Raw genomic sequence first — 72089 nt, forward strand, 5'->3', positions numbered from 1 at the left:
CCTTCTTAACTAGCCTGAAAGCAGAATGGTGATAATTAGGTGGGCTGATGGGGATCAAAGCAAGCTGTCATCAGTGAGATATGCATTTCTCCTGCATTTCCCATCAGAATGAGATATTAGAAATGAGTCTGTACCTGACAGTCTGTATGAGATTTGAACCCCTCCCCCATCCCACTATGTCCCAAATCACTACCAAGTTGAGTTCAGGCTAAAAAGCACTCCCTTTGGGCTGGTTTAACTGCATGAAGTGATGATTAGGACCTAACTACTTCTTTCTGAAGTCCGAGGTGTACAGCTTTAATCTTGAGAACAGCGCTCAGTATGAATCTGGCTGTTCACATGGGTGAGTGAAAAAACATGTCAATAATGAGAACATATCATCTTGTCACTTTGTGTTTACTGACAAAATTAAAACATAACAATTTACCTGACATTTGCAATGCATTAATATAACTTGAACTTTGAAGTTTCAGATAAAAATGTATGATGCAAATTGCATCAATAATGATTTGCATATTATATGTATTAGTATATGCATGTCATATGTGCATATCATTTGAATAAAGTAGAATGCTTTTCCTCATTAAAAAAACTTATTAAGATCTGGTAAACTCAAGTATACCTATATTGATACTATCACTGTGCGGAGTTTGGTCTTGAAAGATCCAAATATTGGGGTTCTCCACCACATGTTTGTGTTTTTGTATTTACAGTATATGTCCATCTTTGATTTTAGGAGATGATATACCAGTGAGCTGCATGTCCCTTATGTCTGTGATCCATTCATGTTTTGACCTGAATGGATAATTTTGAGTCATGTTGCCTCTCTCAGGACATCACAGTAGAGTTCACGGTATATGTTGGATCCATGCCTGGAAATAACGATACCTAGAATTTGATCATTTTGGAAGTATCAGCGGCAGGGAATAGTGTTTGTTAAAAGAAAATGTCACTTGTCCTGTGCGGTCGCCTCAGTAGCCTAGCTTCCTCTATTATCTCAGTCTCCTTAGGCAGCAGTGCTATACTAAATAAACGAATAGGTACTGATGGGAAAAGGATGGAGAACTGTGCGTGCGTGTAAGTGATTATGTATCCAAAATGAAGTCACTTGTTTGGAATTAGAGCGTGGAATGTCGTCTTACGCAACCGTTACCCACAGTCCTTCTAGTGACTCAATTATGGATTGACCAAAGCTGAGTTGGCACTCCCATATCTATCACTTCTGTAGCCGTTTGTTACCCGAAGGTTTATGGCATGAACCAGGCAGGCATGAACAAAATTCTATGTAATGATAAAAGGCAATTTTGCAAGTAAGAAGTATTTCATTGCAGTTTTCATTGTCAGAATGGTCAATAGTCATGAGTTCACATAGCCGTGTGTGTTTATATGTGCAGGGAACGGGGTGTGTGAGGGAGGGGAGCCTGCTATTGTGTTTCCTTTGATTTAAATATCCCCGAGAATCTTGGCAAGATGTGATGGCTGGCTCCGTGACGAAGTGAAAAGGAATAAGAATACACACTGTACCGACAGAGGACGCCATTGACACTATTGGTAGTTAACCAGAGCGTCGTCTGGCTCCTGCTCATAGCTCAATGCAGTGAGCTGCCTGCAAAGGCTCCGTGCATGTCTTGAGACAACTATGTCTCGCCCGCTGTTTTTATTTTAAAGTTTTTTTCAAGGAATCGAGTAGTTATCGTTCATGCGCTTGTCCTACCTATCAACCACATTTGTGGATAGATATAAGGATCTGTGGATTACCTTGTTCTCGCGGTTTGCGCTATGGACATATTGTAACCTTGTTGTCTAAATGACCACTTCATCGATGAAGGATCGCTCAAGGAACTTATAATTAAGCAAGACAAAAGGGAAGCAAAATGGGAAAACTTCAGTCAAAACACGGTAAGATGTTGTTCTATGCAAACACATTTTACTGTATTTTAATTAATTTGCTGCTGTCCGCTTTGGATTGTGCTATATTGGAAATAGAGAGTTAATGTCTTTAAACCTCTCTTTTTGTGCGTGCCCGGGATCCAGCCTGTAAACGCAGAGAAAACCCCGAAGGTGAGAATCATCCTTTATCCATCAACTTAAACTTCTATAATACTTAGTTTCTTTGCTGTTATCGGAATATTAAACGTACCTTTGCTTTTTGGATTTCCATTTTCCAGGAGGCAGTTTCGTTGTGAACGCGTACATCTCTCGGAGAGGGGTGGAAGAGAGCGAGAGGTACGGCGCAGCTGATCACAAATTTAAAGAGAGACAGGTAAGATGACGGTTTCTTTAAGGATGTAACCTAACATGGGTTTTTGGATAAGTACATAAATGAAGCTGATTGGAAAAATGCTGTTGTTACACGGAACCATTGTGGATGCATTTTACTGATGTCATTCCTTTGCAGAATAATGTGTAGAGAGGAAGCAGTTATAACTTGGCGAATTGTTTCTAAACATGATTATTCATTCTATAAGTGTAATGGCTGTTGCACGTACAATCGTACAATCATTGGCTGTTTTTCAGTGTTTGGATTTTAAGACGTGTATCGTAGTGCCGACTGAATTACTGAAACGTACGTGCTGAATTAACACGCGTCTTAAATTCAAATATCAGCAAACACAGGAGCGGACTATGGTCTTTTGAAAGACTATAAAAGGTCATCAGTTTCAACTAACTCTTAGTCACAACCATTGCCCCTAGAGGACACTAAACTTGATAACTCTCTTGGTTCATATTCTTAACCCTTTCAGGCAATTTCTGCTGTCATTGTTCAAGAAACTTTCACAGCTCATCTAATTGAAGATGGGGCAAATGTGCTGCATTTGAGTTAATTGCAATCTTGGCTGTCTGGAATATTTTAGCTATGCGATTAGAGACCACAATTAACTTTTACCTTCATTGCTTTTTGGGTTTAAATGCATAGTTTTGTCCTGAGCTGTTTCCTGAGATAACACTGAATTGCCCTGTGTGTCTGTACGACTACCACCTTCGTTTTGCTGCAACAGGGCAAGGTTTGACCTTTCAAAACTGTCCCAAGAATCACTGTTTCAAAGTCTGCTGCGGTTTAGTATACCCAGAGTTCTCCGCTAAGACATATCAAAGGCTTTGTGAAACTGAAGATCGTTGTTGCCGCTGTCACAGTTGGCAGCGTGACAAGCTGCTGTTATTCCCTTGAATTCTGGACAGGTTACCGCAGTTGCAAACACACATCCCCGCCCTGCGGAGAGGTTTGGCCGTGATTGGCACAGAGCTGCACGTTACTGTGAGGATATCCTGAGGTGAAGGCAGTGGCTCTGGTGGAGCTGGGATAGGTGTAAGGGTTATTGTTGTTGCTGCTGCTGGCATTTCAAGGTGCTGTGTTCTTCCTCATTCGATGCCCTGCTCTTCCTATGAAAGCTGTGGTTCTGCCAGGCAGCTCCCAGTGACACTACATTACATCATCACGGTTACAGTGAAATGTTGAAAGGTGTGGGCTTGAGCCTTCACACAGAAATGTGTCTGTAGGTGAGGCTGTATGGGGGTGTGCCGGTGCGGTGGGTCAGGTTCCACTCAGTCAGATGACCTCATGGATGAAAGGGGTCATTCTCCTGCCACCCACTTTTAGCGAATTAAGAAGTTTTTATTAATGTCATTTATGAATCATCTGCTTCGCTCTTAGCAAGAATTTCCCATAATAACACGCTGTTTAGTCTGCTGTTAGTGGGTAGAGTCATAATTTTTCATCTCGTTTGCATAACTGGCAATACACTCGGGTGAAGTCGCTCTAATTTGTGATCAGGGTGATCTGATTCGTTTTCATAGAATTTGAATAATAGGGAGTGCCGCTACTGTAGATTGGATCGAAGCGAACAGTAAGTCGGGGAGAATTACAACTTTCTGCTTCACTGTTCTGAATCTGGTGATTTGTTTTTCTTGATAAAAATGTAATATCAGTTTGAGTAAGGATAAGCTCTGCAGCTGACTGCCTTTAACTGTATTGTATCTAATGTGGCAGCTTCACCTTTGTGTAAAAAAAAAAACATGACTACATTTTATAATTATTTTATATATAAGAAAGAAATTGACCTTAACAATGTGCCTTTTTGGTAGGTAAACTTAATTAAGATTGAAATGAATTAGTTGTTGATGGATAATCATTATGATTTTTTTTTAAAGGCAGACAGAGATTTTTCACCATCTACCTGCCTATGCCCAGCGTGCACGACGGCAGGTCAAACTCAAACTCTTCTGGGGGCGGGGTTTAGAGGGACAATCCATTTTTGTTTGTTACTGAACAGGTCCAGGCCCCTGTTGTCGTAGAGGCACCTGGAGCTTCAGTAAGTTTCATTTACTCAAATATTGACACATAGGTGCCGGTTAGTCAAAGCTTCAGTTGTAAAAGCCTAAGCACTGATCAGCTAACATACAGGAAATAGATCAAATATGCTGTGAGTGGATGTGAGTAAAACATCACTCATATGATCAAGAAACATATGCAAGTGTTGCATGGTGTTAAAAAGCTGTTCTTCAGATAGTTAGTTAGATAGTTAAACAGCAGTAAGGAACCAGCCCCTTCCCCAATGCAACCCACCATCCCCTTCCCCCATTCTCCCCATCCCCAAAGTGCAGGAATGTGTAATCTAGTGCAGCTGACAGACATCAGAGAGAGAGAGAGAGAGAGAGAGAGGGAGGGAGAGAGATTTTGTTGGTGTGTGAGAAGAGAAAGAGGATAGTGATAGATGTAGAGAGGGAGAGTGATTATGTGTCTAAAAGAGAAAGAGAGTGGCAGATATTTTCATTTTGTTACATATTGGTTTACTTTATCTGCCCCTCAGCGTTGTCTGGTGTATATCTGTCCAAATATGAAGCACAGTCTGTACACGTATAAACTTTAGTGAACTAGAGGTAGAGACAGATGTTGTAATTTGAAACTTGGTGCTAGTACATGTTTGTTGCACTCATGATTATTTCCTTACCCAATAGCAGCTATGATGTAAAAGAACACACATTTGATGATTGGGGTAGATTTTCCTTTTACAGTCACCCGATGTTTCTTTTTATTTTGCTAGGTCAACACTGTGTTCAGCAAGCTCTCCTTTACTTCATTGGTTGGTATTTTGGTTGCTTTATTCTTTTTTGAGCTATGTGGATTTTCCAGAGTATTGTTTTTTTAAGAAAATTTGTTATTACTTTCTTTGTTGGCTTTATTTGGTCTAGGGAGGTTATTGCTTGGACTGTGGCTAGTCTTGTCAATCAGAAACATTACAAAAAAGCTCACAAACATGAGCTTTGACACAAATTTTGTTTATTATGATGCTGATAGGGATTATGAATAAAATCCCAGTTCTTTGTTTAAATCTTGACTCACTGCAAAGAGACCAGGCCAGATGGTTAAACATAATAATGTATTTTTATATGTCTGAATCTAAGGGTGTTCTTCTTGAATATTCATGGTATGTTCAGTACCCTATCCAATTAGTTGATTTTGGAGGCCATTCATATTGAAATACTCCATTATATGGTTTTATTCTCATCTCATCCAAACAGGAGTCATGGATTGGAGCTGAGAAGCACTTGCCAGGTTCTCGCTAGAGTTCTGAAGGTGGGCTTCATGATCCCCACAATGGGTGGAGCTTTATGTTGTAAATGACTTACATATATGGACCAATCAAGACGTTGCTTCTGTTGCGAAGCACTGTGATTTGTGCAATCATTAAAGACATGATAGCTCCCCCAGGTCTTGCTCACTCATCACTAGTCTCAGTTCTTCACCTCTTCTCACAGGTAGCTCAAGGTTATGTTACTCAGTGTTCGTGAAATTTGTACAAGGAAACTAGTGACGATGCAAAATCAGCCAATCATGAAGCACCTGATAAACAGGAACAGGGAAGCAGGCTGTATACCAGTGCTCTAAAATGTAATGGCAGGAGTGTTCCTCTTTACTGGGAACTCTGCATGTGCGCAACAGACCATTAAAGTAATGTTAAGCGCATGTTGAGGCATTGTTCTGTCTAAACTGTGCTTATGTTGAATTGCCATCACAATCTTAAGAACTTCAGAAAAGTCAACAATTAGTCTGAATAGGCTGTCCTGATCGACAGACTGTAAATATTTGACAGTTGGGCTCCAATCTTTTTACCGTGATAGGTGTGTTACTTAGGTAACAGACTACTCTAGAATTGTTGTTTTGTTCAATTAAAGTAGCAATTTTGAAAATGTGAACAATACCTGGGTAGACAATCTATTCCTCAAAACCTCTTATTGTTTAAAATGCCTGGTCTGTGAAAGCCCAAGTATGTCTGCCTTTCTTTCAAGGTCAGGCTCCTTCCTTCCGTAGTCCATTTTATAATCGTAGTTGATGTTTTACCACACAGACAGCCCTTTCAAATGAAAAACACCAGTATGAGAATGAGGGAAATCCCCATGGACACTTAGATGAGGAGAAAAATGGTAATTTTTTTAAAGCCCAGAGAGTTTATTAGATTTTTTATCAGAATGGATGAGCCTAGTTATAGCTGTATGGCATTTTTATTTCTGAGTTTCATGATGCATATTCTATTATCAGATTAAGCAAATAGCAGCCAAAGGCCTTTTGACACACACTGGCTTTGACCAGGAGGAAGAATTATGAGAACAGGACAAATCCGCAAATCTCCCGATTGGGAAAAGGAGGATCTTGTGTTTCGATGTCCCTCCTCCCCTGACCCTCCACCCCAGTTGTCTGGGAGGATAGGTAAATCTGGAATCTGTTATTCCTTTGCTGTTTGGCTCTTACATCAAACAAGTGAGGGGTGAATTATTGAAGGTGTGTGATACCATGGGAGCCATAGTGTTCCACTCCCATCACTTGGTGGTGGTGGTTGGGGTGAGGGGGACAACCTTGTAAAAATAAAGATGAATTGCAAAGGAAGGGCCAAGACTGCAAGCAAAATGGAGCTGTTATACTTGCTAAACCACACGTTAAACATGCTAACCACGTGTTAAAAGTTGTGCATTTATAAATAGCAAGCATGTACAATTTCATTTGGATAGCATCTAAATTGTAGATCCAAATGCATTTGTCCAATGTTAATCTGATTATCTGACAAATGTTTTACAGTATGACTAGATTTTCATTTGTTGCTTATGGTAAATTTAGCAGATAACTGAGTTTACTGTAAATGCAGATGTGTGTAATTCTGCAAGGATAGAGGATGTAGCCGTGATGGGGTAGGCATTCACTCAATTGTGACTCAACATCCAAATTAGCCAAGAGAGAAAAAAAAAAAGTGATAAAGAGGTTGTTTAGAATCACTCAAAACTACCCTAACTGTAGCTTTACTTGAATGTGGTTTTGTCTTGCTAATTAATATGACCTGCTTCTACAGGACCTACATTCCCCACATCCACTGATAAGTTTATAGAGACAGTCTCTTCACTGTGCCATCTGTGCCATTTAACTGCACACGCCTTGGAATGTCTTGGTCCCAGAGCAGTATGTAGGTTGGTGCTAAAAATGTTGGAACTGGCTCTGTGTGACTCAGGAAGGGAGACTGGCCAGGACTGGTGAAAGACTGATGATTCTGACTGCTCTTCTCAGGTGTTGCACCCACAACTTGTTTTAACACCTGGCACCTGGTATCTAGAGACATGCCAGGAAAAGCTAATGGGTAGGAAAGCCAAACAGAATGATTCAGGTAAATGGGGCTGTTCTCCAGTAAAAGGGTTGCTAACACATAAATAATTTCCACAAAAATATCGTCTCCACTAGATTATCAAGGAACCACAGCCAATAACTACTTATCAGTTTTTTATTTTGCTTTTTACAACTTGCTTACAATTTGGGAAGTTTCTTAATCTCCTTTCAAACTCACTTTTTATATTTTAATTTGCAGTTGTTTATCAAAAAGAAAATATATTAGGAAAGCAATCTGTGAAGGGTGATAGGGTGTAAACTAGGAACACTTTTTCTCTATATGACAAAAAAGGACATAATTTGATTTATCAAGAGTACCTTTGTTTTTCTGACAAACACTAGATGCACTCATAGTATGTTAGCGCTTTGAAGTGAAGCAAACACTTTGAAGTGAGACCACTTTTGCCTTGCTATGAAGGGCTGCTCAGAAAATCATTTTCCTTAAAGAACGTAGAGCTGGAGAGCAGGAGAGCAGGAGAGTAAAGTCCAAGGGCTCAAGTTCTCTTGTGAAATCATTTTTACGTGATTACAGCTGCACTCACATTTTTAATTCATCAGAAGACATTCAGAATGTGTTAGTGCAGGTTTCATAAAAAAAGATTTCACATGGACAGTGTTGTCCTTGGAAGTTGCTGTCCAGACATCCCATTAGGAATCACTTATTTCTGAGACCGGGCACTCAGACTAAAAGGAAAAGGTTGACTTGTATTGTCAGCACTTCATATGTTACAGTATTTGCAGATTATTTAGTTAAGCGTTTTCTTTTACTAGCAAAATCTGGCTCCATTTATTATGAAACAGAATTTCCCCTATTTCCATATTACCCTAATTTTCCATATTTTCCCCAAAACATTTTGTCTTTCTGTTTCAGTGAATTTATTTTTATATAGTGAAAGTTATTTTTACAAAGTCATCCATATAAAACCCCCTGAAAAGTCAGTCATATGAAATATGTGAAACAATACTAAAATGAGGAAATAGGAAATATTTGTTCACAGAAAATAATTTTAAATATTTTCATATTATAGAGCTAAATATCAGAAGTAAAAGTTTCATCTTTTTAAGGCAAGTGCAGCTGGGTTTTTGTGTACTGTCAGTAAGTAGTTACATTTTTAAGTTATCTTACTTTTTCCTCTCTGGACTCTTGAACCATATCTCTGTATTATACACATGGTTTGGTTCTCCAATGTATGTAAAAAAAATGGGATATGGCTTACTTTTCTGGTTAAGGGCAAGTTCGTGTTGCCTCTATTTTCTGCTAGAACGGGATGTTTTGTTTGGACCCTCCTCTCCACTGCCATATCCGTATGTCTTTAACTTAAAGTGTACCCAAATGCATATGTTTGTGATATTTGGTTTGGAATAGAAGCCAAAGGTACCTGGCTACTTTAAAGCTTTTCACAGTCAGTTATGAATTTCCTCTACAAACACACCAAGGAGTCAGTTCTGTGCCACGCTCTTGTTTCTCCACCATTGAATGGATGCGGTAGTTGACTCTGAAAGAGTGGCTTCTACGTGTGTATTATTCAAGGAGCAATTTTGTGCCTGTCTGACCAGTATGTGTACATTTCATTGCGATGCAGTATCACTTTCATCCTCCTTCGGTCATGGTGTTCTTCATTGGCCCTTCTCTAGCTTTCACTGTAAATTAGGGTAATGAGGAGCAGTGATGTGCTTTTATTCTTTTAGAGATTGCTGCTAGCATTAATCTCTGACTGGGGCCAGACGGGTAGTGTTTGTGTATGTGTCGGGGGGGGGGGGGGGGGGTGTTGTTGAGGAAAGCTGCGTTAATGTGTGTGAGACTTTCTTTCTAAAGAGACTTGGAGGCATTGGGGAAATTTTTATGTTCTTTTTTTTTGGTCTCTTTCTTTTTTCCTTCTTTTTTTTTTTTTTTTTTTGAAGCTGGCTTCACAAGAAGCAGTTCTGTGAGCCTGGGTCTCTGAATGAGATGCATGTGGCTGCAGTCCAGAACAGCAGGGTCTTTCAGCATGGCTGCGGCTAACATCTGGTCCTGGTTTGTACAGCAGAAACCCTGGAGCAGAGAGAGAGCCTGTAGTGGGGGGCAGGCTGTGGGGGTTACGAGGGAGGAGGGGGGCATTTTGGAGGGCTGTTCTGTATGTGGGGGGGGGGGGGTAGAAGTGGTAAGCAGGAGGTGTGTGGATACACTCTTTTTCTCTCTTGTGAACAGGTCACTGAAAGACTGGGATTACATTCCCTTCCCGTGAGATCAATTCATTTTTCTCCCTATGCTGTGAAAAATGCCCCCCAAAAAAAAAAACAGTTTGTAAATCGGTCACTTCCTTCCCCCCCACCCACATATTTGCTCCAACCCACAACCACTCATCCTCCCCCCAATATTGGCACCACCACCACAGAATCTTCTGCCAGTGCTAACGTCAACACCTTGCAGGCCAAGACACTTTGAAATGTGATCAAATTCCTGCCTTGGTTATGAGTCTATGTGGTTGTGTGTGTGTATGTTTGTGTATATGTGTGTTCGCATGGAAAAATACATTGCAGGCGGATTGCATGTTTTTATTTGAGGATATTTATACTGCGAGAGGACCTTTGAAGTTGTTTGCTCACTTCAAACAAGAACCGGCTTGGAGCACAGGCTGGCTGGGCGGGTGATGGGGTGTCGAGTCGGAGGGGGCAGGGCAACTGGGATGCTCTCAGCCAGAGTAGATAGACCACATTTAATGGAAAATTTTCTCTATACATTTTCTATACACTGCTGTCCTGGCCAAAGACGCAGTGGTCAACTTTCATGTAGTTGCTTTCTGTACCCTTAGGAAACGTCAAGCTTATCGTTGTTGTTCTGGTAACAGGGCGTTCTACTCCTGCACAACATTTTTAATTTTACCGGCATAAAATGATAAACAAACATGACATAGGTGTCAAACAAATCGTAATTTGTTTTATTTAGTTTTCTTAATTTAATACTATTGCATGACCATGCCTTCAATTGATATCGAAAAGCAATGCAGTTTAACTGAATATACATAACCCCTCTGAATACGACACTACAGTGCAGAAATATTTTGAAATCAGAAGAAGGTTTCCTTGGCTTGGCTGACAGTCAAAAACACAATGGTTGATGTTCACATGATGAACAGTAGGCGTGTTTATTTCCCCAGGAATCAGCTCAGCAGGCTTTAAAGTAAAGTCATTAGACACAATCAGGAGAGGATATGCGAGCGTTTTGAGCAGAATTAGACTGAGAACAGAAGTGGGAACAGCAGTGGAAAGAGAACAGAGGACTCCGGGAGATGACAGGAGTGTGGCTGCCCTTGATCGGAGCTCTTCCCTTTCATCTGTGAGCGCGAGCGCTGCTGCCTCCTCATTACTGTCAGCTCTGAAGGAGACAGATTGCTATGGGAGTTCAACCTCAAGGCACTATATACAAATTGAATTTTTTTTGTTTGCATCATGTGTTGGAACCTGGAAAATCAGGAGTTTTTTTTTTTTTTTTTTTACAAATTGTTCGAGGCCACTTATCTGAGTGTATCTGATGCAAATGAGTGCCATGAACCCTCCCACGATATCAGGTAATGTGCTTGGATTTGTGGTGCTCTGTGGTGCTTACACAGTATTGAAAAGCCAGTCTTTTTGTATTTCTGCATTTGTTGTACTGTAAGGAGTTTCTCTTGAGAATGTGTGTCCATTAAAAAGTTACCTCAGCGTGGTACGAAACATGGAATGATGAAGTTTTAAAAACAGCTGTAATGTTGTAACAAGAGAATCAGAGCGGTTCGACTTCCCGGTGCATATTATACCAGACCACTTTGTGGCCCTGGGAGGGTTAAAGCCATATTGGTCCTCTGTCGCTTATTGCAAAGAGGAAAGAAAATACCGAGGCCCGGAGCCTGCTGCTTAGCGCTGACATTTTTGGCAAAGTTTACTGGATCCAGCTCTGTGTTTGATCTCGCACTCTGCCCAGCCAAGTAAAACACCGGGAGGCTCAAAGGTTATTACATTTTAGTGTGTAAGGTATGTTTCCACACAAACCTCTGTTCCCTCGCAGAAAGCTGTAGCTCTTCTTGCATACTTCATTTCGCAGGCATTAGAGCAGTCATGGGGATATTAGATTTTTTTTCTTATTACGGCTGTTATTGCTATTATTATAAGTGGTGTCATTATAGCAGTGCTTTAATTGAATACCATGTATTAATCAAACACACCCGAGACAGTTTTCATATAGGAAAAAACCCTTCCTTGTGATATCATTTAAAAAACTAATTTTATGAATGTTTAGGGACTTTGAACCCTTTGAATTGCCTATTCTTGTGTTTCGTGGTTTTGGATTATACTTTCTAACTTTTGGAATAGTTTATTTAAAAGTCTTGTGTGTTGATAAATTACAAGTCTCTATATCTGTGTATTCCGTGTTCATGCTATGGCTGTTTACTTATTATGGCTATACTTCTATTGTGAACTGCAAATTTATCATAGGCAAGGTGGTGAATATTACAAAATTGTGAGCAGGTCATCAAAAGAGTTGCTGTTGTCCAGCAACATTTAATTCAGGGAAGGTCCATCCATACTAGAACAGGATTGAAAAGAATCAGACTCCTGTTTTTCTCTATTACTGAGTGTATCCTCTCCTTTGGTAGTGTACCACCTTTATAAAATCACTCATTTTTGGCTTTGTGCTTCCCATCCATTGCCTTTGAAACATATCCATATAAATATGGGAAATAACATAAACACCCAGGCTTCTTGATTTAGCCCCATAGTGTAAGTGCTGATAATGAATGGCAACTTCATGTTTTCTATCCAGAGTATGAAATACATGTAAGCTTCAATCATGAAGTAAAGGCCTGTTTGTTTCATCATGGACATTGCCTTGTAACATGGAATGTCTTTGAGAAGGTCTTGAGATCTTGTGGCTCAAAAAAGAGTAGATAAAATGGACCTGACCTGCTTTTGGTGGAAAAGGATGAATTTCTGTGAAAATTGTTATGTGTCCTGTACCAAAAATGTTTGAGTGATGGAAGTGAAGATATCCCTTTAGATGTTATTCTTGGAAGTGGCACACAAGAAATGGGTGTGGAGACTTGGGTATGTGTGTGTGAGGGTGTGTTTGTGTGCGAGTGTGGGTGTGCGTTTGTGTGTATTTGTGTGGGCATATGCATGTGTGTGTGTGTTTGGGTCTTCCAGTACCTTGCAGTGCATCCTGAATTAACCAGATTTCAAATAAAAAAGCTGGTAAATTGTGAATGAATTTCATAATTCCCTTTTGCTATCTTTGTGATTTAAATTTGCAGGTATTCGTAAATCTATCAGGATCTCTTCACCCTTACCCTTCACCCACCCTTCACCCTTCACCCTCCAAACTGCTTCTGTGAGCGCCTCAGAAATTTCATCTGCTCTCCACATTCCTACGCTCGGTGTCCCACTGGGTCTGAGCCGCCAAACACAGCCCTATGGACACCCTACACCCCGAGCTTCCTGTCTGCGCGCAAAACAAACAGTCAGAGAGAAAACAAAGTGGAGACAGAGGGAGGGAGGGAGAGAGAGAGCGAGAGCGAGAGAGAATGGATGAGAGAGAAAGAGAGGGAGGGAGAGACAGAGGTAGAGGGAGAGAGAGAGTGAGAGAGAAAGAGAGAGAGAATGGGTGAGAGAGAGAGAGAGAGCGAAAGAGAATGGGTGAGATGGAAAAGAATGGAGGGTTGGGTGATCCTCTTGTTTTGCTGCAATGCAACTAAGCCTCCCGTAAAGGCACCAACCGGACAAATGTGTTACGTCTGAAATATTAAACCAGTCCCAGAAAGTGTAAAAGCAAAATGTGATGCTTCCTGCTTTACCTCAGCCATGTACTGTAGCCCCTTCCGTAGTTCTTAGTTCTAGCTCTAATTTCTACGAGATTGAAATTCCATTTTTTAACTATACATTTTTGTTAAAAAAAGGGCATGATCCATCCACTCTTCAGTATGTAGTGACAGGCATACATTTCTTCCTTCAAATGGAATGTGCTTTGCTGAAAATGACAGCTCTTAGGAACATGTGTATTCTCTGACCTGGCACTTACTTAGTCATTTATGGAGAAGCCTTTCCAGTAAATGCTTGAGTGGTTTTAAACCGATATAGCAGGGGTGCTGGTCCTGGAGGACTGGTCTGCGTGCTGGTTTTTGCTCCATCCAATTACCTTAGTGTTTTCTGACAGCTCTATAAACTATGCTGGTTCACTCCTGTACTTGAGCATAGTAACACTTCAGGGTACACTTGCAGTTTGTGACTGTAGCTACAAATGTCAGATCAAGATATGATTGAGCTGATGAAATAATTAAGAGCATAATTTGGCACAGAATCCTGAAATGGATCATCCCTTGTTGCATACCCCTGCTCAATAGCTTGAGCTAGTTTAGCTTAATTCTACTGTTACTTAATGTTTCATCTTTCACTCTTTATGCATTCTCGTGTTCTTACTGCTCTTGTTATACCGTATGCACTTTATGCATAAGTCTTTTATGGCCCTGTGAGTCACATGGGACAGTATGATTTATATAAATAAATAATGACGCAAAATGAGTAAATTATAATATCAAGCCTTGGATCAAGCCTTATGAATTAAAACTGAAGAACAATATTTATGCATGGTTCTCGATGATAACAGGGTTTGGTGCATTGTGTGGATTTCCAAAGTTCTGCGCTTAACTAAAATGGAAATATGTAGAAGTTACATTAACTTATTGTTTCAATTTAAGTGTCATATGTGATCTGGAGTTCAGTGCTTCCCCTCTATGCAGAGAGAGCCCCCCCGACTCCACCCCCTTTCACGTACCCCAAGCTTGCACATGTGTAGGTGCTGCTATTATTCAGCTCATAAAACTACGCTGTCACATCTGAAACTGGTTAGCTGTTGAAACAGAGACTGGCGTCTTCAAAGTATGGAAACCGTTTTCCAGACAAGCCAGCCCTGGCACAATCCCCCACCCCCGCCTCCCGCCCCCAGCCCCAAAAGAAATGTGGTTCCACATGTGCTCTGACTATTATTTACCTCTTTCTCTGGGTTTTATGATGACTTTAGAAGTAAATTTGTTCTTTTTCCCTTCCCCTTGCAGTCCTCGGCCGTGTACTTTTAACCCATACTGAAGTGTTTATTAATGTTGGAGTGTGGCTCCTAAATGGGAAGGCCAACCAACTCCGTCTTCCTGTATCCTGCAATTAAAGCAGAGGTGAGGTCTGCCTGGCCCTTTTGTCATAAACAGTTGGACTGTAGCCTTGTTTCTGATTGGAATGCCCTCAGCCTGATTACACTCCTCAGAGCTCTGATGACTGGGTCTGCTTTGGGCAGATTTGGAGGGCTGGAGACAGGAGCGCCCATCAAATCAGCACTCCTGCGCATTGTGTACTTTTTGATGTCAGGGCAGAGGGTTTTGTTACCTCTGTTTAAGTAATGATGCAAAATCCTAAACTGCACCGAGGTTACTGTGCGCCTCACTTCGCTCGGTTGCTAATTACACTGGGCTACACGTCCTCCATGGGCAGGAAACTACAAAAGGGGAGGGGGACATACCAAGGGCCCAAAAAGCACTGAAAGAGGCCACTGTTCATGTTTTCTCAGAACGAAGTCTCCTTTTCTTCCCCTTGTTTCTCTCTCCTGACCTCCTCCATCCACTTCAAAGACAGGCATTAGTCTGTGCTGTGATTTATGGGTTGTTCTGGGTAGCGTGTTTACTCGACAGATAATTAAAAATAAATAAAATAAAAAGCTTTCTCTAAGGAAGGCTGCTGTTGCTACCACTGTGTTCTAGAAAGATCTCTCAGATTTACCTATTTGATTTGGTTGATGCCAATTCAAATTCCTGTTACGAAAATAGATGAGAAGAAAATAACTTCACCACTACAGCTTTGAATACTTAGCGGGACTCAAACTGATTGTCCTTTGAAGTATTGTGCCTGAATTCTTTCTGTAAATATCCGGCTGCACAGCAACGGTAAATGGCTTGTGTCAAATGCAAATAATGTACGTCTATCTGGATATGGATTTAAATCATTCTAAGAATGAAAGCTGTGTGGATGTCTTGGTTTAAGTGTGTAATTCTATACAGTGTTCATACTGATGGTGGTGCTTAGTAAAACAGCGATGGTGCCCCCATCTCTGTGGCAATGCCAATCTGCTGGCCCCTCCCCTTCACGGCCTCAGTTTGGCCCCTTCTCTTTCATGTTCATGTGGGCCCGGCTGATGCTATCTCCTCAAGAATGTTAGTGTATCACCATATCTGCTGAACTTTTACCCCTGCCGCCTCGCAGGGTGCTGCCAAAACCTCCGTCAGTGACACTTGACTATTTCATCATCGCATTTTACTCACTGCTGTTATTTTACAGAGATAAGAGGCCAGTTACACAGGACACAGCTGGTGTTTTTTATGGTGAATAATAAATTATAGACACTGTCTGTGTCTGTGTGTGTGCGTGTGTCCATGCGTACCTGGATTTGTGTGTGCGTCGGTGACACTAGTGTGTGTGGGTGTGTGTGTGTGCATGTGTCAGGAGAGTATATCAAATACTGTAAGCACTGTAATCCAGTATGAGTCAATTTACCTTTCAGAAGACAATGATTATTGCTGTATCTGTTTAGTAGACACTGTAGGGTAGGTTGTATACAGAAGCTGACATTTTCTTTCCAAATGATCCAGTCATTCAGCTACATAATCACTAAAACACCTTTATCATGCCTTTATCAAGACTAAAACAGCTGCAGTATAGTGACGGACCTGATCTTTCAACTTCAGTGTTAGTAGAAACCCTGCCTCCCTTGATAATTCTGTGGCTATGTGCAGCCCTGTGGGGCTGCCAGCCACAACTGATTCCAGATCATGGGCTAATGAAGGCTAGCATTTTAGTTGTATACACAACTTCAACATCAGCTTTTTGATCTTACGGTTTGCATGGATGAATTGCAGTCTAGAATTTCATACTGAAGGATGTTGTTTGAGACTCACAGAGCCTGCTTCTCAAGGTCACTGTAGTGGAGGGTTGGGAGCTGAGTGCAGTTGTACGTATTTAAGCGCATAGTTCAGGTTTCGACTGTGGGTGAATATTGGCATGTGACGTGTGGGCTCTGGCATCACACCGGATTGCATATTTTTCTCTCCACATGGCTGAGCTACATAACATATCTAAAATAATCCGCTCCTCTCCCAAGAGGTGCTGCAAATATTTACTCACATTCACTCCTCCTTGTTTCCAACACCATGAGATCTACTCAGCTCTTCACTCTTCAATTTTAGAAATGTACATGAACAAGTGGCTACCTTTGGCATTGGCTTATAAATCACCTTGCATGCGATTCAGTGGCATTACGTAAGTGCGCTATCAGAAAATGAACGAAGTTCAAATACTGATGGAATCTGCAAGAAACTGCATTTCCCCTAAGAATAGCTTTTTCAGTCAGATAAAAATATAACATCAACCTGCTGTTGCACTTCCCTGATCTTTCAGCTGTATCTCCTCCACCATAATGTCTCTGCTATCTCTTCCTTCTCTACCTTTTTACCCCTTTTGCAATGAAAAGTTCCAAATGTTTTTCTCCAGGGAAATGGCGCACATAAGATTTGTTGCCATTTGCTCACTTGCAGTGTTGCCATAACACATGGGCTCTCAGGGACCCAGCAAGTGTTTGTCCTTTCACACTTCCTGTGCACAGAGGTATATTTTAGGAATATCCAGGAAGAGGGTTTGCGGTTGACCCTGTGGCGACCCCTGCCCAGTGTCAGGGCCGTGAGGAACTTCACAGCTTGGAATTAAACCTGTTCTTGCACCAGCGTCACGAATGCCAGTGGTCTCAGTGAACCACGCCATCCCCGCAAGACAGAGCCAGGCGGGGGAGACCGGCACAGCGTACTCTGGATGGAAGGATAGATTGAAGAAGGATGCAAGAGGGATCACTCTGTGTCATTTTATAAGTCTGGCACTATCAGCTGTTCCAGAATGAGAACTTGGGATTTCAAAGGGCAGAATTTTCTGAGGCAAAATCGTAGCTTCTATTCAGTCAAGTGCAATCTTTCTCTGTCCAAGCGTTGAGATTTCCCTTTCACCTTGGGACCAGATTACGATTTACACATGATTTACACCCATTATTCTTGCTTTCCCCCCTTGCTCTTTTTCGCTTTTTTCCTAGCTGTCTGTGACATGACCTCTTGTAAATATGTGCGGCCGATACATTGGCCTGATTGGCAGGCTGCGGTCACATGCCTGCCACATTAGTGGGGCGATGTTGCATCCCTGACTTGCTTCTCCATCTCTGGTGGCCATGTGGAGCTACTGTGCAGCCAGTGAGGAAACGCTGTGGTCGTCTGCTGGGAATGCCAGTGGGTTACCGCCCCAGTCTGTCCCTGCCCCTGTCCCGGCCAAAAGTGTTATAGTTAACCTCCCCGCAGACACACACACACACACACACACACATGCATGCGCTCAAACACATACACAAACACACACATACAGTACACACACAAACCCCTGCCCTGTTATCCTCTATTTCTTCAACAGCTGGATCACAGGACCAAACTCTTATGGGCCAGAGAGAAGTGTGAGCCTCAGATTTCAATAAAACCGCAACTGAAATTTTATAATTCAGCCAATAGATTTTAATACAATGCAGATGGGTTTTGTGTAATGACCACTTATCTAACCCGGTCCTTTGACATGTATAAGTATCAATGCAGGCTTAGCATACAGGGTTACCCAGAAGAGTAATGCAAATGGCATTAAAAATGGAGGTCTGGCTCTGTGGACCAGATAGACGCCTGTGATCTGTGTGTGCAGCACAGTCCCAGTTCTGATACAGCCAGGCTGATACGGCTCCCCTCCTTCAGTGAGGATATTAGGAGAGGTTGAGGTAGTGACAGTTGGACACCAAAGTGGGGAGACTCAGTTTGCAATAGTAATGTATATATTCCTACTGCACCATAATTCAGTATATCACGATACCAATAGAGGAGATCTTACAGACGCTGTAGCAGCCTTTTGTGCTACAGCACATGGTTGCCAGGCAGTGGGAGTGCTGATGGTTTCCGGCGCTGGTTTGGATCAGATCCGCACGTCCCGTGTGAAATAGCGCAGTTTTCATGTCGTTTGGTGGGACGCCGCGGCTAAGGTTCGCGTCCCCGCCGCTTGACCCCGCCACTCGCATTCCCTGGGTCAGCTGTGGAATGTGGAACAAATCCCTTAAGCCCCGCCGGCTCGGGGGAGCTCGCCATTGGCTGCGCCACAGAGCCCGGGCCGCAGAATTTCACATGGGAGCAGCAAACAGGGGGACATCCTGTTTGAATGGCGCTGCTCTTCCCACATGAGCTTTGATGTGTGCCGCCGTGTGTAATTCCCCCGAGTCTTTATGCACACGTGTGTGTGTGTGTGTGTGTGTGTGTGTGAATGGCTGTGTTTATATGTGTTTCTCCGGCTGTGTGTGTGTGTGTGTGTGTGTCTGGATATGTCTGCATTTACTTATGTCAGTCTTTTATATGTATAATCTTTTCTTTGACAATATATTCTAATGCTCTCATACACATTGCAAATTATTTCTTGTGTTAGTTTTACATGTTTTCACTTTTTTGCGCCAAATATACTTTGCATACTTAAATTTATGTAGTTAAATCATCTTTCTGGTTATTTTTTACTGAGGTATGATACATCACTATATGTTGAATTGCTGTGTGAGTGTCAGTCTCCATAGTGGTTTTTATTGGTCACACCTAAAAACGAACATCAAAAGCACAAGTGCCTACTTCCCCTATCATAAAATTGTAAACAGAGAGCTGTCACTCTTATTTACAAGCAAGCATAATATAGGAAGGTGTTGGTGGTACCATAAACAGTCAACTCTAAAGTTTTCCTGGAGTCCATAGCACTTGTTCAGCTGAAATGTGATCCTCTGTATTGAGTTGCATATTTAAATTGCCTGCAGAAAGCTTTGGAGGGTCAGTGGAAAAGCTACTAGGGGCATGATGACCAGCATCAAACAGCTGGTTTATCCCAATTAGAGACTTGAACCAGTTTTATGTGGGTATGAGAGGACTTGAGGTCCAGTGTTAGCGCTTATGCTCAAATTCTGCTAGTGGTAGTGTGCTACATTGTTTTAGCACTGATAGAAGACACTGTACTTTTGCTGCTTTCAGACTGGCTTACTCGCATGTGCTGCAGTGGGTAGTTTCTGAGGAAACAAACATGAGTCAAACATATCAAGCTGTATAGTGTAACTAAATATTTATATGGGTATGAGTCTGATTAAGTGTCCTTATGAAGTAAAGTGACCTTAGGTTGTGTACATCCTAACATTTCACGGGTGCCAGGTCTCCAAAGTAGACTGGTAATGAAATGTATGCCAGCATACTGTATTCAGCGCTCCCAAACAATTTGATGTCTAAATGTTATAACTGTACCCCTCGAAGACCTTTCTTGGTCAACACATTGTTGCACCCTGAAACTTGTTTATGAGCCTTCTGCACAGTGCTGGAGACACATATATGATACACATAGAGATCTGTATGGGTATGTATGCACACTTTAAGGCTTTTATACGTTTTTCTAGTGACTCAGTTTGACCACCTCACTGCTTTTGGAGCTGAACTGTGGGACATATGAGTACCTATTGAGCCTCATATAATGTGGCTCACTGCACTCTGCAAACATGTCAGATTTCATAAGCTTTGGGAAAATTTAATTTTATAGTGACTCCAAAGTAGTGGTTGGAAAAGCTGGAAAAAACAACATGGTGCCTTAAATCTTCACAAAGTGCTTCTGAGAAATGCTAAATGTAAACGTAATGTAATAAAGTATGGCTGAATTTGCAATAAATAACCAACATTCAGCTCCGCACACTTGAAATTTTAACAATATATTCAAGGTTTTGTTTCTCCCATGTGAGTGAAAGCCTGGGTCGATATATTATGTAAATCAACATTTGTAAATAAAAGCGGGGAAAGTCAAAGCAAGGCTCGGAGTGCCGGGTTAGCGGGTGGTGCCGGGGAGCGTCCAGTAGAGGCACCCCGATGGAGAGGTGCGGGGGACTTCAAAGGCCTGGCCCTGCCTCTGACGCGGGCGAGCGAGGGCGAGCGAGCGGCCCTCATTTCTCTCTCCACAGCTGTTGTTGCCCCACAACCAAATGAGGCATCAGAATCCCTTCATGTCCTGCCAAGAAAAGGTTTTGTCTCTCGTCGGAGTCGAGGATGAGCGGTCCCTCTCAACGCCGTCTGTATGAGGCCATCTCTGAGCCTTCTGTGACAGCTCCAGATGGCACGGCAACGTCATGCTATTATCACGCCCACCCTCGTGAGGGAGGCGGCCATGACAGACAGGCAGATACACCTAATGCATCTACCGAACTGAATGCTCAGCTGTTTGGGTGCAGAAGGGGTTGGTCAAAGGGTAGTTTGCGAAAAGTGCCAGATCACATTGGTGTTAAAAACGTAAGAATGAAAAATAGCTGGAAATTCTGGACTTTCTTCCACTTTCTCCAAAGGGAACCACTTTTCCTTTCTCCAAAGAGAGCCTTACTCTTGCTCTTTTGATATTTGCATGGCATCTGTGTAAGCACTGGACATGTTTTCCTATTAATATTGGGACATGCGGTGTTGTTGAATTTACTGTGCACTTATCTCCATGAATCAGTCTTCCACCCCTTATCTGGTTGTTTGTTTTGAATACTCACACAATGAGTCCATGTTTTTTTATGTCATGTGACCTGGTGCTGCTTCAATCTGTGCAAATGTTTCTTTATTTTTGGAAACGCACCCCCGCAGTGATTTCCAGACCAGTCTGCTGGCTGACAGTGATCGATAACCCAGCTTTAAATAAGCACATGCAAACAATGCAGGAACATGTGGTGTTTGGAGGGAAACAGGTGATTCCCCTTAAAAACATCATGAAGAAAAACCTTGACATAGGCATAAGATAGTTTTCCTGCTTTCAACCATGAAAACGACATTAGTTAGAGCAATAGTTCAATAGTATTATAGCAATTAAAATAATGTGCCTAGTGTTGAGGGAATGAAATTAGTGATTAGTAATGTCCCTATTGCGATTCAATTAACCAGTTTTTTTGGCAAACAAAGTTTTCACTGTGTTAATTTCAAATAATTCAGTTGTAATGTAATTGATTGTCTGAGGCTGGTAAAGAACAATATTGGATTCATGAGCCATAATCAGCCAGGCTTGGCACCTGCCCTGTCAGTGTGGAAGCCAGCCAGTGGAAAAGCTGCCTGTGCTTCTACCATCAACAAAGAGGCAACTGGAGACCCAAGTGCTGTTTCATTGTAGCAAATTGTTAATGGACGCTGAGTTGTGCAACTCTCCCACACCCACTTGGCTTCTTCATCGTTTCTTCCCACACTCCCTCTTCCTCCATTCTCTTCCTCCAGCTTTAAAAAAAAACACCACATCTGGTTTTGCAGCAAGGCCAGGTCTCCTCTGGAATTGCCTTTTGTTTCAAAATTGTTCCACTTCTAAAGTTACATATTGCAGTAATGAGCGAGATCTTTGTGCACAACACAGAGCAGCCTTAATCACATTATTAAGTCTTAAAATTTTATTCTAACTGACAGTAGTGCATGCCTCTATGCATAAAGCATATATTGAGGTGGTTGTCATTGAAATGTTATCTTCAAGGTATTTGGTCATTTGAAGTAGCACTGCAGGTAGTGCTGTGCACTTTCAGAAAAGGATTAGCATTTTTAGAGTAACCAACAACCGTAATCAGTATGCAAATATCTGTACAGGGGCAAGTAGACACAATACACCATAAAATCTGTGAGGTTATCATTCTTATGATCTTATTGTTTTATTATTTTATTGTCCTTTTGTCTTTTAAACTGGTCTTTTACTGGTTTTTATTGTGTTGTTTTCAGGGTTTTGCTATATATGATTGTACAGCACTTTGGTTAGCTGTTGTTGTTTTTAAAGTGCTTTATAAATAAATTTGGATTGGATTGGATTGGATTCTTTATTATCATGCTCAAAATAACTTGGTGCAACCAACTGATCATGATATTCACTGTATATATGGATTTTCTCCTGTCTCTTCTGCTATTCTCTCTGTCTCAGGGTTGCATTTTAAATGCCTCTGTGATTCTAAATGTCTTTCGTTTGAGTGTGGGCTATAGTTACATTGCAGGTTGTGATTAAATAAATTTAGTGTTACTATTGGGTTAATTTTCTCAGTTCCTGTGTCAGTTCCTAAATATCTACAGGGTGTACCCATTTTTGGTTTAACCACTGTCTGTTTAAGTGGAAGGATGTAAATATGTAAAACCAATGTCCTCCTTCATTCTCAAACTAATCACTTGTATGGGGAAGTATCATTCGTTTTTGCGAATACAAACGTGGTGGCTGCAGAGACACCTAGTGGACAATAAACAAAATATTTAGAAGCAAGCTGGAGAAAAAACTGAAGAAGTTCAAAAAGTAAATAATGAAAACAGTGCAGTAATAGCTCTTCATATGAATGTTAACTGTTTTGTGGTATTTTGATGTTTGCAAACTTTTATGGCAGGTTGTCTGCCATTAATTCACCAGTCCCAGCTAACAATTTTTAAAGCTACAGTAAGCGCTCGTGAGTGTAAAACTGTCCCGTTTCATGGATTTCTCTTAGCTGAAAGTTGCAAGGAGCATTGCAAGAACAGTTGTTATTCCATTTTGTCATTCAAGGTGTAAAATAATTTTGTTTGAAAATTCATTTTCTGGTGAATTTTTCAGTGTTCTGCAAATCCAACCTTAAACTACATTCCTTCTTATACTGCTATTGAGAAGTGTCCTCAGTGATGTATTTTCATAACTAATTGATAACCTTTAAGGACCTGTGCCAGCTGCTTTGTATAGTAAATGGGTTGCAGGCTGAGGTAGTGGCTGGCTCTACTCATTTGGAGGATGCACATGCTTGTGGGGCCTCCCAAAGGGGCATTGCAGGAATCAGACAGAACTGCAGTCATGATTGGTCGTTACAGAATGGGGGAAAGAGAACATTTTAACTGAAGCGTTAAAACCATAGACTGTATAAGGTTAAAACTGAAAAAATAGTTTTAAAAAAATTAACCAAAACAGTTGAATTAAAGAGAATGTGATATGTCCTACTCTGAATATACTGTATGCAGCTGAGGAAGGAATTGGAATGAGAGTGCCATTAAACGAAAATTAATGTGATTCATCATTTAGAGGAAAGTTAAATGAGGGAAACAGGTAGAGCAGTCCTCTCAGAGCCTGCCTCTGCTTGAGATGGAGTTAGACATATGGGATGGCGGGATCAAGGCAAACTGGAGAGGGGTGGGTGGATGGGTGGGTGGGGGAAGCAGTTTAGTGACAGGAAGACAGCGAGAACAAAGACGCAGTGTTTTCCAGGTTGGAGAGCCGAGGCTGGGGGGTCGACACCACGGGGAGGACTGGGGGGGAGGGGGACCGGCTGATGTCACCTGGCTCTCGGTAATGAAAGCTTCCCCTGGTTATCCTATCCCACATGAAAGTCAGGCAGCAGGCTGAGCATGACGGAAGCTTGGCAGCGCCGCGGCGCGAAGCAGGAACAAACAGACAACACACTCCACTCTGCGGCTTTGTAGCTCACGCGTCTGTCAGGGAGTTAGGCTGTTTCAGTTTGCTCTGTCTCTGGATGTATCTAATGCGTATCTATACAGATTGCTATCTTTGCCATCTCTGAAGGGCGGGGGTCGGGTGCTGTGTTTTATGTTTCCTCCTGACTTGTTGGCACAATTCTGATATTGTTAACTCATTTGTTTTCTTGTTTTGTATGGAAACATGTGTGTCCCCTTGCTGTTTTCAACTCAAACATTCATGACATCATATTTTAGTAATGCTGATTTTTTTCTCCAGATCTGATAAATGATGATGCAGTGTAAATTAATGCGAGTACTCCGTTGATGGGGGAAAAGGTTCTATAGCAGCGGAAAAGGCTGGATTCAGCTGTGTGGTTTGTCTGGAGTGTGAGAGCATCACCCAGATGTTGATCAGATGGTGCTGGAATGAGAAGACGCCCTGTTCTCGCTCTTTTATTCCGTCTCTTAGTTAATTAAACATATGGTGCGCACATTTGGGCTCAAACAACAACCCAGTGGGTGAGATTGTTTTATGGTCGAAGAGACCACATGTGACTTAATGCATCAAGCTTTACAATGCAGAATGAGGTAAAGGGCTGGTAAGGTTGATGTTCGGTTTTCGCCCCACTCTCTCTGTGTATGACCCTGCGTATCTGTTCCTGTTGGGATATGTTGGGTATGTGAAAACATCTACTTCGCTGTACTGATTCTTTTTCAAAATGGAACCCTCCTCCTCTGGCCTGCTCCTGTGACGCATCAGGTCAATATGTTTGTGTATGCATGTTCCATTATAAATATACAGGACCTTTAGTGTGTCTTTTATATGGTACATCCTTAACATTACAAAACATATTTAAGCAACTCACTGAAACAATTTTCACTAAATATTAACTATTTATTTGTGCTTGAGGCATCTACCAGGGACCAGAAAGGTCACCCTCAGCGATGCAGTGTAAGCCTGCTAGTTTTCTTTGGTAGTGTCTTTAATGCTAACATAAATACTCAGTCAGACTAAAGGTTGCCGAACAGAAATAGCAACGGATTTTGGATACTTTGAAAGAAATTGATTATTTTTGGTTGGTCTATTAAACAAGCATTGTTATCCAGCATACAGTATTCATAATCAACAAAAACCTAAAAGGAAAGTTCTATAATGACTTCTTGCCCAATTCCCTTCTTATCCATAAACTGTTGTTCTATTAACTGTCTAAGAAGTAAAGGAACGATTGAGAGGACCTGGGGACTTGCTTTTGAAAGAAAACAACAGGCCCCGCGCAAAGAAGAGTGAAAGAGAGAGAGAGGAGTGTGGCGAGCTCCCACTGAGTGTCCTTATTAATGACAGCTGCTCATGAGGGGGGTGGGGGGTGCATTTCTTCCTTCCAGAGGTAGATAATAACCTGACCACTCACTATAGCCCAGGGGACTCCACTCAACAGACCCCTGAGTATTCCCACTCTCTTTAAAACCAACCTGCTTGGAATTAAATGCTTGCAGATGCATAATAGTTTTAGACAGCAATTAGCTGAATGTGATTTGTGGATATGTGACTGGAATGAAAGCCTGTTGGCACTGAGGCCATCCAGGACCAGGGATTGAGCAGCCCTGCAGAAACTAGCCTTATTTCCATGGCTGGAAAAGGTGTGTGTCGGGGATGAACTGTGTTTTTTTGCTTTTTGTTTTTACTTTTCAAATAACAAAAGCTGCTTTAAGATTTTTGGCCATAGTTAGAAACATAGCTGGCAGATGAACATGTTTTTTGACCAATTACTTAAGAATAGATGCACCTTCTATGTTCTGTGTGAACAAAACTGTTTTGTTCCATTTGCGTTTCAAATTTGAGTCTTGGCTTAATTTCTTTCCTGCTTGTTTACTTTAATTGTATGTGCAACTTCTTTCTAGCTAGTTGCAGTAACTACTTGCTATCAGCTGAAAATGCAGCTGCCCTTTCGATTCTGTTAAATTTCAATGGGACTTTTACAACACAAACTAAGATAAGCTATATGCACGGGGTCCGGTTTATCTTTTATGCTTGTACTTGGTCTTGACACAATCAGATTTTGGTCCAATGTGGTTTCACATAGCTGTGGAAATATAGCTACTGGGACCCTCTGTGACCAAAGCTGAGTTGCATTACAGACGCTAAACCCCTCCAGGATCATGGTTGATTAGCCCTGCAAACACTAAAGCCCTGTAGGATTGGGGTTGAGTAGCCCCGCAGACACTAAAGCCCTGCAGTTTGGGGGTTGAGTAGCCCCACAGATGCTAAGGCCCTGCAGTTTGGGGGTTGAGTAGCCCCACAGATGCTAAGGCCCTGCAGTTTGGGGGTTGAGTAGCCCCACAGATGCTAAGGCCCTGCAGTTTGGGGGTTGAGTAGCCCCACAGATGCTAAAGCCCTGCAGTTTGGGGGTTGAGTAGCCCCACAGATGCTAAAGCCCTGCAGTTTGGGGGTTGAGTAGCCCCACAGATGCTAAAGCCCTGCAGGTTGGGGGTTGAGTAGCCCTGTAGACACTAAAGCCCTGCAGGTTGGGGGTTGAGTAGCCCTGTAGACACTAAAGCCCTGCAGGTTGGGGGTTGAGTAGCCCTGTAGACACTAAAGCCCTGCAGGTTGGGGGTTGAGTAGCCCTGTAGACACTGCGGTCCTCCAGGGCCACGGTAGAGGAGACACATTTCAGCTTCTCGCTGCATTATCAGGGAGGAAACCAGGCATCTCCTTATAAGACTGAGCTCTCATCCTTTCCCTTTTCCATCTGTCCCAAGAGCCTAATTCTCAGTGTGTCCCAACCATGACCCTGACACACGTCAGCTCTCTCTGTGGAGATGGCCAGGGACAGATTACAGGCTCCAATTTCTCCTCTTCCTCTGAAGCAAAGAATGTGAGTAGGCTTTCTGAGAGAGGTGGATGGCATGCCTCACCCACACAGCTAAGGAAGTGGAAGGTTTCTGGTCATGAAAATGTATGCAGATGCAGATTCTATTTAAGATTTGGGGTTTTAAAGTACAGGTATTATAAATACAGGTATTTATTACCTCTTTAAAAATGAACTGCAATGCAACAATACATCAACAGAAATAAAGACTATTGTGGAGTCCATAGGATAGGATCTGATTTTATGTTTTAAAAAATGCACATGCACACACACACACACACACACACACAGAATTGGAGTTATTTACATTAGTTCGTACTTTATTGTTTGTAAATCTTGCTTTACAAAGCTGCATTCCCTTAGCACAGACAGTACAGAAATAAAAATAATAGGCTACAGTTTTAGCATCATTGCAGATAATGGACAAGTTACAGTTCCACACACTACATGTTGCACAGTTTGACTGTACTGTTCAAGTCATCCTTGATGCTTTATTGGCATTTCCTTATTCAGCAATATACTTTTTAGTGTACTCCAGAAACCGGGTAAAATGGACAAATTTGGAAGATAATCAAATAGGGAAAATGAATATTTACCACACAAAAGACAGCTTCAGATTCTTCTTAGGTCACTATAGATATTCGGTTATCACTAGGGGATTTTATGCATAATTATAATATTTTTATACATAATGTAATAATATAGTGAAGAATATAATAAGAATATAATAAGATAATATAATAAGAATGGAAAGGTTTCTCTAGCTACAATTTTTCAAGCAACGGGATTAAAGCAACAAAAAAGAAAAATTAACAGAATGAAATATTCACAAAATAATCCCTTTTCTTTTCTTGCCATAAATCTGTCAGATATTCCAGCGTGCTGAAATGTATGTGTTTCCAAGAACAAAGTGGTAATAATAGTACTAAGCCAACCACCCGATCCCCCTCCCAATATTCACTCACGCACACACATACACACTCAGACACACACACACACACACACACACCAGCCCCCCCCCCCCCATTAATCGCCCCAGCACTAACCCTCCCCCCAAAGATCACAGATCTGTTCCCTGTAAAGTCATTTCGGTTTTCAGCCAAGTTTGGCGGGCCCTTCTCTGTGAGCGCGGCGGAGCGATGGAGAGCATATGGCTTTTTTGGATATATGCACGGCTTTGTGGGAGTTGGAGCGAGCTTGAAAGGCTTGGCTGTGGCGGCGATCCTGTGACCCAGACAGTGAAACACAATAAGCGTGCAGATGTTCAAAGTGTTCGCCGCCCAGTCCTGCCCCGCCCCCTCCCTCTGCCTCTCATCTCCTGGCCAGCCATCCCACAGTAGGAAATGCTTGAGTTTGAAATGTTTGTTTTCTCAGTGTCTGTGGTCAAAGAGCTGTAGATTCACTTACATCTCTCTCTCTCTCTCTCTCTCTCTTACTCTTGCTTTCTATCTCTTTCTCTCTCTTGCTCTCTATCTGTTACTTTCTCTCTCTCACTCTATATCTCTTACTGTCTCTCTCTCTCACTCACTTTCCCTCTCTCTCTCTGATTTCTCACCCTCTCCAGGAGTTGGCAAGTAGTGAGCTGAAAGATGGACAATTCCCAGAGCATCACTGTCCCCTAGAGGGTAAGTAGAAAAGTGCAGCATTTTTCTTTTTAAAATATGTATATTTTAATTGAGTTCATGTGATTCTTCTGGGGCCTGCATCTGCTTTTGTCTTGGGTTGGACTGAAATCAAGAATCTTACACAATGGAACACATTTGAACAGTTTCACAATAAATGAAAGCAAATATGTGAAATACACAAGTTACATCTGTTATGGGACTGTCATAAGGCTGTTTCCTCTTGAAAAATGGATGTAATTAATGGTGCTTCAGTCTCAGACTCACTGTAATCCCCCAGTGCTATGCCCATAACCAATGGAAGTCCTGTAATGTTCACTATTCATTTTTTATGGTGAAATGTTTCTTTTGGCACTATCTTGTTCATATTAATCCTGAACATGTATGCACTCTGGCAGCTATTCTTGTAACAGCAACCTGTGTAAACAGCACTGCTGAAAGTTTTGGAATGGAAAGATCAGTTTAAACAAAAGCTTGTTAGTACAGGATTACAAGCACTTTTAATTTCACTGTAAAAAATACAGCACACATGTTCAAATAATAAAATAACTCAGCTTTCCCAAGGGACCATCTAGAAATGTACAAACCAAGTAAGTAAAATTGCTTGCCATAAATGCAGGCTGTGCCCTTTAGCCTAGATTTTATGATTTTGATTCTGACTTATTCAATGCACTAACTATGCCCAGGATTTGATAGCCACAGCTAGCACACAGCTGGCTTCCTCCTGCCATGATATGGTTTTATTTAAATGGACGATTCACTTCCTGGGTTTTTAAGAATATTATTTCAGTTTTTTGATTGGCCCACAGTTCTGTGTGCAATGAAGATTTAGATATTTACAGAGGTTTCTGCCAACAGCTGGCTTTACAATGGATGGAATAGGGGCATTTGGGGGTATATATATATGTACTTCAAGAATATATGTATTCATCTAATATCTGACTATGTTTACAGTCTGAAGGACATCTCTCTGTTTATTTTTATATGGGAACCATGACATTGTGAAATTTGTTTGTTAGCTCTATGTCTTGACTGTTGATTGATTGACTTGTGTAATTTATATCTCATTTTGCCACAGCTGTAAAAAACAAACAAACAAACAAACAAAACAGTGATAAATACTGAAACAGATTGGTGGCACAGATGTGTAAAGGTGGATGAGTGAATGTTAATAAAGTACTGGTCTGTGTGTTTTGCAGTCATTTTACCTCCAGAGAAGGCAGAGGGATGTGAGAGCTACATGCAGTTCCTCCACCAGGAGGAGGGGGAACGTGAGCCCCAGAAGGAGCCTGGCAGAGCCCCTGGGAAGAAGCGCATCAGCCTGGATGTGAGAGCCTCTCCCCATTTCCGAAATTGTTAACAGTGAAAGTTTTGTCTTACTACAATTGTACCTGAAATGTTTAAATTTTATTCTACTTATGAATATTCATGAAATGGCTTGAACAAAGACAATAGCATGGCAATGTCTTTTGTGTCCTTTGGCATGTCTTTATGAATATACATAAGTTGCAATATAGCACCAGAAACTGACATCTCATTAGGTTATAGAGTAGAAACTATTAGCATGGTTTCCTGTTTCGGACCCAGAAACTTCATTGTTCTGGCTCTCTACTTCTATTTTCAAATAAAAAAAAAACAACACTCATAGCTGATTTTCTTTTCTTTCACTGTCGCAAAATTTCTTCAAAATCTAACTGGCTGAATATGTGTGTTCATTTTTACCTCTGTGTGTGGTGGTAGCTCACTTGTGTGGATATGTGCATGATTGCAGTGTTTTTCTTTGAAAGTACTGCTGAGTGAATCAGAATCAATTAAGGGGCTCCTATCAGTTTCATACACAGAAAGGAAGCACTGAGCACCGTTTTGCGTTAAACTACTTTCCTGCTCCTCTTCCTGGCTCCTGCCTCGTTGACACAACCCCCCTTCGGCACGTCAGCTCCCCGATCAGTTGCTGCGTCGCCGTGTCCAACAGTTTATTTTTCCAATTATGATCCTGTCACTGGATACCCCTGAATCAGAGGCTGCCAGGGAGACCTGTGACTGAGAATTGTATTTAAAGTCTTTTTCCTGGAACAGGAAGACTGACTGGAGCATAAACTAAAAGACATTTCTGTTCCCTCTCCCCACCTCATTTCCAAACACAGGTGATTGGAGTCACCAATATAGAAAGCTTTTGACCAGAAATGGAATCGTTTTCGCGTATCTATTTCCTTAAAAATGAATGAAAATAAACTGCAGAATAACAGGGCTGACCTGAAAAGGTTTCTTTCATTAATGCAAAGAGACATGCGTAATCACATACTGATCAGCGGAGTGTGTGTGGCCTGAATTTTTATTGACCCATACTGGCTTCCCTGGTAAGGTTGTGTCTCCTTGGTCACAGGATCTGGAATGTGACGTGTCGGTAGAGGAGGACAATCGTCAGGAGTGGATCTTCACCCTGTACGACTTTGACAATAGTGGGAAAGTTACTAAGGAGGTAATTTGTGTCCCCCAGCCTCTGCTGTTCATATATACCAATGCGACAGGTCCACACGCTCTCATACAGAATGGCTTACCTTTACACATTACCCATGTGTACAACTTTACGTTTGCTCAGATATTCATTCAGATGCAATTAATAACAGTGCCCCATGTCTGAATCAAACCTGCAGTCCCATAATTTGTAGACTATGCTATCATGTGGACAAACTCCAACCTCAAACACAATGAAACACACTCTATTGTGTTATACGATACCATACAGGATACAAGGACACTGACTAATACTACTAATTAAAACTAGCAGCTTATTATTCTTTACGGTGCATATATTGGTGAAGTATTTTATATGAATTTTATGGTTATTAATAATCATTAACTGCATGTTTAAAAATAAGGTTAAGATTATGTTGTTCTTGCTTTGGTCGGGGTAAATGAAAGTTATAAGTTGCATATTATTCTCTATAAATGCATAATATTTAAAATGTACGCCATGTAATAAGTTACATAAATACATTCAAAAGTAGTTTCTGCTGTTTATGCATAATTCTTTATGCAAAACCTATTTCTTATGGTTTGTATTGTTCATTTTGTTTTTAATTAGAGCAATGTGTCTGTCTCTCTGTCTTGCCTTATCTCTGTCGCACTTTGGAAAGGCACTTTAACTCTTGACACGTCTCACTGGTATATTGTTACTGAATGGATGTCTGACTTGGTAAAGGCACTTTAACTCTTGGTTCCTCTCACTGGTATAGTGTTACTGAATGGATGTCTGACTTGGTAAAGGCACTTTAACTCTTGGTTCGTCTCACTGGTATAGTGTTACTGAATGGATGTCTGACTTGGTAAAGGCACTTTAACTCTTGTTGTCTATAGTTACTGAAGGATTCTGACTGGTGAAGGCACTTACTCTGGTTCGTCTCACTGGTATAGTGTTACTGAATGGATGTCTGACTTGGTAAAGGCACTTTAACTCTTGGTTCGTCTCACTGGTATAGTGTTACTGAATGGATGTCTGACTTGGTAAAGGCACTTTAACTCTTGGTTCGTCTCACTGGTATAGTGTTACTGAATGGATGTCTGACTTGGTAAAGGCACTTTAACTCTTGACTCATCTCACTGGTATAGTGTTACTGAATGGATGTCTGACTTGGTGCGTGTTAATGAGCTACGTGTTAATGAGCAGATATCTCTCTGGGTTTTATCAGGACATGTCCAGTCTGATGCACACCATCTACGACGTGGTGGACGCCTCTGTCAACCAGTCCTCCCACAGCAAGAGTAAGACCCTGCGGGTGAAGCTCACCGTCACCCCCGAGCCCGGGACTCGACGGAGAGACGCCACCAGTCCTGGAGCAGGTGGGCAACATAGAGCTCTATTCTCACTCTACGCCTGAGTCTGTTCTGTTCTGGGGAACTGGTGTGAGTGAGCTTCCAGAATTTAGGAATAATCTCCTTACAGACATGCACCTTATTGAGAGAGGTTGACAACAAAAGAGCATGTGGTAACATTACGTACAATATGTATGTTTTGTCATGTTTATTGCTGTGGGTTGGCAATCACATAATATGTGCTTTAGTTCTGTGGTACTTTGAGTACAGGAAAACAGTTTTGAGAGCAAGAATATTTCATTATATATACCGTAGATTTATAACTGAATTGCCTGATTTAATTCGGGGTTGAAAAGGTCTCCTTCAATAGCAAATTTTCCTTCATAAAATTGTATTACCGTTTTTTTTTCTTCTTTCTTGTTCATTAACAAGCCTTTAAGAATGCTCCAGGAGATAATAAATATGGTGATAAATATGGTGTTCGGAATTTATTACAGAAATAGGTAATTGATTTGTAAAAATAAAAATGTTGAATTAATTAAAAACACAGACAAGAATAAAACAGGCAGGATTAAAATGAGAAAAATGGACCGAACTCCTGGTATCAATGCTGTCTTCCTCTCTTCTTCAGATTGGGAGGCGGGTCACTGCCGGGGTGAACCCAGCCACCAGGCGGAAGGGTGCTACGCTGACCGACGGCTGTCAGCCCACATCAGGTGAGCTCCCCTGAGAGCAGGTCTACCTGCACAGCGTCCGGGCCCCACTCTGAGTCACAACACCACACGAGTTCGTCCAGCTGAATGGGGATCAGGGCTGGAGGTTCAGTTGGTCTGAGTGCTGGGACCGTGAAATGTTTGAGCATTTGAAAAACGTGACACGTGTATACAGTATGGAGAGAAGATTTTTTTTGTCTTCTGGTCCCAATTTGGAATACCTGTATTCACTCACAGTGCTTTAGTTCTGAGACCTGTGCTATCAGTTTGGGTGAGTGCAGACAAGCACATGCACAAGCACATGTAATCCATCCCAACCTGTGATTATAAACTCCACAGGGTAGTATTGTTTTGTGGGTTTTCTGAGGGCAGATTGTTTCTTTCTTTGCTCTGTGTAAAGTGGACAATAAACAGATTGTATTTCTACAATAATGGAAGAGAATCTCTGAAAGTTTTACCCAAGCTTCCTCTGGGCAGATCACATCAGGTCCCAGGCAGAAGCATTCTGACTTGTGGGACCCCTTGTGTTGTCTTTGACCACATCTGTCCTTCCTGGACCCAAAAGTATATCATTAATATTACTGTCTTTATCTCACCCTAGAAGACATAACAATGATCCTGTGCCAAGTGGAGAGGGGAACCATTACTGTGTGGATGAGAACACAGAGAGAAGGAATCACTACCTGGACCTGGCTGGGATAGAGAACTATACCTCTAGATTTGAAGCAGGTAACAGCACATGTCAGTATGCAGAATTGCATGTTTATGTACATGTAACAATGCCCTGTACCATACTATACTATACTTTGACATCCTATGCATGCCATGCCTATAATGTATTTCTATGCCTAATGTATTGCTATTGCATTGCTATTAGCTTATATAAATAGTACATTATACTGTACCATACTGTAATGCTTTCCTGTGTTTTATACCACACAATTCTGTCTTGTACACCATTCTCTATTGTGCTGAGCTATGCTGGAAAACACTACACTGAACAATGCAGCACACAGTGCTACCCATGAAAGAAAGAGGCTGTATTGTTTAGAAATTCATGATACATTCCCTGGGGTACGTATCATGAATTTCTCATTTGATCGAGAGCTTCTACATAACAGAAAATACAAATTCCATCAAATTTTTTGATCGGCAAAATAAATTATTGATGTTTTTGGACTGGATGAACATTACAATTAAAGACATTCCTATATGCATTCGCTGTACTGTAAGCTAACCAATAAGGCTGGACTGACGGCCCTTCCTATCACCCCGCCCACAGGTCCGCCCCCTCCGCCTCCCCCTCAGGAGAGCCATGGGCGTGGCTCGCACTCACAGAACCGGTCCCGGTCCCAAGACTCTGAGGGGCACCTGGCCCACCAGCGCCGCTCGCAGGTCCTGGGGGAGAATTGCACCGCTTCAGAGTCCCGTGGGAGGGGCCCCCAGTTCCTCAGGTCCCCCAAGGTTATGTCATCAAAGGGGGCGGGAGCAACCCCATCAGGAGGCAATGGAGGGGGCAAGTCCAGCAAGTGCCATGGGTACTACCACCCAGCACAGCTTGGCGGGCAGGATGTGTACCACCTGCCCCCACACAGTCAGCACCAGCCCGCTTCAGCTCACCACCAGCACCCCCTGCAGCACAGCCACAGCAAGCGTCTCCGTGCCAAGGCCCGGGACGCCCTCTCCCCCTCCAAGGCCCCCTTCCCCCAGCACCCTCCTCAGCAGCAGCCTGCCCCCCAGGGGCCTGAGAGAGAGCAGCCCCACGTCCTGCCGGGCAGCCCGGGGTTTGTGGTTCCCGTCGTGCAGCGCCACGAGCACCACCATCACCACGAACACCACCATCATCACCACTACCACCACTACCACCAGACATGACTGCAGGCCACCAAGGCAGACAATCAGACAGGCCTGAGGCACACCACAGTCATCCCTCCGAAATGATACTCCAGATCCCAGGGTTCCCTCCCTCCGCCTCCAAAGGCCATCCTCCGGACACTTTCCTTGTCTGCTGACACAGCCATTTTAACTTAAAACGGGACTTCCGGAAACTTAATCACAAATCTGATGTTTCCTTCTAGGCTGTCGCCCCTCCTGCTGTGCTGTCGCTCTCGTTCATAGCCCCTCTGCAGTCCTGGTGTTTGAGTGGGCCTCACTGACTGCACAGTTTTACATTACTTCACACCTTTTTCTCTTATCATCTGCTGTCACACTTCTCCCTAGAAAGAGTGTATGTGTAGTAAGTGTCCCAATAGGGCTGGTTAGCTCTGTGCTGATGATGGTTCTCGTGCGTTCTCAGGTGTAAGGTGCTGCTCTTTAGCTATACTGAAAAGGCTACTTCCCCTCCAGGAAACCTGCAATGGACAAGGGGCAATTTCCCTTCATGGGTTAAAAAAGAAGTTAATCACCACTGCCAGTTTTAATGCAAAAATGCCTTTCTATATGTATAAAAATCTATATGAATATACATATATTACTGTATAATTATACTGTGTATGCATATTTATCGTTGTGTATGCATATACATTTATGTATATGTTACTGTCTTTTATATATTTTAATAAACACATATTGTTAATTAAAGTTCTTTAATATATTTATATCCTCCATTTATATCCCGTACTTCACTGAGGTACTCCACTGTTCCACAGTAGTTATGTCAGGTACTCTTTTAATCCCCAACAGTGTAGAATCCATGGACTTTCTTTATGCCCTTGTTAAGACACTTTCAGATTCACCATTAAAATGTAAAATCCTCCCATATCTTCCATAACAAATTCCAGTTATCTTCCATAACAATTTAAACTACTTGTCTAAAGTAATTTATAGGCCTAAATTAATGTATAGAGGGACACTACCAAAGACAGATCATCAGTAATTGAATAGCACAACAGTGCGAACAGCACTGGAACCCATTAAGACCCAGAACTTCCTACTAGATACCGCTGGAAATTGTAGTCCAACAGTGCAGACTCTTGGACAGATATTCTTGGATATCTAAAGTTCTTGGGTGTACTGTATATTCTCGGAATTTCTTGACAACCATTGATGTATTGCTGCCATCTTGTGGCCGTATGGGAAGCAAAATAACAGAAAATACACTGTATTGTATTCAATAAATTAGTTACTAACTATTCTTTTTGGGCACGAAATATAATTATGTAATGATAATAATGAAGAGACCAAAATGTTTCTGACGTTGTGATATTAATTAAGATGAATTCAAATACCTTTAACCACGTTACTGCAGGGTTTGGCTTATGTCTATTGTTTAAATGACAACCTATTAAAATATATATATTTTGTCAGGTTGTATGCTCTGACATTATTGCTACTGTTGTGTTGATTCAGTGCAATGTGCATATTCAAAGCATATTTATGTTTACGTTAGTAACGTAAAATGCTCTGCGTCTCCGGATATTGTCAGCGAACTGGTACAGCTCAGGGTCATGTCTGCGTGGCAAATGGAAATTAGGCTACTCATGGGTGTCTGTAAACCCTTTCAGTGCGGGGTAACAATTCTACACAAGCCAAGCGCAGTGCACAGCCGTTCTCAGTACTTCAGGGCTATCTTTTCAAGCAAAATGTCTCCGTGGGACTGTTCCGTACAGCCTCAGAATCCCAGTTCTCGCGTAGTTAAGGAACGATACTGTACGCGTGCATGTAAGCTACTCTTTGCGCCGGTAGGCTACATATCTATTCGAAATAATTAAACCGTCCTACTCTGTAACTTTCTAAGTTTCTGCTACAGGCGCCAATGCCTGTTTGCAAAAGGAAAACATTTGACCCTATAAACCACGCTGTGTTGTTTCTTATTTCAGTACGTGATCCAGTTGCCTACATTCCATGCACTGCGCACCAAACACTCCCAAACCCCTTTACTTTTCAGAGCTGTGGAATACCATCACTTTCAAATTCAAAAGTGCTGTGCTGTTAGTTTCTCTGTCGTTAATTTGCGGGAAATATATTTTGTTCCTCAAGCAGAACGGCTCTGATAATGCTTTTTATGCAACATTAATAATGACTATCCCGAGTTGCTCATCCGTTCTTTCAGGACTTGCCATCAATGGTTTTATTTCTCGGGGCAAAAAGGAACCCCGACTGGGCCAAACAATGGAGGGCATGAAAAGAGATGGGAGGGTCGAATAAATGCAAATCTATCCACTTTGTACGGTTCGGAGTACCTCCCCCGGCATTGACAGCTGACAAATCTCCATCCAAAGTTTGCTGAGAGTTGGAAATCGCGACCTCGACCCTGCATTCTGTCGTAGTCATCCCGCGCTGCAAATAAATAAATATCCGGGTGAACAATTCACGGCTATGATTTCGTCGTTTGCAAATAACTGCGCGCGAATAAACGAATGACCTGTAAACCTTGTTGAATCGGATGATGAACTGGTGTTTATTTTGCCTGTCTCGTGGGAGAGGAAATCTGTGACAGCGCCGTGCACCTGCTAAGAACTTACCGAAGGTAAGAGGCATGTAGGATTCACGTAAATTCCAAAATGTTATTAATCGAACTTCAAAACAGTTCTGTATTAGTTTATCTTTAATTTGTAGCTAGTCTTTGAATGAATGCATTGTTGCGGGTCTTACCTTATGGCTCACATTCTGAGTTGTCTTTACGAAAAACAGTGTTACGGTTAAGTTAACGGTGAAATCAGTGCCATAGTTGCATTGCTAAAATTATTATAGGCTAAACATACACTGTAGTCATTGGTTATCAAACAGTTACTGTAGGGAAAAGGAAATATTCCCAGAAGTTGGCTCATTTCGCTCCTATATAATGTATTTTTTTTCATAAACTAGGCTACACTGCTAATATGTGTAGCTGTATTTTGTTAAGCTAAGCTCCTCTAGCCCGGGAAAAGTGATTATCTTCTGCGCACCAATGCCTGAGCTTTCCTGCAAGGCGTGCATGAGAAAAGGCTTGCAACACAATAGGCTCAGTGGGAGCCTGTCTGCCGTAGTTGGATGGGGGAGAAGTGGAAGGGTTTTGGAATATTAATCTTCTCAGTTTAAAAAAAAATCACCATGGATGCAAGCTGAGGGAAATGGCCCAGATATGATTTTGTCTAATTTGGAGATCTTCATGAACATTCCACAATGAAAAATTAATAGATGGGGCAAAGCAGTAATAAATGAAGTTTTCCTCATGAACAAGAGTACATACCCACCGACCACCCCCCCCCCCCCCCCCCCCCACCACACACATGCACGTATGCACACACACGTACGCAAAGGCATGCACACGCATGTCTTTGCGTAATGTAAAATTATAAAATATAAAAAATTATAATTATTTTAGCATGTCCACAGTGTAGTGGACCGTTTGTAGTTCAGTGCAGTAGTAATTGTTTACAGGAGGTCTTGAAGAAAAGCCTTTTCCTCAGAATTACATCAAAGAAGTCTCTGCATGAAGGCTTTCTCAAACAATTGCTTCATTCTATCCTCAAACATAGCCCAACACCCCCCACTCCCCACCTCCAATTTCCACTTGATTAAGCTCCAAGCTTCTTGAGTTGAATCTGGAGGGAAAATGGTTGGCTAATTCTTCGATGGGGAAGCCCAAACAAAGCTAACAGGGTTTTTTCCCCCCTTCCACTCTAATTTATATCAAACTGAAGAAGGTGTTAAAGGGCTTTTTGCCCTTACTGATTGTTAACTACTGTATTGTCAGCAAAATCAGGAAGGCGAAAGGTTAAAGAACAGGACTGGTGAGATACAACTGTAAAATAAGATAAAGGGAAAGCATTGATAAATTAATTTGTGTTTATTTTGATGTTTGTCCCAGTTCCCACGTGCTTGTCCTACTGAGTTATTCACAAAGGAACTCTCTCATTGTCCTCTGACCTCTTGGTCAAAACAGGCCATGGTCAAACTGAAATCTTAATGGGTGGTCGGTTATGCAGCATTACCTAGAATGAATGGAGACATGAAAACAAACATACTTAGCCCACTACAGTATAAAAGCAGTCTATTTAAAACATTGCTGTTTCCATTAAAGGTTAAGTAATTACTACAAATTTGTCATGGCCGTCAAAATGATTCACATGACATGAATGGTGTTGGTTGACCCCACTTCCTGTTCCCAGGACAGGATGTGGTAGCTGTACCCTAAACAGTAGGTTGCTGCTCTCTGCTCTGTCGGTGATATTTGGGTAAGCAGAGGGTACAGGGCATGCTGGCATCTTGTGTTGTGTGACGAGGCCATACCAACCACACTATTTTCACTTAACCATGGATTGTGGGCTGTTTCAAACTCATTGTTGGAACTTTTTTTGACCTGTAGAAACACAGAAAGCTGAAATACACAGTACCAGTGCTGCATTTTAGGTTTAGTTTCTGTTAAAATATGAGAGCACTGTATGTGGGCACTTCTGTGTTTGGCAATGGCAGAGTGTTTATATGACGTCTAGCATGGAGAGCTTTTTTGCAATCTTCAAGAATGACTTGATGCATCTACAGACAGGTGTAACTTGATATAACAAACACCTGCTGCCCTTCAATGCTCAATAAGCACTGTACCAGCTGCATTTGAAACATGGTAATTAGCGAACAGTTGCTTGTCTCAGCCCATGTTGTTTATGTAGCTGTCCTGTACCAGGAAGTCTCAATTTGGTTAGTAACCCTCACTTTGAAAATGATCTACCCCTGTTGTTTGCTTTATTAACCCCACATCTGCGTGAAGATCTTTCCCTCAGTGAGAAACAGTCAAGTAATTTGGGGAACTAGGTGAATAAGAATAGAAGGGTTCCCCACCTTAAGGTGGATTTTCCCTTAGGCTTCATATGTAACCTTGAAGTCAGGTCAGTACTCTCGCCTTGGCTGGGCATAAATGACCCTTGATCTAGGTCTGGGTTTGGAGTCAGATGGAACCTTTTATTATTTAGCAAGCCCTTTTATAGTAGCAGAACTGCTGTTTAAATCCATATGGCACTGCTGGCGTACCATTTGAAAGTCTGTAAGTGATTATTTACACATCCCCGATGTTGCATGACCAGGCACACGAAATGAGACCAGAAAAGGTCATTTGAAGTAAATAAACTGGACTCAGTGTCTCGTGGGAGGTACTGTACTGTAGTTGCAGACCCATTCATAGACTTGGATACAAGTTTTAAGGATGCTAGATGCAAGATGTTTATAGTGTGCTGTTGTGTATATAGGAGTTCATCATTAGAAAACCTATTACTTTGCTCCCTAGCCTGTCTATTTTATGCTTCAAAAGACAGGATAACCCCCACCCCCTCAATAGGGGGGCTTTGTACATTTTAATGTAAGTTTTGATTTTGGCCTCTGAAAAACATTTGTATTTCTTCTTTGTTAAATCCCTAAGCGTTACTGATTAGACGAATATTACAAGAATCGTTTCCAATTAGGCTAGTGGAAAAGGTTTTCCTACAACAGTTCTTCTGATAGTTCAGTCACGCCCAAAAGCTGATGTCTACGGGGATAAATCGGAGTGTCGGTTAGCCATAATTACAGCTTGCAGTTTTTAAGACTTTGGTTATCATCATTCTCCTTACCTTTTTAAGAATGGATTGGCATGATGATAAGGCTGGCCTCAGGAAAATGAACAGGTGGTCTACTGAGCAGAGGGGAGACAGGCAGTGTTTTTAGAGGGTGAGGGGGGAACTCTGTCAGGGGAGTCTCTGAACTGTTAAACCCAACTGCATTTCACACAGGTCTTCCTGGTCTACCATGTGAAAGATACTTTCTTTGTTCCCGTCTGGGGTACTGTTTACGTCTGTTCACTGATTTCAGTTAAACATCGGTTGAATGTAAATGCATACATATATCATTAGTCATTGTTTGATGCCAAGTACTGAAGTAAAAATTTGGATTAACCAGTTTGACACCACTGTCCCAATAATCTTGCATTAACCTGTATTTAAATGAAAAATCAAAAGGCCACTTCAATATGTAGGTGTCCACCATGTAATGTAATAATTTCATGTGTCACGTCATATGTTTACCCCAAGTGAGTAAGGTGGAAAAAAGTCTAGCTGGACTGCTGCCCAAATTTTCTTGGGTCATGTTGAATTTTGATGACTGTACGTATGTAATGGTGGACAAAGCTGACTTTGTAATGTAATTGCAAAGAAAAAAATAACACTTAATTTGTTTGAAATTGATTGACAAAGCTGTTGAATTGAATTCAGGGCGTAATGTGAAAGTTAGCAATTTTACTGTGTTAAATTTAAATCTGAAAAGATTAGCCTATAAAGATAATTTTCAAAGTAGTTTAATCATACATACAATAAGGCTGTATTCTATTGACAATAATTGATTGAATTGTGTTATGTATTTAAAAACTTTTTGAAAAGTATTTTAAAAGATATTTGGTTTTCAATCAGGTATTTGAATATTTCAAATGCAGAACAACATGGTTCAACATTCTGTTTTAAAAAACTTGATACTCGTACTCACAAAAATGTGACATTAATTAGGCTACAAATTCTGAAATAGGCATATGACCTCAGTTTGCACTTGGGCTTAAAAGGTTTCAGCTGATCAATATTTCATTCAGAATATTAAAAACAAAGTACAAAATTTTGTAGATCCAAACTGTGTGCTGTGCATTTAATGCATAAAGTATTTTAGACACAAAAGTGCACAGAAACCTTACAGGGGAAAAAGACAAAAAATAGTCTCCAGAACACTGTAAAAATTCTTTGCCTCTTGCTGTGGTTGCCTAGCAATGCGTGGTCAGTGGGGACGAGGAAAGGGCTGGTGAGTGAGACGATGGGCGCGCTTTCCCCCCCAAAATCCCAGCCCTTATCCTCCCCTCCTTTGTATCTCGCATACTAATGAGAGAGGACTTAGAGCTGATTCAAAATAAGGGGCGTCAAAGCACTCGGTAACTTTGAGCCCCTTCTCTACCTACTCCTCTTTGCTAATGCGGGGGCTGAGAAGGGTTGGAACGGGTGCACTGCTGGAGTGATCTTTGCTCTTTAATAGGACACAAAAAAAGACTGGAGACAAACACAAGCCTCCTCAATGAGTTTATTAATTAAGCGAGACAAATGGACAAGAAAATGCATTTCTTAGGCTGTCGTATTGCTTCTTCTTGAACAAAGTACCCAAAGGCATACAATGTAACACCAGGCAAAGTTTGCAGAGAGCTTGGCTCAGCAACACCAATCGAAATCTCCTGCTTTGCAACTGTTTTTTTTTCTTGCCTGAATTTGCCAAGTTTCTTCCTTTACCACTAGAGGTGGTCCTCACTCTAGTTTGTAGAGCAGAGTCATTCTAACGCTGGATATGGAGCTAGCTGCTTCACGGTACTGTTCCATAAGGTGCTCTGGCGTGTTTGTATGTCCAATCAGAAATTGTCAAGAGATTTCATGTATTTTGTGAGGAATGCATTTGTTCACAAAAAAGAGGTTGATTCTGGACTCAACTGCTTTGAAAGGGCTGATCATTCCGGGAATCTGCCTCAAATGCATCTTTAAACAGGAAGGAACAATTATACTGATAACAACTAAAAAAGCACCAGTTTCTGTAAGACCAGTGTCTTCTCATCTGAAAAACATCATTATGAAGGCTCCCAAGGTAACTTGAACTTTCCAAGGATGCCACTATAAATTGTTTAATATGTTTATGTGGTTCATCAAAACATATTTTAAGTGCTGTCACTCATCCTTTTGTGAAGGGTGCTGCTCAATGCCATTTTTTTAAAGATATTTTTCTTGACTAATTCGGTGCGCTGAAGTGTTCAGATATTTCAGGGTTTAATATTTTTTTAACTTGAGGAATTTCAGAAAAACCGCCATGTTGTACTGAGCTGACAACACGTTTATGAATCTGTTCTTCATACATTACACTGTGTAGGGTTGTATGTTTGGTTTACTTTTCTGTACTTGACCTAAACATAGAAACTGGGCTAAAATGTGGGCTGAAGTGTTTTCCTTCCTGGTGATTTATTACTACATCTGTGGGGGGCTGGTGCAGGCACATTGGTGTGTCACTGTCCTGAGCAGTTTCTTCTGGCTGAGATATGGGCCATCTCTTGAGAGGTATGTAATTAACAGGATGGAAACAGGAAGAGCCTCGCCCACTCCCTCTCTCTCTGTACAGATGTGCATTTAGAGGTGGTGTGTTATGGAGATATGGGGCCAGGTTCAGAAGGGCATGTAGTGCCCTGTTATTCATCAGTGAGACCTCTTACATCTCCAGATATGTTGTATAACTGTGAAGGGTCCTTTAAGTGTTCCTGTGGTCTGCTCAATTAAGCATTTTGCGTAAATCTGGAGGGAAAAACATTTTGTTTGTGTGTTTGTCTGTTTTGTAGTTTTCTAAAATTAGTGCAGCACTTGAAAAATGATCCAGTGTCAATCTCTGTAAAATATGTACACACTTTATCGTATTTTCATGAACTTAATTTACTAGTGGATGACCCTTGAAACAATATTGCTCTGTGCTTTGTTAGTCCAGCCAAGCTATTAAATCTGATGTGTCTTCTTCCAAGGATCTTTCTATCTGCTTTCTCAAAGATACCATTCTGTAATGAAGGCTTACATTGTAGAAATAATTTTAGAAATGACAAAGACAAAAGCACAAATTGTATTTCCATGGTACTGTATCTTTGGCTACCCACTCCCTCCAAGAACACAGCAACTCTCACAAAACAACCAAGATTCAATAATACTTCTGTTATATCCATGCACAATTTGAATAATTAACCCTTTTAAATGTTATTAATGGTTGCAAACAGGCATTATTTTAAAAAGAAAAATAATAATTCATTCATAAAATATTGTTACTTTTGTGTCATATTCTGTGGTGCACCCTTTTTGTCCCTTGATTAAATGAAATCAAAGATTCTGTTTTCTGGACTGCCACAGACAGTGACAATGATGTCATTGCACTGTTGAAGCCAAGGCTTCCATCCTGCTAACTCTTAGCCAAACAGGAAGGATTGACACTTGCAGTCTCCTCTGCAGTACATGGTCTCTGAATGCAACTGGAGAGAGGCACAAAGTGCATAGAATTTCGGTTTTCATTTGACAGTTTTCCATGTAAACCTGCATTTTTCGCATTGGATTCAGTGTGTATCTATCAAAAATTTGGTAGCATAGTGCTCTTTACAGACAGGGATGTAGCAGAGCTCTGCACAAAACCAGGCCTACCAACATGCTCTGTCTTTGTTCTACAGACAGACAGACACCTCCTCGTGTGTAGAAGAGCCCAGGTCTTTAGGGATTACAGGCTCTCACAGATATCCTGGTCCTGTCCATTTAGCGCTCTAAGGGTCAAAAGTAAGTAATTACACTTTAGAGCTTGTTTGTAGTGAAGGGCAAACAATGTATTATCACATCCATACTTTGGTTTTTGTAAGGACTGTGATTTCAGGTTTAAGAAAAGATCAATTTAAAATTAGCACCACTGGATTGAATATAGTATAGTGGCTCTTTGAATATCTTTTTTTCTGCATCTTTGAATGATGAGAAGTATTTTTGAGATATTTCTTATTGTAGCTGTTAAAAAGCCACCCCAAAATGTTTTTTGATGTATTTCAAAGAAGAGTTCAAATTTGTTATCCAAAATCTGGGATTAGTAAATAGGGGAGACAGGAATTCCATCCCCATGTGTTGCACATTCTCTCAATCTTACTCCTCCTAAATGTTGTGCCAGGCGTGACGTTGTGCTTTCTGCAAACTGCACGCAAACCCAAACTGTATTCCCAAAGGCTGAGGAGTGAAGGGCGGCGTGCGCTTCCCCCACTCAGCCTGCATGTCAGAGCCTTCTCTCGCCACTTACGGGGCAAGTGGGTTACAAGCGATGCTCCTCCCCGCGGCCTGTGCGCGCTTACCTCAGCGAGAGCACGCGCCTGTCAGATGCGTGTCGGGCTGGCTGAAAGAGGCAGGCCTGACACATGGCCGGTAAACAAGCCTCGCGCGTATGACAGGCCCTCTGTTAAGGGCCTCTCTGCACCAGCCTCACCCCTCAGGCAGCCATTTCATTTTTTTTTTCTTTTTTTCGACTGGGTCAAAGTTGAAATTCTGTCCCGGCACACGCCCTATGGACCTTTTTTTTGTGGTTCTGGGAGATGATTCCCAGTTTGGTCTAGCTGCAAAAAGTTGCACATTCAGACCGGTAAGTGATTAAAAAATAGTAATAGATTACTGCAACTTATCTTACTTTTCTACTCTTTCAAAGTTGGAATAAATCTCATTTCCCCCTTTATATAGGCCTACACTTATGTGAATATGTGTGCCAGGTACCACATAGAAGCAGACGAAATGTGAAACATACACCCAATAACATCTGAGAATTTTTTTGTTACAGACTAGTTGATGATTAATTTACAGAAAATGTTCAGGTGCCTGTGGCAATTTGTCCAACATAATTAATTCTGGTAAAGGCTTCTAATTTGCTTCTCTTCCTACACAAATGAAAGGACTTAGCACGACCAGGTGTGCAGTGGAGGGTTATGGGTAGGCCTGCTTTGTCTGCTCCTCAGTCATTCCTTCTTGAATGGCACAACTCTGACCCCTCTCCACAGTTTACCCTGTGAAGCAGAACACAGAATTATTAGTGGTGTCAACTGTACAGCCTACTGGAAGACTGGTCCCCTTTTGTGTGGTTTAAAAGGACAATCTCCCCGATTCAGTTAAACTGACAAGTCAACTTAAGTGGAAAGGTTTTTTTTTTTTTTTTTAAACACCCTTCCAGATCAATATTCAACCCAACAATACTTTCAATTGTTTCTCTTAAGATTTGTTTGATAGGTTGTTGTCTTTTTACTGAATATCCCCTCTCACCTGCCTCCACTCCCACAGTCAGGGTAAAGTGTTTTTTGATTGAAGGAGAAGCTGTGATGCTCAGTCCCAGTGTGCGTGGAATGCACACCTGGAGGGATCTGCTGGCCCGTGTGACAATGCAGCCTGACATCCGGCTCTGTCCAGCAGACTGACGGCTGTGAAGCTGTAGTGTGTGGTGTTCATGTAATTTGGACTAAAGGAAGGGAGTAAGCCACAGTGTGTGACTGTGGCCAATGTGATGTGTTTGGTTATTCATGTAGCGTTCATTAAATATGTTCAGAGATGTCAAAAACCCAAAATTGCTATTATGCATATGGCTATTGTTGCTATGGTCTTTGGTTGGCAATATATACGGTTTATTAATCTTTCGTACCTACTGTATGTACATTCATGTTCCTCTGTGCAAAGCTAGTATGCCTAATGAGCATAGTGAGATTTTAGATGGAACAAAAAGAAAAGTTTTTTGATAAACAAAATCCAACTACATTGATAGAGCCTAGAAACTTGCTCTGAACTCTGTAAGGTCAGGTGCTTGGCAGTAGCCAGTTAAGTTACGTATCTTGAATGGTCTCTGTCTCCGAAATCTGGGAGTCATCTTGAATAATCTCTGTCTCCGAAATAGCTAGCCTTGAGCACACTCCTGTACAACACTTAAAATACTGTCAATCGTCATCTGTGCTTAATTAGTGGCAATTACTTCATCAAGTTAGATTATTGCGGTGGTTCAACCATTTGTTTTTGTTTGTAATTGTTTGAAGGGGCTTGAAAAAGAGACTGTCACGGCCTCTATCCGGTGGAGGACTGAAGTACCATGTGAAAAACGGGAAAAAACTGGTGTGCTGCATCAAGGCTTGTTGGCAGAGGAAAATGGCCCACTAAGGAGATCGTGTTTTTGGCCAATTTCTGCTGTACAAAATGACATACCTCTTACAGTGAGCTCCATCATGTTTGGGACAAAGACATTTTTCTTTGTTGATTTGGCTCTGTAAACAATTTTATATTTGTAATCAAACAACAAGCTGTAGTATAGAGTCTCAGCTTTTATTAAAGAGTATTTTTATACATTTTGGTTTCACCATTTGGAAATGACAGCAATTTTTATACATAGTCCCCCCCCATATATAACCCCCCCCCCCTCATCTGCGAAATATGGTGTTGGGGGTGTTATGGTTTGGGCCAGTATGGCTGCCACAGATACTGGCTGACTTGTCTTCATTGATGATGTAGCTAACTGCAGATAGCAGCAGAAAGAATGAAGTTGTCTCTAATGAAATCTCCATGGAAAACCCAAACAAACGGAAATAAAAGAGTTCATACTACTTTTACCTATGACTTGTACCTTGCTGTGATTACGGTCCACAGTTTGCTGTATGAAGGCCAGGCCTGGTTCTGGGAATAAAGTTTTTTGGGTTATTTGAAGAAGTGAGGTTGTGCTTGGTAGTGGACCTAGAAACCACTACTGGGGAGAGGGCCACGCTGCGTGTGCTGTATGCAGAGGGCAGGAGAGGGACAGATAAAGAGGGACCCCTGCACGCACGCACCCCTGCGCTAATGGGAAAGGCTCATGCCCAGAGGGTGCTGGGGGGATACTCCCTCTGACTGGGCCTAATATTGGGACTCTTGTCGGAAAACAAAGGCGGGGGCCTGATGGAACATGTTGCCCGACTCCAGGGACGGCCTTCTCTGGCTTGATGGCTGTCAGGAAAGCCAGGGGAGCCAAATCACTCTTCCTCTGTGTGTGTTTATCCTGCAGAGGCATCAAAGGAGCAGGGAGAATGCTTTAAGTTGGGTGGCTCTTTACCTGGAAAGCTGCAGTGCTGTGGATTTTTCTACTGTGGATGGGTAGATTAGCTTGGTCTCACGCGGGCTGTAGGGTTGATGCTGACATTCCTCATGATATTTGCTTATTGCAAATCTGTTCTTATTCTCCAGTGTTTGCGTTCTTATATCAGTGCGTCCTTGGATCTTTCTGTAAACATTCAGAAGAACACACTTAGGGACAAGATGTCTATTTTGTTATGTGTTTGAAATGTAAAACTAGGAGAGGTGAGGGACTTTTTTATGTGGTTTTTTATGCTTTCCCCCCCTTTTCTGCTAATTTTGAGCACCCAATCATATTCATTGACAGCGCTCATTGTTTCAGCTTAAGACAGGTATCATGCTTTCCTCCAAAGCATGTGATGTCAGCTGCCACTTTTTATCACACTGCAGTCTACAAGTTGGGTTTGCTCAGACATGAGTCAGAGGAAGACATTCCATGTGCAGCTCAACAGGTGGGCCATGGGTGTCTCTGATCAACTCAGGCGGTTGCTAGTGAGCGATGGGAGTTGCTGTAATCCCACCTGAATAATACCCTCCCTTCCCTGAATGATGCTCATGTCAATTGTGTGTAGCCCTTTGGGGCTGCGGCCCTGACATTGTACCATACGCAATTTTACAGCAGTGAGGACAGGTCTATATCACAATGTCACAGTGCATTTCTTCTGCGTTTTTTCTGCCAACTATTTCTTTGGCAAAGTGCAGCTTTGACCTGCCTTGGCCTCATTCAGAGAGTTTTAAGGAGACGTTCAGCTCAGTCCTTTACTGTAGATACAGTCATATTTCCCTGAAAAACAGAAATAACTGCAGATGTAAGCCTAATTTCAGAGTCTGTGCATTATGTTCTGGTTGGATGCTTTATAAAATTTTACAATAGTCAGTTGAACATGAAAATGAGAACTCAACATAATGTTGAGATGGATGTGAGCAGAAACTGTAATGACCTTCTAATTAATCTCAATTATTTATACCAGGCTCATATGTAATCATTATTGTTTATCTTTTTCGTACTGTATGGTATGGGTTTTTCTCAGCAGTTTCAGAATGGAGCGATTTTTAACACTGCATTTCCCTCTTCCGCTCTGTCATTTACGCAGACATAAAGGACCGAAGCTTTGCTCATTACTCCACGTCTTGCTCCTGATTTCATTTCCTCCCTTCAGATGGGCTCTTTCTGTGGGAGCTGCTGCAGCTCAGCCCTCCCACTCTCAGCCACCTGTGCTGGCGTTCAGGAGGGGGTCGCAGCGGGCTTTGTGTTCTCAGGCCTGGGCTCTGAGACGCCCTCTCTCCGGGGGGCGGAGGTCCGTCTTTGGGGGGGTGCTGGACAGGTGTCGCGTTTCCTGCCATTCCGGCGTTCTGCTCAGGGGAACGGCTCTGGGTTAAAGGCGCCGTGTGGCTGGTCTGGGAGCAGCTGTGCTTCAGTCGTTTTCAGGCTTTGGTGGAGGATAATATACTCTCGCGAGCTAAAAAGTTAGGTATGAGGCACCATAGCTGCTAGATTTAATGATCCCCTGTTGTGGTGCTGGGAAAAAATCTTCTGTCTTCTGAGGGGAACAGGCTTCCAGAGCATGTCGCATTTGTGAACTGTTTAAATTATGTGCTTATATGAGATGAACATTTACATTTTTATTGTTTTATTTACTGTGAGTCTACATATTTCCACATTGTCACATAGGGTACTGGTTATGGGCCACAGTACAATTTGAAAAATATGAAATCATGAAAAATGCTTATAGCCTAAGGCTTTTCCTCAGTGAGCACGGGATGGTGCTGAGAAAGGTTGCATGGTAAATGTAAGCCCGTTCACTGAAGGGGAAAAGTTCACCGGAATAATTTGGGGTCTGTTGGACCTCTTCCGGGAGTTTATCGTTTGTCTTATCCCGGGAATCGGTCCCAACACCAAACAAGGAAAGTAGAGTTAAACAGAAACTTAGTGAGTACAACCTGGCTTTGACTCATTAACAACATGTGTGCTTTTAAATGCTGTTTGTCGGACAGGTCTCATGGTAGGGGTGGGAGGGTTGGTGTGTAGTGGTGTGTGTGTGTGGGAAGTGGGTTTCCATCTCATTATCTCCCACTGATGACCTGCACAGAACCAAAAAAGGGAGGTGGGATACCTTCAATTATAGCTTAAAATCTCGAAGGAAGGTGGAACCTGAAAAGATCAGCCTTCTTGGTTAAACCTAGAGTCCATCACTGCGATGAGAAACATTGTACATTTCTTATTGGTTTAGTTCACTACTTACAGTAGGTTCTTGAGATTCTTGAGAACCTTGACAGCTAAGGTTGTCAGCAGAAAATAGTAGTGATGGCAGGATGCTCATCCAAACAGTGACAACGTAATGTAGAGTCTAATAACTTGGAATTATTGTGAATCCTTTTCAGAACTCTTGAGTTTCAACAGTATAAACAACATTTTGAAAACCCTACCCGGGCAGAGAAGGAAGTTGAAATGCAGTTTCCCACGTGATAAACAGAAATAGATTTTTTTCTCTGTGGTACCTTATCAGCAACTTTGTTGGATGCACAACCCTCCTGTGCGTGTGTGTGTGTGTGTGTGTGTGTGTGTGTGGGTATGTGTGTGTGTGCGTGCGCGCGCGCGCGTGTGTGTGCCTGTCTGTTTGTGTCTAGTGGCCTGCTTCTCAAAGTGGGAGTGGTCAGTGAAGCACGTCCTGGAAGGATTCTTCAGTCTTGTATTGTGTGCTGTCAGGGCTATGTTAGGTGGACAGAGCTGCATGTGGGCACTCCTGTAACTGCTGTGGAACTGTGCCTCTGCAGAGCCTGCAGCTTGTGGGATCCGTTCAACTTCACTCCAATAAAACCTGTGAGTAACTCTGTTGGCAGTGATACTGTAATACTGATTTTGATACTGGCAGAACTAGTCCATATTTACATGGATCTAATTTATATTTAAATCAAGCTTTGTGGTTGCTGATACTGTTTGTGGAGTTAAAAGAATAGGTGTTAAAAAAAATTCTCTAAGTAACAGAAATTGACAGGATTTAAAACTTGCTGGAAAAATTCTATATTTACTTAAAATTTGCTGTTATTGTTTATGTTTTTGCTTTGTATGGAATGGGTGTATGGAATGGTATTTGTCAATGCATTCACAAATGCCTAACATTTTAGGAACATACACTTTAGATTCAGTTATTAAGGACGATACCAAGATAGAAATACAATTAATATAAACATATGGGATAATGATTGTTGCCCTGTATTTCTTTTGTTTGTTGTTACATTTTTGTTGTTTTCTGTTTGGTATATGAACAAGCACTGTTAGTTGCTGAAAAATTGAATTGCTGTTTAGAACATTATCAAGTGGCATCTGTTTGGAAAGAACTGTATTGTCTCTCATTGATCTGAACATTGGCATGGGCACATATAGGAATGTAGCTTTCACAAAGAGGTATAGTATGCATTCACCAGCTGTCAGCTCCAGAGTGTAAAAAAAAACTACCCACACACACACACACACACACAAATGCGCGCACACACACTACCAGTTCAACTCACGAGTTCTCCACCTTGTGAGGATTGAAGCTGTTAAAGTAAAGTGAAGTTGTAAGATTGGGCCCATTTTAGAAAATAAGGTATAAGAGATCATTCATGTTAGCAGATTAGTACTTCTGTCAGCTTCTTAGCTCCAGGAAGTCTGAACAGATGAATAGATTGGTAGGAACAGAGACACAGGCAGAGCCGTGGGACTCTTCCTCAGGAGATTACAGCTGCAGGGTGAATGTTAGAAATGAATTAGCACCCAATAATGACAGGACAAAGCACGAAGGTCAGCGAGCTCGCAATGGAGGATCCGTGATTTATTGTGTCTACCCTAACCAATATCACCAGAAGAAAAGGTTTGAGGGCCCCTGTTGAATGAGACAGGAGGTAAAAGAACAGATAAAAGAAAGGAGAGATAATGTGTGGTTGTGGAGGTTAGAGAAGAGGTGTGGTCTGGCTGCCGTTCTGTGTCACCGTTAATTGCGATGAGACCAAGGTGTCACATTCCACAGCTGGGTGAAGGTGTGTGTGTGTGTGCGTGCGTGCGTGTGTGTGCTGGAGAGCGGGACCCCACTGAGACCCCTCTGTTATGTAAACACTGGGAGTTCTCACCAGCAGCCGACCCCCAGGCCCCCACACTGTGTGCGCACTTTATCTTTTTGGATATCTGCATATAAATGTGAGTGTATGAATGTGTGTCTAACAATGCGTGTACTGTGCATGCACAGTATATATGTATCCATATGATATGCAAGTCTGAGTGCATGTGTATGCACTTGTGTATGCAGTTATTGTACCTCATACACAGACATACTCAAGAAGAATGTTGATTGTAAAAACATATTGCTAAATATAGTACTGTGAAAGTACTAAAAAGTGTTGCTAAAAAGCAAATTAACGCTTGACAGTAACATCTGGCTCCACTTTGCATGCTTTTGCATTCAAATATGCATGCTTGCAAATATGGCCAATTTGTCTGCTGTCTTTATAAAAATTGTAATTAGCCATTTGTGAAAGTCAGGTTTCTGGTAAGGAGATTGATTGGCAGCAGGGTATTGTAGCTTGTAGTCAGTTTAAACCTGTTTTAAACCTGCCAGTGTGAATGATTTTCTGTTCTAGGGTGTCCTTTTTTTCAGCTTACTCTTTTTGATCTGCAGAATCAGCCGTACGATGAGTTTATGAATCTGCAGTCGGGTCTGTGTGTGGCGGGCAGAAACAGGAGTAGTGTGTGCTCAGGTGTAGGTTGAGACGGTATTGAGGAATATTATCTTATCTCTCACTCACCGTTAACGTACACACTGAGTAAACCCAACACACAATGTACTAAGTGCAGAAAAGACTTATGGCAAACAGATGGGTAACAGCTTTACTTTGCGGGATTGATTTTGCAGTTGACTCCCCTTGTAATTTTTTTCAGCTTAAGATCATTATATTGACTTTTTGAGGGCCATCTCCGTGTTGTTATATTTTTCACCCACGTTTTATATTATTAGCCTTCAGAGGTGTATTGAGTATAGAGGAGTGGTCAGAGTGGTATGGTGGGTGGGGCTTGCATCTGCAGAGCTGTTGACTCCTGAACAAAGCACTGCTGTTGTACCTTAATGTAGGGAGAATGATGGGAAATTGTGTTTTAATGGCTCGGAGAACCAGAGGAAATCCCATGAAATGGGTGAGAGCCCATAGGGTTACTAATTCACCAGAATGGGCTGCTGCTGGCCTTGAACCTTCAAAGATTTTAGGGAGATGGCCTTCAACTAGAGAACAACCAAGACGAAGCCATCGTAACATCGATTGTAGGCTATTTAATTTTACTCACAGGGAGATTGTGGCGTTTACAGTTTAGATCACTTACTGGAAAATGATCGCGTCCTGATCTGCAAAATTCCAGTCTGCCCAGATAAATCCTAATGGCAGAATCTGAAGATCTCTGCCCTCTGTGACATTTTTTTCCATTCTGTTCAGCTAATATGAGGAACGATCAAGGGCTGCAGCCTTTGGCTTCCTTGTCATCTAACTGACTCTGCCTAATGGCCTTATCAGATCCGGTGCCCCCCTGGGGAGGGCGCTATCTGAGATCCCGGGTTTCTGGAGTGGGCTTTACCAGAAGGCTGTGTACGGTAAATCGTGTTATTGTAAGCAGCCCCTTTTTGCAAAAACAACAGGCACTGATTGACATTTGTAACTATTTTTTTCCTGTAGTAACAATACCAGAGCAAATATTTGGATGTGCATTACTCTCTCGTGCTCCGGTTGGAGCGCCGTGCTCGCTGTCTGTGAGCTGCACAGCGCCCCCCTCAGAAAGCAGACATCCTTCATCGTTTAGGAAACCTGTCTGAGCTTCAATTTGCCCACTTGTCCTCATTGCTCTGTTTTGAGCTATATCAGAGACAGGGAAGAGAGGGGTGTACAAAATGTCCTCATCATTAAAAAATGGACTACTCCGTTCAATATTTTAATGTCTGCTAATTAACAAGAAATTAGAAAATATTATGATGTCTTTCTCACCAATACTGACTTATTTTCCTGACTGGGTAATGTTTAGTTTGACATCTAGCACACAACAATGAAGCAGCCCTTAAAATGTATATTCTTACCCTTTGGATTTCATATTCTTACAGAACCGTATCCGGTGTATTTAATATACTTCTTGCTTTAAAATTCAGATTTTTTCTTTGAGCAGTATTTTCTTTACATTCTTTTGAAACAGCGAATCGTATTTTAGGCTTTCGCTCCCCAGTCCACCAGCTGAGCTATGCAGCTATTGCAGTGCAGGAATGCGCTACTTATGAAGCGGGCACAAAGACAGACAGACAAACGGACAAACAGGAGGCATAAGTATGCAGTGAGGAGGAAAATACCACCAAATGAATCACAGAACTCCCAGCCAGTCAGCACTGGCAGTCTGAATACTATTCCAGACAATGGGAAATGCCACTTTAGTGAGGGCTAGTTCTTTAATTGGACATGCCACCTGGGAGCCCATTTGACAGATTCAGATTCACTAAATGTCATGTTACCTATTCAAGACTGAATTGATCAAATCAAGGATTATTTGTTGATGCTAGCAATGAGAACTTATATTGATCCTATTATCTAGCAGTGAAGACAGACTGGCGGTTCAGTTGCTTTTTATAAGACGGTTGGTTCCCAGGTGAATAGCTGTGGATGCAGTGGTTTAAGTCCTGTTTATGTCACCTGTAGACCTTGCTCAAAAAAATTTTTTTTTGCTCCATTTACACCACTGAGCTGATCAGCACAGAACCAACTTCACACAGCATCTATTGTATTTCTATTATTTACAAACTCCAGCTGTGTTAATGACGTAAACATTCTGCTAAATATGTGTAGCGTATCAGAAAACAAAGACTAATACAATACCTGCTAGTGGAGATTTTTTGACCGAGAAATCTCAGAACATGATTTATGGTACAAATTCCCTAGCAAACACATAAATGAGCTCCTTAAAAAGGAAGAATCTAAAAATAAATGGAGTAAATGCTCCAGCCATTGTTGGGCACTCTGTGATCTGCGCCTGCCCTGGATCACCAGACTTTTGGTGGGCGGAGCCTCTGAGATCACAGTTTGTTGTTATGAGTTTTAAACACTTTTATCTGATGAAAGAGAAACAACTATTTTTGTCCTCTTCTGGGAACAGGGTTTTAGCTCTGATATTTTAATTGCTACATGTCACTGGCATGGAGTGATCTTTAGGTGTGCATAGAGTTATGTTCCTTACTAATTTGCCCCTCAATTAAAGTTTAGTTCATGAGTAAATTTTTTCTGTTGTTTCATTTATTTAACATGTAAAGATAAGAATTCACAGGAATCTTCTCCTGTCTGTCTTATCCCCTTGGGAAATCACATGTCCTGTTGTGTACTGTTCTTTTTATTAATGTTGTTTCTAAATATAGCCATGGGAGCATTTTAATCTTGACATAAATTAAAATGTTCCATAACAGCCATCATGTATTTGTAATGAATGTTGTTCTGATAAGCATAATTGTAAATCATATTTAAATTTCATACACATTTTATCTTACGGTCTCTGTGTATATCCTTCCATTGTGTGATCAGTTGTGACATTATGCTCAGTTTTGACATTATGCTATAGTTAAATCTATTTGCAGTGCATTCAATTAATTTAATTGTGGTTTTTATTTATATTTTTCCATCTTTTTCTTATTAAAGTACACAAAGCATAACTATATGAAACGTCATCACAGAACACTATGTACATATAAAAAACAATACAATAAATACACCTACGGAAATGTTTGGCCAGTTGCATGTATGTGTCAAAGTTGGGTCATTTACAGGGTAGGGTTCTGTGTTGGTCCATGAAGCAGTGAATGAATTGCAGTCCTTGTGACAGAAATGTATCTTTAAAAGTTGGGTGGTGGGGTTGCATTAACAACAGCAGGTGGAGGCACAGGGGCAATGCTACAGACAGCACTGACAATAACGGAATGTGACTTTTCCGAACTGAGGGTAAATCTTCCCTTGGTTTAAGCTTGGAGGCATGGCTCATCCTTTAGAAAAAACTGTTTTCAGTAAAATCTGGTTCTCCTTGCAGGCCACAAACATAGCTTCAACATGTAAGAGGCCATTTAGCCTTGGGGCACAGATGAGTTGTGAGCTTGAGTCTGCATGATTGGCTGTAACAACAAAGTTACAGGTGCAATCAATCACAAACTCTGTCTTTGATTTTCCTTCTGATTGGTTCTGAGAATGAGAGGGAGCGGAAGTGGGGTTATGAGAGAGATCCTCACTTTGTTTTAAAATTCAGTTGAATAGTTTTTATGCTGGCTTACTTTCCTATTTTTTATGCATATTTCATTTTGAGGAGATGGTAGATATTTAATTATTAAAACTTCCAGAGTTTTCTCATACTGTAAGTAAAACATTTTTATACATTTTGATTATTCTAACTTATATTTAATATAAGTGATTTTTTATGAATGTTAAGTGCGATGATACCATCTTACCCTTTTTGGCGGGTTGTAGCTTTATTCAGGTATTGTGAGGGCTGCTCTGGTGGACACACAGTAGCCGGCTTCCCCAGGGTCACTGCAGTGTCTGTGACTAATGCTGTCTGAAAAGAATGTGAGGCGTTTCTAAATTTAACCCAACCTAATTACCAGACCTCGCTGAGTTCCCTGTTTACATACGATTGTTTAATACGTATAATCGAGGGCGCTCAAAGAAATTGCGCATTCTCACCGTACCGGTTTTCCCCGACAATGATTTCCTATGTTCAATTCAAGAGCAGGTTGGAGTGGATTCTGATGTGTAATGAGTGAATACATGACAGAGTGGCAGTTAGCACTCAGAATATGGATTCAGTCTTTCCCTCTCTTTCGTGGTTGAATAATGACCACGTTCCCATTCTGCATAGCATTTATTCAAGGGAGGATATTATTACTGAGCATGAGAACAATCTCAAATGACAAATGTCACTCATCGCAAAGCAGCCTTTTTTTCTTCCATCTAATTTCCTGTCAATCATTAGTCTGCATTAAAAATGTGTTTTGGAATTCAGAATATTTACATTTTTTAAGTTAGGTTGTATAATTAGCAAATGAGAATTCAGTTTTGAAAATTGCTTGTCTCTGGCCTGGCTGTTTGAGGAATAGGAGGTCCCACGTGTCTGGTCCCCAAATGAGTCCCTTAGTGTGAGAATGTGCTTTACTACGGTGAAGATTTAAGGGGTCACTATTGTGACGCGGGTGACCTGCACCACTGATGGTATGCTGATGTCTTCTTTTTCTTTTTTCCTTTTTTCTTTTCAAAACCAGCAGAATAAGCTGAAACCCAAGTCCATTTGTTTTTTCAGGACAAAGAGCAGCCGTCGGGGGCGGGGAGGTTTGGTGGGGGTGGGGTCGAGGGGGTCGAGGGGGGGTCAGTCAGAGCAGTACCCCTGCAGGGCAGGGAAGGGGGTGATGGGAAGGGGGGGGGCATTGTTGTGTGTGGGTCAGGTAGTGTGTTTTCTGAATGGTGAAGGAAGTTGCATCTGTATGGATTACCCTGCTGGGAGAGGCTTCTGTAGCAGCGGAGAGGGAGGGGAGAGAGAGAGCGGAGTGGAGAGGAGGAGGGGGCACAGAGAGCAGCAGAGAGAGAGAGGGAGAGCCTGAGCGTGCTGCCTCTCTCACGCTTCAACAGGTCTTCAGTGGAACATTTTCAGCTCAGCACAGCCGCCGGAGGTAGAGCCAGGGACAGCTGGGGGAGACCGTCGTGGCTGTGGACAGAGAGGGACGGAGGGGCACCGTACAAGCGTCGCAAAACTGACATGGCCGTCAAAAGCAAAGTGACGGGGCTTCACCGTTCTTTTTCGGTCGGTTGATTAATTCGGTTCCTCTCCGCTTGTACATGTTGTTACTTCACAACATGCACCCCAGAGCCAAGTCCCGGAGCTGTGACAACTACCTGAGCATAAAGGTAAGACCTGGAGAGCGAAGCCACATGCGGCACTGTGGGGAAGAGTCGCGGTCCCTTTGACCAGGGTTTTTTTTTAGGAGTGCGGAGCACCTTTTTCAAAGCAACAGTTTAGCATGGCAAAGCAGTTTTATTAACTGAATACAATGTTAAAGAAGTTGAAAGCTGACTTTGGTAATGGCGGGACATGTTCATTTTGTTTGAATGCGGTGTACCAGTTCATTGTTACGAGTCTGCATACAATTACAAAAATGGACGCTCAAAATGCAAATTGTGTTTCTCAGAGAAATGCAAATTGTGTGTTCCCTGCCAGTGTGCGAAGCTGCTTTTCTCCCATATGCCACAGAGGATAAGCAACTGGTGTTCCTGTCTTTGTGTGGAAGGTTTTCTTGTGCATAGTTTCAAGCCCTGGGTTGAAGTTGAAAATTGTGTGCGCAGGATAGGAACCTGGAGGACTGATTCCTCTGAATGCAGAAGCCCAGCTGTCCCAGGTTGTGTCAGGGCTAGTCCAGCATGAGCATGGCAGAAAAACATTTGGGAAAAGGAATTTTGTGTTCAGAGACAGGCGGTGCTGGAGGATGCCGTTGTCGTTTGAATTCCTTGCTTTGTTCCTTTGTGTGGGACATCGTTACCTGTCCGGAACGCCCATCTCCTCATTACACACCTCACATTCCCTGTTTCTGACTTTTCTGACTAAGCTCCACATTTTATTTAAACTTTACTGTGGAGTTCACAAAGGAGTTTCCCGATGGTTCTTTGAATCAGGGAATGCTGGCTTTGGGAGAAATGTATAACACACCTTCGTAAAGCATGTCTGCTTGCCCTTTGTTTTTGCATGTTCTACCCGACACCCTTCCGGAGTTAAATTTTTAATTCCATGCTTGTCATTCCATTATATTCAACAATAATAATACCTTTCCAGTTCTTGAGAGAATGATGGCAGGTGTCTTTTATAAAACAGATGTTGTGTGATCATATCTGTCAGGCTTGGTTTTGTTGGAATGTCTGTAGGTGTGGGTTGTCTTTGTGTCTTAATGCAAGGGTTACTTCACAGTCATAACAGTTTTGTTCCAGACCTGCTTCCTACAGTTGGTTTTGGTGGCCATTAATAGTCTCGACAAATTCATTCATCTTTTTTTCAAACTGGCATGTCTGTCCAGCTGGAATTTCCCAACTGCTTAGCAGCAAAATGCAGTCGCCCCATCGCTTCACCTGATTGCTTTATGACATTGGTTTAATCAAACTTCTGAGCACCGAACCCAGTCGCTTTGCTGTTGCATTAAAGCCACTGATGTTCTGGTGCTCCTTCAGCTTCAGTATTTCCCCTCAAGCTGTTTTTGACTGAGAATCAGACTTTTAGAAGATGTAGCCTAATAGTGTTGTTTGTTGTGGGATGAGAAGCAATCACACAAAGTTTTCTTTATTGTTCTTCAAGAGAACTAGATGAAGTATATGAAAATAAAAAGCCCCCAATCACTTGTGAATTAGTGTTGTGGAGGGCAATAGGTCTTTCTCTTTCTCTTTTGCCTGTCTTTGAGGGATAAGTGTTCTAATTATGTCCTCTGCTTCATTGTATGTTTATTGTGTGACTGACACAACTTTTGGAAAACCCTGTTGTTCACCTCTTGTTGTCAGTGATTGTCTTGCTATCCATACTGTGTTTACTGTGCACACAATGCAAGTTTTAGTGATGTAACTTCCTATAGGGTCAACAGGGGATGTCTTCTGTTGCTGGGCAACATGCTAATTTCTTCCTGTCCCACGATGTTTGCATCCTGCAGGACAAAGCACTGGGCTGCCGAATGATGTGAGCCATATCTGTGTAAGGGGCAGTGATGGGAAATGGAGTACATGTCCTCTTTATATCTGGGGATGTTTTGTGGTCTAAGGAAGGGTGGTGACGATAACCTCTGTGTAACTCGGAGATGCAAAAATTGGCTGGGAAAAACATAGGGCCCTGAGCTGAATTAGTCATGTTGTAGATAGCAATTGATAATATTTTGGCACTATGGCCTCTAACTGCAGTGCTTTGTGAAAAGGAAAAATGTAATGCATGGGGTGGACTGTAGAATTTCGAATTTTGTTACCAGTAGAAAAATCTAGAATAATCGCTCGCATTTTTAAAATCCTTATAACAAATATCACGTGACTAAGCCACACTGTAATATATAGGCCTATGCATTTTAGTCTGTCTATGTTGAAGTAATGCAAACATGCTTATTGACCAGCCAAGTAAACAATGGCCTTGCATTGCATGGGGACAGAGTGGGTCAGTCTTTAGGATAAAAGTGATTTGACAGATAGGACTTAACCAAGTAACAACCTAGCGGCATAAGATCACATTTCCCTGCTTATTTTCCGTTTTTTGATTCAATACATTTACAACTTGACTGACCTGCTTGAGATAATTGTAACAAGTTTAGGAAATATTTTGTTGTGCCATCAACGCCTATGTTCACAATCTAATGGTGATTTCACACGTAACCTATGGCTGCACATTGTATTTATGTTTCTATTGTTTGGGCTTGTGGTTGATGTAGCGTAATTACTACGAGAGTGTTAGCAGGTGAGTAAGCTGAGTGACAGGGCCATGAGTCACTGATGTAATGCATTTTCCATGCTCTATGAACACACACACACACACACACACACACACCTCACTGTCCTAGGTCCCCTTCCCCTCCACAGGTCTCAACAGACTGAGTTCATTTTATTATATATCTTACATTTTAAAGGTTATATGTGTAGAGCTGACATGAACATATATAATTTCCGAGAGATCTTTGTAAGCCACTGCAGAATTTATAGAGTCATGTGTTTCTGTACCAAGCCTTTTGCTGGCAGCTTCTGTTAGCCATCAAGTGGCAGGGGTTAAGATGTATGTGACCCTGTCCTCGGGTGCCACTGAAGTCATCTTTGGATCAAATTCAGAACAATAATAAAGTGTCACCTTCAAATGACCTCCAACATTTGTGAAATCTTGAGACTTTACTGTCAGGCGGTCTGAGAAAGGCAATTTCCACTACTAAAACCACCAGTCCTGCCCCTCTACCTTCTGATAATACTGCCCCTCTGCTGCTACTGCCCCTCTGCCAGTACTGCCCCTTACTACTACTGCCCCTCTGCCACTACTGCCCCTCTTCTCTATTGACCTGCTGGCCATTTGCCCTCTCTTTCCTCCAGGTAACTTCTCTTAAGCAAATCAGAATTGGAATCAAACATTCTGAGATGTACTGTAAAGAAAAGTACCTGTTTGTATGTGCCTCCTATGCACTGAATTTACTTGATTTCATCCCTGTGTGTATGTGTGTGTGTGTATGCATGTGTTTGTGTGCCTGCACCTGTGTGTTTGTGTGCCTACCCCTGTGTGTGTGTGTATGTGTGTGTGTGTATGCATGTGTTTGTGTGCCTGCACCTGTGTGTTTGTGTGCCTACCCCTGTGTGTGTGTGTGTGTGTGTGCATGCATGCATGTGCATGTGTGTGTTTGTGTGCCTGCACCTGTGTATTTGTGTGCCTACTCCTGTGTGTGTGTGTGTGTGTGTGTATGCTCTCACATTACTCTCTCTCCTGGTCACTTCATGCTCCACTGGAGGCCTGGTGCGCAACTCCTTTGTGTCCCTGACCCACTAAATGTGTCTGGTGTTCTCTCTCTCCCCCTGTTGCTCCCTGTTTCCCTCTGACTCCCCCCTGTCTTTTTTACTCTCTATATCCTCTCTTCTATTTTTTTCACATATCTCTCTCCCATTCTCACTCTCTGAACTCTCTGTCCAAAGTCACAGATTTACATTGTGTAGGACGGAGCTATTCCAGAACTGTGGGGGCTTGAACTGTACTGAAAAAAATGTCAACTGTGTGTGGGCCGACTACTGATACTGTGTGGCTATTGAACAAGCAGCGATTCACTTCTAGCCTGTCCAGTCAATATACTGTAACACTCAGGCATTTCATGGTTGGTTGGAAGTTGAGACAAGTTCTATGGTATGTACTGCCCCTCTTATACTGAAGAGAGAACAGCTGAATTTGCCCTCACGCCATAGAATTCTGTACATGACATACAGCAGGAGCAGATTCCTGGAACACTGAAACGCAAGCATTCTTTTTAGGCCCGTAACTAATGAAAGCCCTCAAGATAAACCATTTGTTTGCATTTGTAATGACTGTTTTTCAGGGCAGCAGTGCAGAATGTTTCTCAATGAGAGGATCCACCACATGTTAACATGCATATCAGTGGAAAGTTATAGAATTGAATAAAGAAACAAAAACTTAATTGACACTATTTAATTAAAATGGAAATGATGAAACTATCTGTACTATGCACTGAGTTGGTCAAGCATATCAAAATGCCTCCTTTCCTTACTTTACCTTGATTTCATTAGGGAACTTCCATAGCGGTAGCACTGTTTGACTGTAGTGTATATATTTTCTGTATGTTACACTGTATATCTGCTTGTGTGGCAGATGTCCTCAAATTTTGCTCGAGGGCATAAGGCCAACGCCCCACCTGGAATCCAAACCCTCAACCCACTAATTACAAGTCTGCTGCCCCACCAGCTCTACCTCATGGCTGCTGTTGCAAAGGCCCATGATCAAAAAGGGAGACTCCACTCCGCACCAGCCTCACCACAGAACTCCTGCTTATTACAGCACCGCAGACATTACACCAACCGGAGTCCGGAGGACTACTTTTTTTTTTTTTTTTTGCTGTGACTGGAAGACCTAAAAGCAGTAATATCCCTTGCTTAAACTGTCTGTCTTCCTGACTGAGAGACTGCACCGCTTTGAATGGTTTCTGCAGTCACAGAGCAGTCACGGCCGTAGTGAACAGCGGTTTTTCAGTGTTCAGTTTTTGCATAGGTTTGAGTTTATTACGCTTTACACAAATTCGCGCTGGTCTTGTAGGTGAAGTAATTGTTCATGGGAGCGCTTGCCAAGCTTAGCAGGAATGCAGAATGATGCCACACACCCTCACGCCTGTTTCCCGTTTGCTTACTTATCTTGCATTAATAAAAGGCCTACAGTATCCCAGGAGTACTGGTCTGTAAAAGAGTGGAGGCAAAATTGATTTTCTGTAGGGTGGGACTCATAGTAAAATTTATTGCCCAGCTCCTTGTATAACTGCTCTAATAAGTCACTGATTTACGGTCCTTTTTTTTTTGGCCACCTCATTGACGCCACCTTAGGTATTTGTCGTCTTGTTACGTGCGAAGTGCTGTGTGGTGACGTCACTCCCATTGTAATCTTTATTTTTTTCTATCAAACACAATGTTATTCTTCTTCTCCATGGTACAATAGTGGCCAAGGCCCAGCAGCATATTGTTGAGCCAGTGCAAGCGTTTGAGCATTAATGCAGGTGGGCGTGTTGTGTGGGACAGCAGCAGTGCGCAGCTGTCAGAGATGGGCGTCTAACAATGGGTGCCTTTGAGCAGCGTCTCTCAGCGTAGATGCCAGTTAATGTCTGTGGCACTGAGAGGACAGAGAGACGATCAGAACACGCGGGACGTGAATGCTGAGACTCTGGACCGATGTGTAAATGGGAAGCCCCTCCCCCCTCCCTGCCCCTCTGCTCAACCCCTCGCCCCTGCACACAACGGCCTGTCCTACGGAAATGACATCATGCAGCTGAAAAGCCAAAGCCACAGATGGGGAAAGTGACTTCCTGTGCCTTGTGTGCTCCAGGGCTGGTTTCTCACTTTTTGTTGTTGTGGCGTGACCAAGTTGAGACAGGGGAGGGGAAGTGGAACTGCACTGATATGCATGTGTTTACTGCATTAGATCAGTCAAACTCTTTGGTGAAATAGCTGTCAAAAGTTGTCATTGGATGACATCCCACATTGACATCTCACAATAAATAAACTCAGCTATGTGATGGATGTTGTCGACAACAGTAGACAAATAGACTCCTTGATCAAAATGTTGTATTTTTGCTTGGCCAACATTATCAATGATAGTCAATTCTGCTATGTTGTAACCTTATCTAAGAAACATTTGGAGTTACAATGTAGAATCATTGTCAGTGTTGACACTATGACCGTAAGAATTCTCAACCCATTCCAGGTGTAATAGGTAAAACAAAAGTCATGTACAGTTTGTATTGTCATTTTTATTGGCGGGTCATGTCACCACATCCTCCAAAAAAACCCCAGCTACCCTGCAGACACAATGAAACGGCGGTGTGAAGGACTTTCCAGGCCTTGTGTTTGCGTCCGTCGCTCGTGACGTCACGCCCACAGGTGTTTCCCCTCTCGCCAGTGGAAAGGGGAGCGTTGAGCACATTTCCTGCGACCCCCCTGGTTTCCTGTTGTGTGGCGGGAGGCTGGACGAGTGTCCGACTGCGTCTTCCAGACCAGTGCTGGCACAGAGCGTCGCCACGGGAAAGTCCTCGCGGCCCGAACAAAAACGGGAGTGGCCCAGTGCTTTAAAGGGCACCTACTGGCTGCTGAGAAAACAAAGCGCTGGAAAGCCATTGAGTCAAATAGGCTGATTGCTTTTGCAGCTGAGTTAGTGTTTCCCGTGCATCTATTTAAGCTCTTTCCCACGCTATCTCTCATTGACAATTTACAGAAACTGTGCTAATACTTTAGAGCCCAATTCAATAGTACGTCCAAAATTATGATTATACTGTATATTTTTGATGACTTTGGTTTGAAAATGTCTCTTTACGTTTTGTGTACCGATAATCCTCCACCTCCTCTTGTGCTGAGCTGTTCAATGTCTTCATTCCATTCATTGCATTGATATGAATATGACAAGCCAAAGCACATAAAACACACACTGGAATGATGAAAAATGCCTTGGGCTTTGTGTTCCCCATGCTGCGGAGATGTCTGCTGCTTTCACGCTTGCAGATTTTTCCCTGGACGGGTCCTGCTCACAGACAGCCTGGCTGGCTGGGTCAGATCACCGCTGCTGCAGTGTGGCTATGCACAGTGGAGTCATTTTAGACTTTAACTACAGGTAGAACTGAGTGGTCAATGTGGGGACAACCCAGCAAAGAAGTAAAAAAAAACTGCACTTGTAGATCTGCAGGCACGTCCATCCTCTGAAAGTCTGTGAATCTGTCCACTTTGTGTGTGTGTGTGTGTGTGTGTGTGTGTGCATTTTTGTGTGTCTGTGTGCCTCTGTATGTGCATGTATATGTGTGTTCGTGCATGTGTGTTTTGTGTGTGTATGTGTGCGTGCGCTTATGTGTGTATGTGTGTCTGTGTATCTGTATGTGCGTGTACGTGTGTACGTGCGTGTGTGGTTTGTGTGTGTACTGTATGTATACAGCAGGGTAGAGAAAGGAATGTTGAAAGAATTTATGCATGGTAATGAACATGACTAGGTGCGACTCCTCCGTCAGTAAAATACCGTGTTAGAAGCTTTGCAGAGGAATCTGGGTGGCAAAAGAAATGCTTTTTCACACTAAATCCTCAGTGGAATATTTTCACTGAATCCTGGCATTTCATCATACCTTGTAATAAATGTCAAGGGTAAAATCTCCGACACACTATACTAAACTATAATAATTAAAACAAACACATCTTAATTGTTTAATCATATAAGTGCTTTATGTATACTTTAATATGCATCTGTAAAGAGAGTGCACAGCTTTGTTCAGTGCTGAGAAATGGAGGAAGTATTCATGCCTGTCTTCAGCATAACAGCTAAATGCTGTTACCCTAGAAGTTACACAAGCATGACTGTTTTGTTTCAGTTTCTTGCAAAAGGTTGTGGGTTGAGCTATCATTGAAATTAGTGTAAAAATGTGAAAAAACAAAGCCATGTAAAACTGGCAGTGAACATTGCAGACATTGTGGTTTGATTGAATAGAACCGTTGTTTTGTCTACGCGTGTGCCATCCTCTTATCCTCATCTCTATTCTTTACTCTACAGTGAGTGACCATCTTGCATGGCTCTCAACAATTTCCTCTATAAGCATCTACAAGTAGCTCTTTTGTTAGTGGACATTGTGTGATAATGTCTCATTCTTTCTGTCTCATTCTCTGTCTCTCTCTCTCTCTCTCCCTCTCCCTCTTTCTCTCTCTGTTTCTCTACAATTCCAAAAATGCTTTTTCTGCAGGAAATACTTAAAACAGTAAATATTGCCAAAGTGTATGGTAGTACAAACAACAACAATAACATTACAACAACAACAACAACAATAATAATAATAATAATCTGTAAAAAAGAGAAGATAGAAAAGAATCATAAATAAACTCTCTCTCTCTCTCTCTCTCTGTCAGGACTCTGAATCCTTGGACAGCTGTATTCAGAGCACCCTGTCAGCCCTGTACCCTCCCTTCAGTGCCACCGCTGCCACCGTCCTGTGGCAGCTGTTCAGCGTGGTGGAGCGGCAGTACCGGGGCGACGGCCTCCGCTGCCTCATCGACTTCCTGCTGCCCGCCAAGAGGATCCTCCAGGGCATCCAGCGAGAGACATGCGTACGTGCCTGAGAGATACGCTAGCGTGCTGTCTCAGCACAGAGGGCTACGCTCATTACACTCCACATTCCATCCAGTGACACAGCTGAAGTAATTCAAGGGTACAGCGGCACTACCACGCCCAGGGTTAGAAACGGAAGCCTTCTGATTGCACATTCATTTGCCTGGTTACTACAGGATGTCAGTAGGAGACGGACAGAGAGGCAGTTTAATGGAAGAAAGAACACTACTTTCCTGGGTCGGGGTGTTTTGCTTTTGCATGTTGTCCTGTACCTAAAATCTAATCCAATATACTCCGTGTGTGAGCTACTGCAGATCACCTGCTTCAGTAAATGCCAAACTCTCCAGCTGCATATCTACATCAGTCTTTTTTTATCCAGCTTTATCTTAATTTCCCCAAGCTGTCTCATCGCTGCAAGCTCCTCAGTATGGGAGAGCTCGTGGGCATGCCTATGCAGGTGGACCCCCTGCAGTCTGAAACACTCCCCCTGGGCATTAACCGGCAGCAGCTAGGAGCAAAGGGAAGAAGCTTCTGAATGCTGTGATGGTGTGATTGAGAGAAAAATAAGAGGCTGAGAAAGTGTTGGAGGATTTGGGTTCAGAGAAGGAAAGAGGGTTAGGGAGAGAGGAAGATACTTTTAAGTGAAAAACTCAAATTCAATGGAAACTATCGGAAGCACAGTGCTGGAATGTGTTTCCAAGCCATTTCCTCCCAACAGGGGGAACAAATATCATCCCTGTGAAATAAACAAGGTCAGCCTCTTTTCCTGCATGAACTCACGCTCACAACTCTGGAGCAAGGCCTGCAGATCAGTTATAATTTAAAAAATGATTTAGTCGTCGATTGAAGCTTCATAGCATGGTACTTGAAAAGAAGGCAGATGAAAACAGAGATATCATTATTTCTTCCTTCAGAAATGATGCAGTTTATTCTGCAAATTGAGTTATCTAAAATGTAGTGCTTTATTGTTGCAAATAATGCATTTGACCTGAAGAGAGAGTAAAGACACAGAGAGAGGGAGACAGAGAAAGTACGGAACACTGACACTGAGACAGACATGGGTGTACAGGGAACATGAGGCATAGACAGAGTTTATCTTTGTTCGAAAAACCAAGCTGAAAAATAATCGCCCTGATCTACAAAGAGCTGAAACAGATAAAGAGAGCCGTAGAGGGGCTGAGATTGACTCAGGGTTTCAGGGGCTGAAATCCAACCCGGATTCACAAGGGCTTTGGCCAGAGTGGCTCTGTGTGCAAACGCCTGAAATCTTACCCCTCGAATCTGCTGAGTGCTCATTATCCCTCCAGGAGGGAAGCGCAGTTACAGCTGCGCCCGTGCTTTGTGGCGTCCAAACTGCTTTGCTCCCAATGAAAGGCTTTGTATTCCCTCCAACGTGGGCCCTTTTCAAGTCCCGATTCAGACCCACAGCGTGAGAAAACAGACTTAAACCTGCAGCCTGTAAGGTACACTAGACATAAAAAAATGAAAATTTATTATGTCAAACTATATCAAATGTTACAGATTATCATCCTTATAGTGTCCTTTATAAAAGCATCTGAGTGCATTTGTTAGCAGGCACATCTTGTCTTTGAGAATATATATTTACTTTAGCATTAGTATGTAATTGAAAATGTTTTTATTTACACATTTGGCCATTCTTGTATACTGCACCACAAAACACTACAAAAGCAAGAAACAATTGTGATGTGCCCTAAATGGACCTCTTGGTACATGCTCACGGCTGTGTAAATATGTACTTTTTCCATATTATTTCATATATAATGGGGAAAGTATAATCCTTAGGTCCAAATTAAAAGTATGATCATTCTCTTTTTTATTACGATCCCTTTGTAATAGACAAACACCTCCGCTTTTGTGTACGCATTGAGTTTGGATAAAGTGTTCGCAGTGCATGCTGGGAAAAGCAACAGGATAAGGCAGGTTTCTTTGGCTCTGTGTTAGAGAAAGCGGATGTTTCAATCTACAGCTGGTCCTAAAACGGTCACTGGAGCCAAGAGTGTGGAAATCAGTTCATATGTTTCACCAGTTATAACAACTACTGTAAATGTGGTACTTACAAGGGTCTTTTTGGTAGAGCTAACTATTGTGAAATAAAAGAGTAAAAGCATGATGCTGTTTTAACTTTTACTTGTACAACCTATATGAATTTCGTCTGCAGCATTGCTACTGATATCCCTGTGTATAATATTGGTACATACCATAAGTGGCAGGCAATGAGATGTAACCTACACATAAGCTTATTTTAGGTCTAACTGCAATGCACTTTATCATTAACACTAAGTTACTTCTAGTTTCTTGCACAGTGCATTATTTCTGCTGGTGTGTGTTTTAATGAGGTCCATGTGTGTGTTTGTGCAAAGTTCAGGCATGTGTTTATATGAGGCTCAGGTGTGTGTTTTTATGAGGCTGAGGTGTGTGTTTGTATGAGGCTGAGGTGTGTGTTTGTATGAAGTACAGGTGAGTGTTTGTATAAGGTTCAAGTGTGTGTTTGTTTGAGGCTCAGGTGTGTATTTGTATGAGGCTCAGGTGTGTATGTTTGAGGCTCAGGTGTATGTGTATGAGGCCAGGTGTGTTTGTATAAGATCCAGGTGCGTGTGTGTGTATGAGGTCCAGATGTGTGTTTGTATAAGATCCAGGTGCGCGTGTGTGTATGAGGCTCAGGTGTGTGTGTGTGTGTGTGTGTGTATGAGGCTCCGGCGTGGGTGTGTATGAGGCTCAGGTGTGTGTGTGTGTATGAGGTCCAGATTTGTGTTTGTATAAGATCCAGGTGCATGTGTGTGTATGAGGCTCAGGTGTGTGTGTGTGTGTGTGTGTATGAGGCTCCGGCGTGTGTGTGTATGAGGCTCCGGTGTGTGTGTGTGTGTATGAGGCTCAGGTGTGTGTGTGTGTGTGTGTGTGTGTATGAGGCCTGGTGTGTTTGTATAAGATCCAGGTGCGTGTGTGTGTATGAGGTCCAGATGTGTGTTTGTATAAGATCCAGGTGCGTGTTTGTGTATGAGGCTCAGATGTGTGTGTGTGTGTGTGTGTGTATGAGGCTCCGGTGTGTGTGTGTATGAGGCTCAGGTGTGTGTGTGTGTGTGTGTGTGTGTGTGTGTGTATGAGGCTCCGGTGTGTGTGTGTGTGTGAGTGTGTATGAGGCTCCGGTGTGTGTGTGTGTGTGAGTGTGCATGAGGCTCCGGTGTGTGTGTGTGTGTGAGTGTGTATGAGGCTCCGGTGTGTGTGTGTGTGTATGAGGCTCAGGTGTGTGTGTGTGTGTATGAGGCTCGGGTGTGTGTGTGTGTGTGTGTGTATGAGGCTCAGGTGTGTGTGTGTGTGTGTGTGTGTATGAGGCTCAGGTGTGTGTGTGTGTGTGTGTGTGTGTGTATGAGGCTCAGGTGTGTGTGTGTGTGTGTGTGTGTGTGTGCGCGCGCTCCGGTGTGTGTGTGTGTGTGTGTGCTCCTGTGTGTGTGTGTATGTGTGTGTGTGTGTGTATGAGGCTCAGGTGTGTGTGTGTGTGTGTGTGTGTGTGTATGAGGCTCAGGTGTGTGTGTGTGTGTGTGTGTGTGTGAGGCTCCGGTGTGTGTGTGTGTGTGTGTGTGTATGAGGCTCAGGTGTGTGTGTGTGTGTGTGTGTTTGTGTATGAGGCTCAGGTGTGTGTGTGTGTGTGTGTGTGTGTGTATGAGGCTCAGGTGTGTGTGTGTGTGTGTGTGTGTGTGTGAGTCTCCGGTGTGTGTGTGTGTGTGTGTGTGTATGAGGCTCAGGTGTGTGTGTGTGTGTGTGTGTTTGTGTATGAGGCTCAGGTGTGTGTGTGTGTGTGTATGTATGAGGCTGACTCATTCCTCTGTGTTGTGTCTCTCAGGTGAGGTTTAAAGGCCTGCTGTTGTACCACGAGGGCTGGCCGCTGTGCATTCATGAGAAGGTGGTGCTCCAGCTCGCCCCGCTGCACAAGGTGCGACTGAAGCAGGGCGACTTCTACCTGCAGGTGGTTCCTCTGGGCCGCAAATCCGCTAAGCTGGTGATAAAATGCCTGTCGGGCAGCGGGCAGGCCATCGCCGAGGTCCCAGTGGAGGAGAGCATGTACGGCAGCGTCTTCACGGCTGACTTCCTGCAGAATGTGACGCGCGACCGCAACCTGCACCCTCTGCAAAACTGCCTGCTGACCACCGGGACGGTCGTGTACCGCACGCCCTGGAAGAATATCGTCAACCCCCTGCTCATCACCAGCACCGCGGACGCCATCATGCAGGCGCGCCGGGGCGGAGCCTTCCGGGGCCAGCTGGCCACCTGCAGCACCAGCGGCTCCACGGGAACGCTGGACAGCCACCGCAGCTCCCGCGAGTCGCTCCACTCGCAGGGCGCCGACTCCGCCGCGTCCGAGCCCCCCGCGCACAGGGGGGCGGAGCCGGGCCCCACGCAGCACTCCCCGTCACCTGCAGGGGGCCTCCTGACCCCGAGCAGGGACTCGCTCAGCGCGGAGACGGGCTCCCCGTCCTCGCCCGCCGTGACGGACGACGGGGGAGGGGATAGAGACGGGATGGGAGTCGGGTCCAGGACCCTCTCCTTCAGCACCGATCTGAGCAACCCGGGCCCCCGCAGGCGCCACCCTCGCGACTCGGCCGCCTTCGAGGCCCGCAGACTCTTCCGGAAGTCCTACATGGAGGCGCTGCAGAACCCCATGAATCTGGGCTCCAGTTCTGAGTCCATACTGGAGGAGGGGACAGAGCCAGGCACAGGTCCTGCCACACCCCGGGCAGACTGCGCATCACCCACGGGCAGTGCCTCGGACGCCCGCACCCCCAGGAGGGACCTCCTGTCCAGGAGGATGGGCAGCAAGGTGTTGCCGGGCGGCGAGGAGTCTCGACCAAACGTTCCCTTTCTCCCGCTGCAGCGGGGACACAAGAGCCCTGAGCCCAGCAGGCCAGAGAGGCGTTCCAAATCCCTGGAGCGGACAAATAAGACTGCGCAGGTCAAAGGTCACAGGGCCCGCTCTTCCTCGGGGGGCTCCACCAGCGGGTCACCCAAGAAGAGCCTGAATGGGTATTCCCTCAGGTTCGGGAAGCTGGAGGTAGAGGCAGGATTACCAAGCACTGACAGGAGGAACGTCTTGAAAGAGGACTCAGGTAAATATCGCTCTGTTGCATTAAAAGGGGTTTGCTGCTATTGGTTCACCTTCTTCAGGCCAGATCCTGTGAAGTCAAATCTGAGCTTTTCTGCTATAAACAAGGAAAGCTCATTTTTCAGTTGATTATCTCCTGTAAATAGATGAGCATTTGTGTTTTGCCTCTGTGACTAAGTTGAAGCTATTTGGTGTGAGCAATGCAATGGGTCTGTCTACGTAGATTTTATTTGAGTTTTCATATTAAATACCATTGAAAGGTAAAACAATTCGCCTTGCATTTACAGAATTTATACAATTTTTCCATATTATCATTCAGTCTTACCAACCATTTTATATGAAATGTTGTAGCGTATGCCCATTCAGTCAATAAAATGACCAAATATTATAGCCACATGGATTCAAAAATAGACTTTGTTTAAGGCAGGTTTCATTTGGGAGTTTATACACAAGTGTGTAATTATGAGGAGTCACGTGGGGAAAGACCAGCTGTAGGAGAAGATTTGCACTTGTATTTGGCAGCTTTGAACTCACCACTCATAATTGTGGTCTGGTGGACTTTACTGTGTCGCTGTGTGGGGTGGTAGTATTTGTTTTGGGCTGGTGTGAATGTGGCCTGGTGGACTTTACTGTGTCGCTGTGTGGGGTGGTAGTATTTGTTTTGGGCTGGTGTGAATGTGGCCTGGTGGATTTTACTGTGTCGCTGTGTGGGGTGGTAGTATTTGTTTTGGGCTGGTGTGAATGTGGCCTGGTGGATTTTACTGTGTCGCTGTGTGGGGTGGTAGTATTTGTTTTGGGCTGGTGTGATACTGTGGCCTGGTGGACTTTA

The 72089-nt window shown here is 42.6% G+C and overlaps 2 protein-coding genes across 5 annotated transcripts in view; both read left to right on the forward strand.

The window, feature by feature from the left end:
* Nucleotides 1-924: 924 nt before the first annotated feature.
* On the forward strand, nt 925-36318 carry nkd2b (NKD inhibitor of WNT signaling pathway 2b). Of its 4 annotated transcripts, none has more exons than XM_064347575.1 (10): nt 925-1899; nt 2035-2061; nt 2169-2263; nt 28621-28681; nt 29878-30005; nt 31062-31157; nt 32368-32518; nt 33123-33207; nt 33809-33933; nt 34487-36318. In XM_064347575.1, exons 1-10 carry the CDS (start codon nt 1875-1877, stop codon nt 35077-35079), a joined length of 1386 nt encoding a protein of 461 aa, XP_064203645.1. In that variant the 5' UTR covers nt 925-1874; the 3' UTR covers nt 35080-36318. The 4 variants fall into 4 exon arrangements, with proteins under 4 accessions (XP_064203645.1, XP_064203661.1, XP_064203635.1 ...); XM_064347565.1 differs by having other exon boundaries at nt 927-1899; nt 33806-33933; XM_064347584.1 differs by lacking the exon at nt 925-1899 and adding an exon at nt 26947-27062 and having other exon boundaries at nt 2038-2061; nt 33806-33933.
* A 21072-nt stretch (nt 36319-57390) lies between these two features.
* The window catches only part of zgc:158766 (uncharacterized protein LOC100009641 homolog), a 34402-nt gene continuing 19703 nt past the window's right edge, over nt 57391-72089 (forward strand). Inside the window, 3 exon segments of the mRNA XM_064347604.1 lie at nt 57391-57722; nt 65946-66143; nt 70004-71264. Coding sequence (XP_064203674.1) covers nt 57654-57722; nt 65946-66143; nt 70004-71264 — 1528 coding nt within the window. The 5' untranslated portion in view covers nt 57391-57653.

This window comes from Anguilla rostrata, chromosome 1 (assembly GCF_018555375.3).
Source record: "Anguilla rostrata isolate EN2019 chromosome 1, ASM1855537v3, whole genome shotgun sequence".
NCBI lineage: Eukaryota > Metazoa > Chordata > Actinopteri > Anguilliformes > Anguillidae > Anguilla > Anguilla rostrata.

Coding starts and splice junctions, on each gene's coding strand:
- nkd2b (XM_064347565.1), top strand. CDS start 1,875: ATGGGAAAACTTCAGTCAAAACACG. Junction 32,519..33,122: donor CGCCACCAGTCCTGGAGCAG/GTGGGCAACATA, acceptor TCTCTTCTTCAG/ATTGGGAGGCGGGTCACTGC. Junction 33,208..33,805: donor CGGCTGTCAGCCCACATCAG/GTGAGCTCCCCT, acceptor ATCTCACCCTAG/AAGACATAACAATGATCCTG.